Here is a 54,109-nt window from a genome sequence, read left to right on the forward strand (position 1 = left end):
TGGTGTGAGCATGCTGTAATGATATTAAAGCTAATTTACAGATTGAGAACAGAAACTGTTTTCACCCCCTCATCCGCTACCAGAGAGCACTGCTCTGTGTTTGGATGGAGCTCTGAGAGGCCGTTGTGTACGTGCATGTTTTTAATGGCAACATCGCAAGCTAACCCTGTGCTGCAGTTTGGTTTTATATTAAAAACGGTCCTTAGACACTGAAGGGGACGGAAAGCCACTTCTAATATTTGGAAAGAACTTTTACTGGTCATTAGTTTCTTTTATGAAATATTGCTGCAGGACGCCTGAGGAGATGTGGGATCTTTAAAAAAAAAAACTTTTCCATCCATTTTAAAACAATTGAGCTAGTATCACAATACACAGCTCACTCTCTGAAGGACTGCCTGACTGTAAAAAAATAAGCCATATATATACTCTGTCGACCCAAAATGTGGACAGACAATTTTCACGACTGTAGAAAGGACATTTACACACGTAAATCTTGTGTAATGCATAATAGAGTCCTTGAATGTGGTTGCATACATCAGCCTGGCCTATGGGAAACCTCTGTGGACAGGGTGAAGGTCAGGTCAATGGTGAGACATACCAGCTGAGATACAGGGGTGTGGCAGATGCCAGGGCCCACACTTTCCCTCAAAACAGGAGCAACAACATCAGGGATGTCCCTCCACTATTTCCATCCCTTCCGTGAAGCGATGGGAAGCGTCAGATCTTAAATGGTGACCAGAAAGGCCAGAACCGGACGTAATTGCTGCCTGTGCCGAGGCATGGAGGCATAACCTCTAATTTCTCGTGAATAATGTCCCTGTGTCAAACTGCCAGGCAAAAAAAAGTGGCAGTCTCTGTTCCTTAGAGAGGGTTTGTGGCTCGGCTAATACACTCAACTGTGGCTTTATGACCAATGGGCCGGACAGCCAGGTGTCTGAAACCAACTTGCGACTTCCTTTCAGCGTCTCCCCTGTGCTCTACAAGGTTTAACATCAGGTTCAGAGGGTATTCAAGCACTGTTTCTTTACAACAAGAGTTGTAAATATTGCAAATCAAGCCTCAGCAAGTTTTGGAGACATGATAGAATGCAAATGTGCAGAGTTCTTCACAAAAGTTTCTTGTTTACATTACATTTGCAAAATCTGGTTCTAACTCACACAGGCTGCACCCTCTACTGTACTCTTTGGGTAATACTCTCCTTCAATCACAAGTACAAATTAATTTACATAAGCATAGCGAGCCAATCAGGGCGGGCCAACCCAAATAGTACCAACAGTATATAAAGCAGCACGCACTGCTGCCAGACTATCCTTTTTGTCTTTGTGCCACTGACTATACCACTGACTGCCTACCTCTGCTGCTTCAAGAACATTGTCAGTGCCCGTTGTTTCCTGGGACGGATCTCCACATCCTAAACAGGTGCATTGCCCACAAGACGTTCCATATGTTAGCCATCAAGTGGTTACTGAAACTGGTTCAGCCAGAGGTGGTTTCGAAACACAGGATATTCTTGCGTCTTGCCCAGGGGATAGCCTGGTTGTACAAGGGGAGCAGTATCTGGGGGTTATGCTGGGCGCATGCAGGCTGAGTCCCCTCTGTCAGACCACAGACATACGGCCCTGCTGCAAGCAGTCTGCAATTGCAACTTTTTCCCGAGCTGGGAAAGCGAAAGTGGGTCTGTTTGCCAACCGACACAACATCAACTGCCTGCTGTGGCCCTTTTTGGCACAACACTGCCCAATCTGGGCCGTCCTCTCCAGGCTGGGCTCCTGAGAGGGACAGGCTGAGGAGGGCTGGACTGTCTGTACCGGTGGTGCAGACAATCCAGGTAGCAAGAGCAAGATCCACCACTGTTACAGGGCAAGTGGTCAGGGTTTCAACACTGGTGTGAAGAAAGGAGGCTAGAACCTCTGTCCTATGCAGATGGTTCAAATGTGTTTGATGGATAGAGAGCCATGTCTTCCTGTCAGGAAGGGTTTTGGAAGGGTTTTGGCGACAGACAGGTCTTTGGTCGAATCTCGTAAAGCGGTTCTTTGAAGGGGTCAGGAGACAGCGCCCGTTGATGCATGCCTTCTCCCTGAAGTGGGAACGGCCATTGGTGCTCGAGGTATTGGTGAAGGGTCATTTTGATGCCTCTGGAGCACTCCTCTCTGAACGCATTGTCATTCAAGACACCTTTGCTGCTTGCACTGACCTCAGCTAAGAGAGTATGTGAACGAACCACACTGTTGATGCACCCCAGTTGCTTGATGCTTCACGACCCCAGCGGGGCTACCCTCAAACCATATCCCTTTTAAGGAGTTTTGTCAGGTCGAGGGTTATTGTCTTCCGCAATATGTAGGGTAAAGGGAGGCAAAGTAACATCTGTTTTGCCCAATTCGTGCATTTGCATTTTATGTTGAACGCACAACCCCCATCAGGGGAAATTAACATCTGTTCATGTGCTTCAGGGATGGTGTGACCAGTGAAGCCCTATCCAAGAAACACCTGGCAGGATGGCTTTGTGAGTGCATCTCCCAAGCTTACAAGCAGGTGGGAACAGACCCTCCCACTGTGGTCCACGTACACTCTACACACATTGTTGGCAGCCTTGTTTGTTGGGGTGAGTGTCAAGAACATACAGCGGCATCGTGGTTAGCACCTTGTCCATTCATACTGTTCTATCTCTTTGACATATCAGGCTCTTTTAAGGGTCTGGGCTCGCTGGAACGACACACTACTGGTTAAAAGGGTGGGCTGTGGTACATCTACATGCCCCTGTGTATTCATCGGGATCCTACCACTGTACCAATGGAGACTAGTAGAGGGATCCCAGTACTCCTCTAGCATCAACTATGGACGTTTCAGGGAAAGCATGTTAATATACACTCGTTTCACGCAGTGTCTTTTCAAAAGAAATGTCACGTCCTCACAGGACGTTTAGGTTTAGGCAACAAAACCACTTCCTTGACGTCCTTGACCACTGCATTACATTAACTTCACTGACTAACCGACTCAAATGACTAGCGAGCTAGCGACTCATGCGAGTCACACGACTAACAACCCTAACAACTCACATGACCAACAACCCACGTTACTAACGACTGACATCATAAATGTCAACGTTTTCTTATAGTTTCTCACGGGACACAAACTAGTGGGCTCCTTGACAAGTCTTTGTGCGTGTGTTTGTTCGACCCATCCATCACCCCTCCAGTCTCTCTGTGTGGACTATCTCACACTTTATAATACATCAGTTGCTTTGAGCAGGTAATAAGGACGGGGTTGTGTTTACATTGGAGTTAGTTGCAAGCCCGGTGCGTCGCATACAGACGATAAAGAGTGCCTCTGTGCGTCGTTGCTGAGGAGCACTGAACAAGTATTTGACGTATTGGGAGTGATAACAGGTTGAACTTGCATGGTTTGTTAAATAGTTTATATTTATTATAATACTTTACTACCAAGAGTAAGATGGGTGTTCAGTATGGGCCTCAAGTTACTTTCTGAAATTAATTCTTGGTCTTCTCTAAAAACTGTTTATTTGCAAAGAAATAGTTCCAATAGATAACTCTAAAACCAGTGTGTTTTTGGTAGCTTTAGAGGTGTTGCTAGGCGGATATTTTGACTTTGTTTCCCCCTGCTTTCAGTCTTAATGCTAAGCTAGCCTAACTACATCCACTCCAGCTCTGCACTTAACACATAGATGAATCTTCTCATCTCACTTTTGGAAGGAGATCAGATAAGCTATTCCCCGAAATGTTGAACTATTAGGAAATTAGCGGTAAAAGAGAAAAGGAGCTCAAATTAAGAAAAAACACAGCATGAAAAAAGGAAACTTTAAGCAGCCACTCAAGACAAAAAACAATGTTTTCCTCCTTGTTTGTTGAAGTGACTAAAAGCTTTTCCTTCAAACAGTATCAAATTTGACACTGAGCATGTCGCAGAGGTTATAAAGCTTGCCGCATGGAATTAAAGAGACATTAATCATTGTGAGTTTATTTGCTCTGAGTGGTTTGGAGTCAGTGGCTTCCTTCAGCTCCTAGTTTCATTTTTTTTGAAGGAAGTTGCTTCTTCAGAGTAATAAGCTCCCTCATCTACCATCCTCCTTCCACGCTCTTCCACTGACTCCCGCTAACAGCTGGTAGTGTTTAAACTTCAAAGAGTGATGAAGATTTTCAACCACATATTTTCAATGTTTTGCTAATTTTCTATTTTAGCACGTGGCGGATATTAATGATGAAAGTCCCATGAGATTTTGTGGCAGCCTCTGTGGTTGAGTGCTGAGCATCTAAGCTAACTGGGACCAGGACAGTGGGATCAGAGAGACAGAGAGGCTGACAGACATGCGAGGGGGGAACAGTGGTTCAGGCCAACGGTCTTTTACCAAAACCTGCTGCGCAAAAGGCTGTCAAGCCTGACATGGCCTGTTTGTAATAAACAAGAACAGAAGACCAAAGAATCAGACAAGACCGGATCAGCTGCAATGAGGTGCACACGCACACCATTACCGTTGTGTCTAAAAATGTACAATACTGAAAATGAAATAGCCTAGAAAAAAGATATTCAGCAAAAAATAAATAAAAAAATAAGTACTTTTAGGAAAGAACAGGGCAATTTGGTGCATTTTCCCAAATACCCTTCATTAGATCTTTTATTGTTGGTGCTCTCTATGTACTTTGGTGCAGAGATGATTCCAACGAGCAAAACATTTGAGCTTTTACTGACGAAAATAATGAGCTTGTCTGTAGAATATATTTTTGTATTTATAATAAATACTCCTACAAAATCTGAAATTACTATAAATCAATTCTGAGTAATGTGCAAAATCCTGCTTAAATTCATAATATCTGCGGTGGAGACACGGCACACTATTGTATTCCTGATTGTTATCGATTGTTCTTGTATTGATGTGTTCATATTGTAGTGTGGTATTTATACATCACGTTGGTGCAGATTCCAACAGCAAGTTACTTTGTTTGTCTAAATGTCTCTTTTGCAAGCGCAGAAGTATCCAGACTATAGAAAAGCATGTTGAGCAACCCTAAGCAGATGTGGATCTTGTTTAGATATTGCGGTCTCCTGTGTATTACTTAAGGAATGTTACTGCAGAGGACGCCGAGTGTTTCACGCTGAACCAACGTATGGGGTATTTGGCGTGAGATCAAACGTGAAGAAGAAGCGTTTATTTTTATCATCGCAGTCAGAGAGCGAGAAGAGGGCTTCCTAAAATGTTTGTACCAACTCCCGATGAGGTGGCTGATGGAAACGGGGGATAAAAGTTTGCCGCTAGGACGGAAGCAGCAGCTCAAATAAATAAAGACTCATCAATCAAGGTAAAACATTTTATTGAAACACTTAAAAGCATATTCAAACCACTTATATTTCAAACACCTTTCTCATAGATTTTATTTGAAGCTTTTTCTTTTCTCCCCAAACACATTTAAAAACAAACTCTGAAGCTCAATAAAAGGGTCAATGAAATAACTCAGCCTTCTTATTCGCCAGGGCCAGCAGTCGGATGTTGCGCACACAGCCGGCAGCATGTTCCTGGAGCATCTCGTCATCGGAGCCTATGACGTGGATGAGGGGCTGTCGGAGTACAAAGGACGGAGGTTACAGTTTGCAGCAGGAACAGATTCCCAAAGAATCATACATTTCCAACTGTGTGCTCATACACCTTACACCCCTCATCTAGCGCCCACACAGGTAGCTTGCTGCACACGTTGCCATGTCAGCAGCAGCAGCCAATGCACACTTCCACCAGCACGGCCTGCAGAGATATACAGTGGCTGTGAGGCGACAGTCTCAAGCTGCATGTGTCCCTGTGTGTGTGTTCAGCATGTGTGTGTGTGTGTGTGTGTGTGTCCCACTATACCCTTCTGTAGCACGCTCCCTGCTACACGGTGGGTCTGTTGAGCACAATGACGGCAGCACACGGTTAAATGACGGTTTGCAACAATGTTCTTTATTTGTAAGGAGTCGGCCTAGCTTGGCCGTGTGCTCTCCGTGCTCGTCCCGAGCTGTCCTCCTCGCCTCCGTCCCTACTGTTGATTAAAATACAGCTGTAAGAGACCTAATCAGGATCAGTTTCAGCTGCGCCTAATTAAGTCTCTTCCCGGCACCGTTCCCTGAACCACTCCCACACTCCGTCCCCTCCACAGCTGAGCCACCCACGCCCGCCACCACACCTTCCAAACCATGCCTCGGCAGCAAAGGGGTTGCAGCTGCGAGCACACATGCTGCTGTAAATTGGTTCGGATGAAAGTCGTGCAGGGCGGGCTTGACATTAAAAACCTGAGCATGAACCACACCACTTGACAGCCCTTCCGACGCTCCAAAGGTCAGATTATATAGTGTGTGTATAGTGTAAATGGATCCAGTTAGATCTCATTGCAGAACAAGGTTTTTTTTGCGCTCCAGAAATCTGGAAGTTTATTTTTTTGGGGGTTACATAAAACCGAACATTTAAAAGATTTTCGTACGCTCTAAGAGTTGCGTATTGTGCAGAAATGAGCGAAGAAGGGAACACACAGGACTTATGGAATACCACTGAGTGGCATGTGTTGTGGAGGGGGTGAGGTTTTCTTTTTCCTCTATTTTATCTGCAGCGAAATCACTACATTATGTTTGTGGGCAGCTGTGGGGCTGAATCAAAATAAAAGTAAATGCAAGCATAAATACTCTGGTGCAATGGACGAATCTAAATGTGTTCAATGTGTGCTCCTTGGGTAAAATCACAATGGAGTGCCACTGAGGTTTCCTAAGCCACACTTGCAATTATTTCGGATGGTCTTGTTTACATCCATAATGAACCAACGGCAACATTACATCCCTCAAGTAAGCACTTAAGGACTCCCCGCTCCTAAACATAATGAAGCTTTGATGAATACAGTAACTGCTGAGACGTCTGAGGCACTACTAAGCCCCGTATACCAGGGCCTCGTTCCCCACTGAATGAAACAAAGATCATGCTGCTGCAGGCTTACAAGTGTTGTTTGAACACCATCGGGATTGTTTCCCCTGGTTTCAGCGCAGCAATGCCACATCCCCGTTGATCCCGAGCAACACAGAGGACAATGTCGAATGACTGTCGCTGTTAAAAAAAAAAAAGGAAATGATCCAAGAACTAAGCCCCCTTTACAACCTACAAAAGAGCCACTGATTTAGATTTAGTTAAAGGCAGCAGAATGATTCTCAAAGCTTCTGGCATATCTCCATTTTCGCAATTTCTCTCTTTCTTATTCAAAACCTCCCCATCCTGTTCAGCACTGGCTCGGCATATCAACATAGGAAGTGATGGGATTCCTCTGTCGGTTTCACACAAATGAAATGTCACTCTCAACTTGTGGAAACATTTTCAGTAAAGAAATGTGTGTGTAGACACTGACCTAGTCTCTATCCAGCTGATCCAAAACGTTCTCACTCGCAACTCGTCAGATACGGACGCTTGGTCGGGACCCCTTGGCGTCACTTTTTAACACTGGGTTCCCCTTTAGCGTCATTAGTTTAACATGCAGGGTAGTCCTGATAGACTTCAATGTTGTGAATTCAAACACAACTACTTAGTTAGCTTTAGGGGGGGGGGGGGGAAATACTTCATGGTTAGGCTTTAAAAAAGTGTGTTTAGAACTTAACTTAAGTTACGTAAGTAAGTTATGTATGTGACGTAAGTTAAGCGCCTTACCTAACCTAAAATAAGTCCATGTTGACTCCACAGAGGACAACAGCGGTCTTCTGGGTGAAAGTCCTGTGTTTGTTGACCCATCCCTCCATGCCAACCTCCTCCCGATTCCGACGTTGTTGCTCTTTAAACTGCGACACCTGACTTCCTCTTTTACTCCCGTCATAATTACTACGGCCACTAGAGGCAGCCCTGCACAGGCAGAACTGACGCTAGAGGGGTATGTAGAGCGCCACAGTTTGATGCGCAGGGCCATTGAACGAGCATCCGTATGTGACGAGTTGGGAGTGGGAACGGGCCGGCTGATCAGCGCCTATCAGGCAAACCTGAGATCTGTTTTCCTCCCAGTCACTACTGTGTTCATAATGCATGTCATAGAAGAGCCGAGGCCGACCCTGACCCCTCTCCACGTCACATTCAAACTTAAAAACGCCGCTCCGCACGTTTGTGTGGCTAGCAAACAGCCGGAGAAGCAGAGAGAAGACATTCCCAGTGCAAAGATAAACAGCAAAAGGAAAACAGATGAAAGATGATGTGAGCCAGCTTGTGTGTGTGTGTGTGTGTGTGTGTGTGTGCACGTAAAAGGGCTGTGAAACTACAGTACACGTCCAGTTTCAAAACTGAGAAAATAATATCCTTCCTCCTGATTATAATCACATTTTGTGGGGAATAAATTCTCCCAGCCGTCCAAGATGTCGGCTCCTCCTCAATGCGATGTGAAACATTTGCCCGCGGGTTTTATATGATTTTTTAAAAATAGCATCCAAAACACCTCCAAAAGCAAACTTGCATCCACCGGCTCCAGAAAACATGCAGCTCGCTAAACAAGTCTCTTTTGTGAAAAGAGAGGATGCCTGAGGCGGCGTTTTTTGCCAACCTCATAGCATGTTATTCAGACGACGCCAAATAAGGTCTCCCGAAAGCGCACGGCTAGGCTAAGATAAGCGTGTCTCTCTTCGCTGCTTTTCTCCCGAGCTTGCTCTTTCCCTCCCAGCTGGGATCTCTAGGAACATAATACGCCACTTGTTGGATATTGCCTGACCGTGGTAACATGAACACTTGCCCCACGTTTGAAAAGCTGAATCGTGAGTTTTTGAGGTTTTTTTTGCACTTCAGAGAGCTCCAGAAGAGTCCTGACCTCCAAGAAGGGAGCTGGGGAAGGGAACACGCCCCCCCCCCCCCCCCCGCGCTTGGCCTCCCCCCTTGGCTGAGGGGGGAGGGGGAGGGGCGGGCGTACCAGTCTGACAGGGCTGCACATATTGTTGCATTTGCACACGCGCGCACCTTATCGCACACGGAGGTGTCATGGTGTTAAGTGCGCTCTGTCGGGCCGCGTCTGCCTGCAGGAGTTTTCAGGTTTAAATTCCCCCTGTGCGGGTCTGACAGCCATTACGGCTCCATCAACCCCCCCCCTTCTACTCAAGCATCCCCATGTTTTAGACTCCTCTGTGGAGGGCAAACAGCACAAACAGACAGCAGTGTTTAGCTAGGGCTGAGGGGAAGCTGGTGAGGGAAGTCAAGGTAAACAACATTCCCTGCAGCCTCCAGTGAGCCAGAGACTGTTAAGCTGCTTTCTCTGTGTCTCTAAAGAGGAAAAGGAAAAAGGAGGGGAGGGCCGCTTTCAAATCAATGACTTTGAGGGGAAAGTTTCAGCCTGAACTCCTCTGAGCCCCTGCAACCAGGAGAACATGGCGGGGAGAGAGGCTTAAGGTCGAAAAGGCTCTGAAACTTTATGCTCCATGGACCTCAAAAACACGGTAGTCATAACAGAGCAGGCAGCACACGGCGCGTGTGTCATCTGCTCACCACACCCACAACCTGAAGTCGTGTTAAAGCAACGAGGAAACTGAAGAAGTAAACGCTGTGATGCTCGGCTTGGTTTTTATTCCTTCACCTCACTTTTGATGTAATGTGTGTCGTCCCCCCCCCCCCCCCCACAACGGACGTCCTGGCCGTGTAAGAGAGAGAGAGAAATAAAACAAACGGGGCAGAAGTGTGCTCATGCAAAATACATACAAGGATCTGGCAAAAGCTTGCACTCTAGCATACATTGGCTTGAAAATTACCATCCGCATTTTGTCATTTTCATCAATTTACTTCACAGAGTTTTTCTCATGAAAGAGCCTCTTTAATACAAATAGCCGGCTGAAGCTGTCTACAAGGATTTACGATCTCGGCAAACAATCCCCCAGTCCTTTTGGGAGCGATGTAAAGCTTGTTGATTTTGTACCTGACACGAAATGAAGCACATCCGTATGAAACTGCGAGATACCAAGGGTGTATGTCAAATGGAACGGCGAAGGGTGATTCGCCTCTCAGGCTACAAAGTTCTCTCTTCTCCTGGTATGCATCTCCTGTGAGAGCGAGCACCTGAACAAGGTCCGATCTGAGGGGGCCGGCAGGAAAATATGTTGGCAGAAGATTTACACGAGAACTTGTGAATGACTGCAGGTCGTGTCCAAAACAAATCCAAAGTGTTACATTTAAAGATGTTTGATACTATAGAATTGAATTGATTCCGGACCATATTTGAAGGCTTTGAAAAGGGGTGAACTGAAAAAACTGAGACGGGTCAGTAATGTGTTTTCCAGTGTGAAATACTTTCTCTTCTGTGCTTGATTTCCCCCTGTGAAGCTTAAGGGACTGGGCCATACACCATTAAGTGTGCTCGAGAGGAAAGTTACTTTGGAGTAAGAGAGACCTTCGCTCGTTCGAAATCGTATACGACACGTGGGTGAACATGTTTTGAGAGCTTCTCAGTGGCACAGAAAAGCTCTTTGAAATACAGTTGCAATAACAAAAGAGGTAGTTCCAGATTTTGACACGGGGCTGTAAATTAGACACAGGGCGCTGTATCAATCCTCGATAAACCCTCTCCAAAGCTATTCAAGAACTTTTGGGGATATTGTTTTAACACATTCTCTCTCACAGAAGCCTGTATATCACGGAGCAGAACACTGCAGCGCACACTGAATCCAGGAGATCGACAAGCTCTCACACTGTAATGTTTCCTCCGGGGTCAGGCAGGTAAGTTTGCGGGCCTCCCTCCTCAGACCGGCTGAGACCGAGGCCAGACTGAACAATGAGGCAGCCTGTGTTGTGTTTCCATGTCTGAGATTAAGAACAACTGCAACGCTGGTGCAGTTACGTGGCCTTCGGTGATTAAGCTCTTTAAAAGTCCAAAAATACATTATGGAGTAGTGTTGCAACTCTCAACTGGTACATTAATAAGGGCAAACACAGAGACAGATTAAAAACGGTGGCATGTCACACACACTCACGCCCCTACACATGCAGAATTTCAAATATAGACACACACACACACACACACACACACACACACAAAGAGGGCATGTCCAGTTTCTGTCATGGCTCGAACTACAAAAAGCATCCAGCTTAACGACTTTTGTAAATTGGACACAACTCTTTCGGAACACCCAATGTTCAGTCCAGCTACCAATTATAGCTAGTGTTGAACCACATACACTGTAACGGCAGATCAAGCTAAAGTACACCATTTAACCTCTTAAGCCCTGAGCCGTTTTTGAGGTCTCTGAGCGAAAAAGCATAGCCCTACAAAACTGACCATAGTTCTGTAACTACAAGGTCGATTTTAATAATTCTTGTTGATATAATCAGATCACAACACCTGTGAGATAGTTTAGATAGGTAATATTGTGTATATGTTGCTGGTTAATATAGGAAAATAAGAAATTACACAGCTGAAATTGAAAATATTCAGCTTCGCCTGGAAAAATGCACTTTCATTGATAAAAGGTTATTGAAATAATGCAGTATAATCCCTAAAAACGTTACCAAGTCATAGCATAACTGATCAGTAGTTATTACAAAATGGTTAAAGTGGAATAAAGTGGAACAAAGTGAATAATAAGAGGTTTTAGTCAGGCGAGGTCATCATTTTCGAACCAGCTGTTGCTGCTCTTACATTGTACTTTTATACACTATATAACTATATATTTCACTTTCTTTATCACTCATATGATTCAATACATCCAAATACAGATAATAGGAATCATATTCATATTCATAACATCATCAGAGCCAGTTTTGGCTGTCATCTGTAGGATTTTCTCACTTCATGTGTGTGTGTGTGGCTGGATCTCAGCCTATCCTCGGTCGATTTCCAAAAACAACCCCTCCTTAGACGCGTCACAGGCTTAGGAAGACTCATGCCAAATTCGGTGGTGATCGTCAAAAGATTTCGTACAATAAAGTTGCCAGAAGTGAGGCGTGTACCCCGGCGGAAATTTCCGGTCGCCGGCAGTCTGACCACTCGCCCAAGCCCCCTTGACCGCTCTTATTCTGGAAACAAGTCGGAAGTCAACAGTATGCAGTTGGCAGCAATGACTACAGCTTTGGAACGGAAATTCCGCGACGTTATTATCCATATTTTGAGAAAACTTGGGCGCATACCCACGATTTTCTTCGGCGAAGTTCAGCATGAAGGTACGTTTGATCGCCCACCACGGTTTAGTGTTCGTACGGATCGTAAAAAAGAAGTTAGTTACGTGTTCCGCCACGTGTGCTAATGCTAATAAATGCATTGCATGACTTGGTAGCCGTTAGCATGAGGGTACAAACATTGATTTACTGTACTCATAACGCCGATTTCGGGCCAGGATTTGGTGCGTTTATGCCACGATATTTTTCTGCTTATATGAGTACCCTATATCTGTGTTGGGAGTGTGGCAGAAGTGACTTATATGATGTTGTTGTCCACACGTTGCTCTTTCATCGAAAAAAAAAAATTAGCCACATACATGCTACTGGCTAATAATCATGCTATTTTCCGCATTTGAGTTTTGAGGGGTTCTGAGCGCCAGAACCCCATTTGGGGTTCGCTCGGGCTAAAGAGGTTTGAACATGGGAAAAAAACTATCTGGCTGCAGTGGCATAACCACTTCATAATTTATGTCGCAGTTGTTATTTAGGAGGGGGAAAAGGATTTAAACTGGCTGCGGCCACAAAAAGATTTCTCATGTGAAAGTCCTTCTACGTGAAACTACAGAGGGAGATAACAGTGTTTTTACCCCAAAATGCTGAAATACGGGCACATGATCATCTGTGACAAGACATCAATTACAGCGTAATCTCCACATCACGGTCAGAGACGAACATAAACAGGCCCTGGAGCTGAGCATGGAAACAGCCAGACAGGCTCAAATGTTAGACAAAACAATGCTTGTTTCTTTTTTGGAGGAGCGCTACACAACTGCAACTATGAAGAGAGCTGGCGGATGTAGCTTTACAGGGTCGGGGGTTTGTGTTGGGGGGGGGCATTGTTTATTTTAGCCTTCAACAGCTCTGACCCGACTCTTTGGCGTGAACCATATCGCCGCTGCATTCTGCCCTGATGTCCAGGAACCGACCTTAGCAACAGTTACCCCCAGCTACAGCCCTTTGACTTGTGCTGTAATGGCATCTAGGGTCTACCGGAGAAATGGCACTGAGCACACACTGAGCTGTTTGCGTTTCTGAATTCCCATGACGGCTAGAAAGCGGAGTCATGTTTCCGCCGACGAATAAAAACCCACTTTGTTTCTGCTCCATCGGTCAAAGGCTCTGAAAATAGTCACAGCTTTTCAAAGTTTATTACTCTGTGTTTTTCACACATGTCTAAAACAAGTGGGGCGGGAGGCCAAAGGGGCATTTTCCGTAATTATGCCAAATGTAGTCTCAAAAGCACCAAATAAAGCAGATAAATAACTACTTTGTAAAAAAGTATGGCGCCATGAATCCAGCTTACCTTGACCACCCCTCTCTCGTACATGGTAATAATATTGTTGGGGTCCAAGGACAGCTGGTACAGGGCCACAGTCGTGCTCTTGATGACCGCCTTGTCCTTTGACTTGAGGTAATGCACCAGGGGGGCCACGGCCCCGGCATCACCGAAGGACGCCCTGTTGCTGCCCCACATGCAGCAGTGGCCCACGGCCTCAGCCAGGTGGTGACGGAGCCTGTCGTCTGTCTGTGGAGAGGAGAACAGGAAGCTATTGGTCCCCAGCGGCCTGTCTTTACAATGCAGAGAATAACAAGCTCCGCTGCAGCTCTGCAAGAGACTCTTGGCAAAATCTTCTATGTTCTTCTCATTAGCTGGGTTTATGCAGCATTGAGGAGGAAAAGGCCAACTAAAATCCATTGTAAAGACAGTCATTTGTATATGGACAGTAACCACAGTGTTTTTTAATAGTAAAGCCTTGTTGTTTCTCTCCAGCAGTGAAGTGTTCTTACCGTGATCATCAACTTGGCCAGCAGCTGGACAACCCCGAGATCAGTGAGGATCGCCAGATTCCCCTCGTCTCTGGCTATGTTGGCGATGGCGGCGCAAATGCTTGCCAGCACCTCGTTGTTTGTTGACTTCAGCAAATGAACAATCAGTCCCAACCCACCGATGAGGGAGCGCACCATTTCCCCTGCATCCTACAATCAAAGAGTCTGTTACTAGCCGGTGCTCTGTCAAAATGAACGAGGAGGATGAAGAAGAGGGGAGGTTGCGTAATGACTGAGGAAAGAAGGAGATGCCCCGCAGGCATCTTTAAGCAAGGCAGACAAAACAAAGGACACTAAATAAGTACAAACAAAGTATTTCCATCAGGCAACAATCAAAGTCCCATCAGTGGAAAGCGACCAGCAGAACTATCTTCATCTGTGTAAAACAGATGCTTTCAGAAATAACAACACTGTCTCCTACACCAGAGCTGTGTTGTGGATCTGGGGCGGACAAAGCAATAAGTTTGACATCTCTGTCAACCTCTCTCCTCCTGTCAGCCTAACTTGTCATAATGAAGTCGGCAACATAGAATTTAGAGCTTAGGGGTGACGTTTAAAATGTTTGCCTCGGACTGAAACACAGTGTAGACTCGAGGCTTCATGGTTTGAGTTCATGGCACCAGCTGGCACCACAGGCCTCTCAGCCACTTGCGGGGCGATGCCCACCAAACCAACGAGCTCGCAGGGAGCGCTGGGGGAACCACAGCGGAAGAGCCGGCGGAGACGCCGGCTTGGCACATCAGGCCACTGTTTTAAAGTCACGACTCCAACGCATCGCCAGCCACGGGAGAACACATCAAGGTGACCCAAGTCTGTAATGTTCAGCGCTTTGAAAATAGAACAGGAAATTTGTCAAAGGGGGGGGGGGGTGCCGGGGCCAGGAGCTGACCCCCCTGACACACAGGAAGCCCTTCCTCAGGAATACTGATGTCGGCTGGCCCGGGAGTCCCTGCGACAGAGGAAGCTCTCTCAAGCCACCAGCTGCGATAGACTAGCCAGAATCTCTTTCATGGCCTGGACGGGCCCCCAGATCTGAAAACCGCAACATTATGAGGCTGCACACGGAAAGGCCTTCCTCGCTATCCTCTCCCTCTCCCCTCCTCTTTACCCGGGATGAAATGAAATAGAAAACACATTATCTGCTGTGCGTGATCTCAAGCTGAGAGGAGGCATGCCAAAGTTGGGAACTGACCCTGACCTCCTTCTCCGGAGCAATCAGACTTCTATAACGTCCATGGCTATAATGTAAAAGGAAAAATAAATCAAGCATCTAAATGCGACTCCGTGTCCGGGCAAATTAATGATACACCCCATTACGTGCGACTGGGAGGGTTGTACTTCCCTGATTGGAGAAAAGAGATAATTGAATGATTCACTACTAAGTCTGTACGGTACTTGTATGGTACTAAATGAGTTTAAGTTGTGGACCTGTGGGCACAGAGCAGCAGCACTGTATGGAGCATCCAGCAGATGCATTGATACCACGTCTCTCTCATAAATCCACGATGGAACTGCTAACACGAACCACATGGGGTTTTTATCTAAATAACGACTGCGCCGAAGCAGCTGTATCAGGTTCCTCAACTCCACGGGCCGAGAGCACTATTTAGCTCTTGTCATTGCCCCTGTCCCAGGAAAATCACCCAAAAAGCATGTTCATGAATTTCCCTCAAAATTGGCACACTGACGTCCAGACAAACATTGTCAAACTTTGTTAGCGCTCAATGGAGGGTCCGCAGTCGTCCCCCGCCCCCTTCTCGCTCCATATGGTTGCCATGCATCATTTTCGCTACACTTCTGGGCCAGAGAAATTCCAGCCAGAAAAAAAAAAAAAAAAGAGAGAGAGAGAGCTTCACCCCCAAAGACACCTGTCTGGGCCCAATATGTCTGTTTAAACTTAACCAGATTGTTCCACTGACAAGCTGTTTACCTTAATCACAGCGATAATCTAATAGAACAACATTACGTTTGTCGTTGGAAATGATACAAGCGCACAGCGGATCAAAGACCTGTTAATGTGGAACTGGAATGAGAGTTGACTGACAACACTGCTGAGTAAGATGATGCTGAAGGCTTGTGACAACGGCATAAAGGAGTTTTTTATGTTTTAAAACAGTACTACACCGATTTAGCATTGCACTCTTATAACAAGATATCGTCTAGCCTATTCCTACTTATCCTGGCACCTACATTACCCACAATGCAACCTGACCACTGACAGTAAAGTCTGAGATAATGTTGTTTCGATTTCAATATCGGCGAGTTCACGATTCTATTCACTGATCTGATATCACTTTATCATATTCAGCTCCTTTACGCTGCACAGGAACAACAACACGCGTCACTCACGACCTGATCTGAACATCCTGCCCAATCAGTAATGCACATATGCATATTAGTACTACACATCTGTGGTTAAACACTGTCGTGCAGCCTGTTGTTTCCCTGATAATGCTGCATCGTCAACAACAAATCTGCGTTGAAATCGTCAGGAGGAGAGCTAGCTAACATTAGCTCGTAGCAGTCGGTGGGCAGCCCAGTCCTGCTTGGCTACATTAATATGCATTCAAGCTCTATTCAGCATTGGGTGAAGGTAAAATGTATCTTGCTGCAGTGCTAAAACTGCGCGCAGTTGGCAACGTTACAATCACTGAGAGCAGCCTCTCTAAACATTTAGGTAAATCATTAAAGAAAACAGTGATACGTCAATACAATACATAACTACTAGGAACTAGTAGAGGAACTAGTACTAGTACTACTAGGAACTAGTAGAGGGGGAGTGAAACGTCCATGCAGGTCTCTAATTCAGAGAAAAGAATTCAGTCTGGGGGGTGGTGGGTGGATGATTTACGCGTACATGTGGATTTGGATGACGTTAGAGCTGATCCGTACGATCGGTAATTGGTAACTGACGATACACAAGTTCGGGTATCCGAATCCGTATCGGAACATCTCTAGTCTGGGTGTGTTAGATAATTTAGATGAGGAGTGGGCCAGCTCCCACTGGAGACACAAAAGACTTATATGATTTTACATTATGAAATAGTACTCACTAAGACTTACAAACAGGCAGTGGTGAGGTTTTCTTTAAAGAAAATGCTTCCTGTTGATGGACCTCCAAACGTTTAATTGTATTCTACGCATTTCCAAAACTCTGTAAGTGGTATTCATGACCATGTTGTGCGTTTCTCTGCAAAGCATTGGAGCAGTGTTTTCATTAGGGAAGTGGGTTCACAGAAACTATCTGGTACCCTGTGCTCTGTGTGTAGATTGTGTCTCTGTAACTAGTAGCATGTTGAGGGAAGTTTTTCAGCGAGGAAATCAGAAGCCACGGCACAGGATATTACTCAAGTCTTTCTCCCTGCCCTGCTTCCCGATTGGCCAATGTCAGTGTGCCAAGGCGGCTTCTCTGCTTCGTATTAGCCCGGGGTTCATGTAAGCCCCCTCTGACACAGCCCTGCCCCTGCTAACCTCCCAGCAGCAGCAGGTTGGAGGGAGAGCTTAGGAGACAAGCATGGTGATATAAGCAGGCTTCTGTTTTGCGAGTGGGATAACCCTTCATCCTGAAACGACACGAACCCCGCAGACCTCTTTGATTTAGGGGCATTCTATGTGCCTTTGGTGTGCTTCGCTCGCACAGGACACAGGACGGAGGCAGAAGACAAATGTACCTTTGCATTCTTGATGCATGGACAAAGGGCCCATGCAGCACTGGCCTGAACATCTGCACTGGGGTTTTTCAATAAGGACCACACCAGACGGACTCCATCAAGCTCGTCGATGATCCTGTAGGGAGAGAGGGACAGAAAGTAGTATGAGGTAAAATAGAGGGAGGGATGAACAAGGAAAGAATAAACAGAACTACATTATGATTTCATTCAGATAAAGCATAATTATCTGCTTGAACGATTTAAGAGGAACTCATTTGATCATGTTTGTTTCCCGTCTGGTCCAGCGGCAAGACAAAAAGCGTCGATGGATTTCAGCATTTGTTTTTCATCACAACTTGCCTTCAGTCCTTCTCAGTTCCTCTCCAGACCTGAAACTCACCCACTGTCTGCTCACTCGAATCACTCTCCGTGGAAATGCTCAGCATTGCCAGGGCCAGAGGATAGTGCTTCATACACAGATGTATAAATAGAAAGTGAGACAAACTTACACTTTATGTCGGTGGCTTGTTTTTCAACCAGAGCCAAAAAGAGGACCTCTTTCCAAATCAAACAGAGCCAGAGACAGGTCGCTCTATATTTCATTGGGCCCTGAGTGAAGTTTAATTAGGCATGAACTTTATTTCATGTCGCATACATGACTGTAGTCAAAAGTGCAGTCAGGGTCTGGGAACCCAAAGAATTACGCCACAGTGCACCCGTTGTCTGGTATAAATAACATGTAACGTGTTCCCCATGTGTGCTTCCACCAACAAGGCCGACATTGAATGCTGTCATAATTACTTAAACACTCCCTAATCACAGTATCTCCGTGACTGGCAACGAGCGAATACTCATCAGGGACGTCCCCTGCGCCATCTGTCTTCCCTTCGCACATAAATCAGTCTACAGGGATCATAACATCAGATTCCAGTCCACAGGGCCTCCTAAATCCAGTCCCGAAAACAAAAGTGAAGCGTCACATCATCCGCCAAAACAGCTCCGTCTTCCCATGAAGCAGGTATGAAACAGATTAGCAATGAAGTTGCAGCTGACAGTGATGGATTAGAGGAGGAGGCCGCAAACCCGGGAGGCATTAAACAACGTGTGTTCACTCTTGTAGCTACACAGGATCCTTTGGGGGAAGCGCTATGTCATTAACCGCACACTGCCTACTGGTTAAGAATGAAAACAAACACATGAGTATTTCATGGAAAACTTGAAAGCGATCAGCGTTTCTTTCTCTTTTTTTGGGACTTTCAGTAGTTATGGATGACCTGCATCAGAATGACGACGAGGGAATGATTGTGCTGATCAACAGAAGGCGGTATAAGAGGAAAAAAATGAAGTCATGTTAACTGGCAAGAATGTTGTAGCTGACTGTGTGGTGTACATCATCATCATATTTGTTGGCTCGCCAAATACCATCTAATTACTGGGGTTCTGGAAAAACAGGGTTGGAGCCGGAAACAGAGTTATGTTAATTGCTCAGCAAACTACTGTACACATACATGTCTCAAAATAAGCCATCGCCACAAAACATACACAACGCACAAGCGGCCGTTGAAATGAGAGCTTTCTGTTTACAGCCAAGTGTGAAGGCTGAAAAATGACACGCTCCGGCCGTCATATACATAACGTGAGAAAACACGGAGAAAGCGGCGAGCCGGCGTGAAACACTTCGCCTCTTGTGTGAAGTTCAGTGGCTTTATTTTGACATGCTTCGCTGTTTTATTGAACCCCTTGGGTGTTTCCTCTGAACAAATGTAATAGGCTCGCACGGCAGCATTAACAGCTAAGTAACAATGCAAAGTCAGACATTAAGTTGTGTTTGTGTCCAGTGCTAATTAAGAAGGATCTCGTAGTCCATAACAGCCTTGTAAAAGCAATGAGGCACAGATGGAAGCTCCACAATGTTCTGCAATATCGAGGGTGAGGTTAAATGAACACAGAACAAAGACTGCTCTGGACTGTGGTTCACTGTGTTGTGTTTTTTTATTCCCAGCCATGTAGTCTTGGACAGGGTAGGGCGTTAGGTATGCCTGTCTGTCCAGCTCAAGTCCTGACAGTGACCACAAAGCTATAGTAAAGCACTGGGAATTACACCACAACCATATTTAACACAGCAGGTACAATAAACAAAGCTTTTAAAATCTGTCATTAAGCCGAGGATGAAAGGGAAAATTACCTGGATAATTACAATTTAAAAGAACATAGATTTCTTTAAGCATCAGCCCATGACAGGTTAATGATACTGTGTTTAGATCCTGGAATTGGTGTCATTCCCTTATCAAAACATATGACACAAGAACATGTGTTTTTGGAGGTGATTCAGTAATGGCGGTGCGCAAGCCACTAACGATGTTTTAAGAGACACCTCACATGTGGCTGTTTGCCTTGTGTAAACTGTACTCTGAATGTCAAAGGCCGCGTTAGCTGGTTGGAGACTTACGCCATGTTGTCCATATCAGTAGCACAGGCACCCACCGCCTTGGTTACATTCACAAGCAGCGCCTGGTAAAATGACACAAATAAAAAGTACATGCATTCGATCAATAAACCCTATTAGACGTGTGGGTTGAAGATGAGATGAATCTTTATGCAGCAAGAGAAAAAAAATCAACATGCCTGGTTTCTTCCAATCAGCAGGTTAACTAGCGACTTGATGCCTCCACACTTGCGGATGGTGGCCTTGTTGGCAGGTATCTGGGCAAATTCTCCCACGGCTCCGACTACATTTACCAGAACTTCTTCGGGCTGATCAGTCAGGAGGCCAACCAGGGTCTCCAGGGCTTTGTACTCCTGAAACCTGTGGAGAAGAGGTGCAGGCGTGATATTGACTAATCGCTTCACGTTGTTTGGTTTTATTTCTTACATCAACTGATGGAACAAGAAAGAAGAGTCTACAGCTGTGCTGCAGGCCCAGCGGTGCTTTGAGCTAAATGCTAACATCAGCATGCTAACAGTGACAATGCTAACATGCGGCTGTCAAGCAGGTATAATAGTGATTAGGTTCACCAATTTAGTTCAGTGTGTTAGCGTGCTAGCATTTGCTAATTAGCAAACACAACACAAAGTACAGCTGAGGCTGATGTCTTTCCTGGTGTTTGGTGACAAATTGAAAAGTTGACCTCATGATGGAGCGAAAGAAAAGGTTAAAGGTTAACACAATTCATTCTGAGGGGGGAAATGAGTGCATGTACCAAATTTCATGTCAATCCAACCAACAAGTTGTGAGGACATTCTACTCAACACAACAAATGTCAACGTCATGGTGACGCTACGTATGTGAAAAGGTTCGGATATATCCACTGGGCACCATGAATGCCTGTTTCAAATTTAGTGAAACTTTGAACGTGGTGCCAGATGAACAGTCAGGGCATCATCAAAGTCATTAAGATTCATCCTCTGGCGACCACGAATGTCAGTGAAACTTCTCTGGCAATCCATCCAATAATTGTTGAGTTATTTCAGTCTAGACTCGAAGTGGTGGACAGACCAACAGACCGCCAATATAGCCATCCCTAGAGCCACACCACCAGTGTGACTAAAGATGCTATTAGCTGTAGCAGCTTCAGTGCCCTCAGCCACATGGGCATAGAGCTCTCACTGTGACCGGCACTTTTCCCACGGCTGCTCACAGTTGTCCCCTGTACGTACTTTGCATAACCAAAGCTTTGCTGCGGCTTGGAAACTCTCCCTCCCTCTTTTATTGTGATTTTTCCTTGTTTGCCAGTGCTATAGAGTGGTAAACTACAGTAAACATTTAAAAGGGATATAATGCGGTTGCAAAAAAACCTCAACAAACCTCTGATGTACAGTTAAGGTCTACGACTGTTTTTATTCACAGCTACGGTTGCTGGCAGCACGGGCCGTGAGCTATTGTAGATGGCCACGGTCATTTGGTTTTTGGTGAGTGTCCACCGACACACAGCCTATTCTAGCGAGTGAAAACACTGCTAATGAAAAGAGGAGCTGCCAACGTTAACTTCAGTGATGTTTCACCATAAAGGAAAACAATGGGTTTCCTATGCCATCACCGAAGTGTCATCCGCAGTTGACTACAGTAGAATTATCTTGTTATCGCAGTCAAAACTTTTGATAGATGAACGGTAAGTCGTGAGGATTTTTTTATGTGAAAACCAATCCCAGCCGGAGTAATTACGTGATGGCAAGAGTAACATCACACAAGGCTGCCTGAAGCGGCTTCTACTGCAAACACTGAGCTCCACACAGCTCGCTAAGGCCTGTCGGAGGACGAAGCAACCACAGTGGGGCTTCTGTGCAGCAGATTTGTTGATTGATTGTCTGCCTTTTCCTTCTCCCATTCTTCAATGCTAGTCACACTCGACTAAGTGCAGAAAGCCAAAATGCTGCCTTTTGTACTAACTAGGGCTTTGAGGAAGGCCCAAGTGAAAGTAACACATTTTAGAGACCCAGCGATGACAATGAAGAGAGAGATAGCTGCTCGTTCAACCTGAAATTGAACGGACAGATTGATCCATTTCATTTGAAAGGAAACTTAGGCTGAGCACAGAACTTTTGTGAGGTAGGGAGAAGTATCATTTGGAAGGGTAATTCTGGCTCATCATAGGTCTGGAGCAGAGGTAAGATGGTGGGGTAGTCAGGAATTGGAAGCGAAGCTCGCAATCTTCACCCCAAACATTACTGCGATGGCAAATTCAGCTTGAGACTTGGCAGTCGTGACTTTCCATTGCGAAGTTCTTCCCTCACTCTTTTACAGCATTTTTGTGTGACCATAGCACCTCGGTATACGGGCTCGAGGGACAGCGTATCAATGTGTCCATAAATCTGCTCAAAATAATGTTTCAGGGTTTCCAAGCAGGACTTTTGCAAAGGCATTTTCATGGCACACATAAGCTTGGCAGGTAAAGACCTCTCTGTTATATTCTATAAAAAAAAACACTCGCTTATGTGGTCTTTAAACAAACACACTTTAGTTATAAATGTAATTATATTTCGGGGCATCAATCACCTCTCATTTTGATGCATCATTAATCAGGAAAATGGTTAACACATGCTGCTACTTGTCTCGAGTGGAGGTCCCCGGACCTCTATACTGTCCAGACCACGCAAATCATCAGCGACATGAAAGAAAAAATGATGTTGTTTGCAACGGGCCACGAGCTCTGTTTCATTTGACTGTGTACTTAATGAAAGAAAGAAAAAATTCCACTCCTCTCCCTCTCGCTGTCGCTGTAGCAAAATATATTCCGAAATGATTTTCATTTCAGCGCAGCGCTCAGCTTATGATTGATTCTGAAATGAGCGCATGGCCCCCGAAACCCTGTTACCATTAGCCGCCTTTCCTTTTTGACAGTAATGACTCGGTCACTTCATCCCGAGCTTTTGCCTGACCTCGACATTCTAAGTGATTTAAATAAGCCTGAGAGAGTACGAAAAAAACAGATCCACTTACACATTCAAGTGTGCATTAAAAACATTCGCCGTGCATCATGCCGGTTTCCTCCGGAGGAGGTGGCCACCTTCACTCACACTCGACTGCCCACATCGTCCCAAAAAAACCGAAATGAAACATGAAACATAACACACACACACACACACACACACACACACACACACACACACACACACACACACACACACACACACACACACACACACACACACACACACACACACACACACACACACACACACACACACACACACACACACACACACACACACACACACACACACACACTGTTTTGTAGTGTTTGTAAATGAAGTGTCACTAAATGTGGTTTACATGTGACTAATGGCATCATCATAATTATTTCTGTTATTATTATTATCAGTAGTAATAGAAGTATTTTACATAGCAACAGTGTGACAAGTCATTACATATGGCAGAGAGCCTGTACTGGCAGCAAGTGTTTTAAACTGCCACATTAATCATGACAGTGTAGTTCACTTTTATCTCCACGCCAAGCTGCAGTCAATAGGGTTCCCTATCTGTGCCAATTCTGTTGTTTTTTTAAGAATATTTGATGTTAAATAAATATTACAAAGCTTGATTTGTGTACCGTCTTCAGAGTAAAAGACATGCCATTGGCTTTAATCATTTAAAGATAATAATGTAAACGCACAATATGTCTTTGGGGTAGCGAGGGATCATGGGAGTTGTTGTCTTCACCGCCATTGTCAGCGTCTCCCGGTCAGGATTCCCTCTGTGTTCATCGTTTAGGAGCTTTTTAACGGGAGCTAAATTATCCACAGGGCCCTCCTTCTCTCCAAAACAACGGCGCAGGTGATTAAAACCTGATAAAAACACTGAATAAAACAGTTTCACGTTAAAATTCAGCATTTTTTAGATGCTGTTTGACGGACAAAGGTCGCCCCGGCTCAGCTTGTTTCTCTGATAACTTAAGATCCAGATGTTTGATGACTAAAATCCTTCATCCGGTTAAAATGTATAGTTTAAAACAAGCAAGATCGAAAAAATAAATGGTCAAAATGTTCAATTAAAAATCAATTAATGACAGCTTCTGGAGGACAACCACGCATGTGCAAAGGGGATATGACGCTATTGACAGGAGGCCAAATGAAACGTACCATTACCTTTATTAAAATAACACCTTTCTCTGGGTTTGAATATTGTTGAACACATTCGGGATAATGTGAGTACACAATAAAATACATACAACTGGTCTTGTGGTTTTTTAGATATTCTAATGCTGAAAAGTGACATATTATACCTTTAAATAAATTAAATTCCCCTCATGATTTTCTCTGATGACGTGAGTTAAATAGACAGTGATCTGGTCGGATCCATCTTGCCTTAAAGGAATGTTATTGTCATGCTTCTGCTCCTGTAAAGGAATCCTCTCTTAACTCGATGTGGCAGCAGACTCTCAGTTCCAGTTGGGAGGACTTAACTTAGACTTTAAATGTAGGATATCATTCTGTCAGTTACGATATATGAAGTGAAGACAGATCCTCCTGAGTGCTACTGCTCCTTCTTGTATTTTTAGGATTCCATCACATTTTGAACTAAGCGGCGTTTGTGAGTCAGAAGAAAATCATTTTCACATAATCTCACCTCAGCGAAAGTACTCAAAAATGATTCAAAGACAATGTATTATCAGTTTCTTGGCTACAACGGGGAGAATAGGTTTTGAATTGATTCACATGTTACCAAGGTGTTAAATTACTGCATGTGGGTTATATATTATGTCCCCTGGCCTCACACTAAATAAGAAAATAAATACACCTAAATCATTCTCTCAAGGAGCACTAGTGGAAATGTATGGGGCTGCCAGGGCACGGTCCCCCGGCATTATTTATTTTAGAGGGAAAATGACTGACTTAAAAATCATCTGACACTAAAGTACAAGTCAAAAGACATTCCAGAGGTGTCACTGCCGAATGAACCAAGCCAAATGACACTTAAATAAACCTCTGCTTTACATGACAAATGATTAAAGGCTCCGTCAGCCTGCGTCTTCTGACATTAGAAAATCCCCATCTCAGGGCTGATTATTTCGACATGCCTGTGTTTGGTTCGATGCTAACAGGCCCCGACTAACGCATCACCGAAGTCTATAAAATCAGCGCGTTGACTTGAGCCTTCGCTAACGGGGGAAAAGACTGAATTCGACTCGCATAAAAGATCAAAGCAAAAAGAATCCGTTCAAAAACTTTACATTTCACGCAAGTAATCACTCTGACCAGAAACAATGGTAAAGAAAAGGCAGATATGACAGCAGCATACAATGAGAGTGGAAAAAGCGACACAGCCAGCCGTGAACGAATAAGAGCCCCCCCATAAAAGTAACATATGTGCTGATGGCATAACGACCATAATGCACGCAAGTCGGCGGAACCCTTTATTGGTGTTCTGTTTTCACATACTGCAAGACTGCTGTTAACCACATCATCTCAGGAAACATATTTTCCACAAGTTCGATTGGTACCATCCCCATTTCCAAACTTCGTTATGGTTAGAAAACGTTTCTTGGGAAGGACGTAGGCACTTTGCACCTTGGCTGCAACACAGAGGCAAAGGACCCCAATGTCCTGATGATGTGGTCGAGATCAGGATTGGAGGACCTGGTGGGGTTACAGGGAAGCCCGTATACAGCCCTGGGTGTCCATGAGGAAGTCAATTGTCAGACTACTTTGGACACTCAGTGAATGGATCTCTCCAGGACCCTGAGGGACATGTTCATCTCTGTGACCCTCAATTTCCTGCAAATGTATGTCGACTCCCCCCGCATCCATCCATTGTTACTGCTGGCCTCTCGCACCTGCAGTTCACTAAGGCAATGGATAATCGGGCAGAGACTTACCTGCAACACATGGAGGATCTGGCGGGATATGGTTCCGTCACGATCGAGAGCTTTGCACAGGACTTGGCCTAAAATGCCTCATTGCTATTAACCCCCTTTTACACTGGGGCTCATTAGACTGTTGATCCTGTGGATAATGATTGATTTATCTCGGGCACACTAATCTGTATTAACTAATTACAAACACATCCCAAAAGATATGGCAACAGTACGTTTTCTGTATCTCTGGTATGTTAAGTGTGGGCGTTAATATGTGTGTGTGTGTATGTGTTAATAAGATGTAATAAGTTGAGACCCTGAGTCCCGGCATACTTAGCCATGTTCTCCATACTGATGGAACACTTCCAGATGGCTCCGGTGGCGGCGGCCAGGAGCTGCTTGTTGTCCGCCTTGCTCAACAGCGAAACCAGCGGCTGCAGACCTGAGTACTTGCGCACCAGGTCACGAGTTAGTTTGTCCTCTGCACACTGCAAGGCAAAAGAGAGGGTCAGGATCTACATTAAGTCATCTAGAGACATAGTGTATGAAAGATGATTTTCCTTTCTCCTTTCTCCTTTTCTACGGAAGCCCTTCAATGGAAAGTGAGAGAACAACATTTCTGGTGATCCATTTTCTAAGTGTAATCTAAATTGCTTTCCCTCCTGTGTTTAAGACTTAAGAACGGGAAAAAACGGTTTTGACAGGATAATCATTCCTTTTTTTATTTTTTTTCTCCGTGAAACAGGAAATAGAGGCTGAAGTGCAACACTACCCCGTGTTCTAAAAGGCACTAAAAGCAGTCTCTGATTATTATCATTAGAAAAATGATCATCGCGACTGCTTTCTTTATCGCCTGTTTCACAGAGATGAAATGTCTTTTAAGAAACTTAGAAAGATTGTCCAGACAAAACCTTTTCACAAGGATCACCAGAAAATGGATCACACACACATTCATTTTTCGGGGGTTTCCGTAATTTTCTCTAATTTCTGTTATAGACTTTAGGTCGATGAAAAAATTGTCTACAAGCACAGAAGTGTGGAAAACAATTACCTTGAAGATTGCGCTGGCACAATGCATTTGTAACTCATCGTTGTCACTCCTTAGGTTTTGGACCAAGTCCTTGATCATGCCCTCAGTCTGAATGGCAACCCTGAAGCTTTCCTATAGTGACAATTAGCAGACCACATGAACAACATGGACTAATCTCATGTCACATATGTACCGGTGCTGTTTTTTATGATTCCAATGTTCTCCTAATTGGTTTCATATGGCAAGTATCATACTTCTCCCACCCTTAAATATTTCATAATTTTATATATTATCTTTAATAATAAACATATTACATCTCTTTTATATGCACCATTGTTGGGATTCTGCTCACCCTGCTGCAATGGCTTTATGATAGTTTTAAGGATAAGGCTGTCTTGTATCAGACTTGACAACTTGTTCCACATTCAACAACATAGAGTATGTGCCCCCTCTCACCTCAGAGGCACACTCCTGCAGGGTGCCCACCACAGGAATAAGCATGTCCTCATGTCGGGACTTGAGCAGGCGTCCCAGCAGAAAGACGCCCCCGGCCTTACGGATGGCCTCCTTGTTCTTGGTGCTCTTGCTGCAGCTCCACAGCGCCAGAACCCCAAAGCGAGCCACTTCCACGTCCTTCTCCTGGTTTGCAGTCAGGCTGGCTAAGTTGGGGACACAGTCCAGCAGCTTTACCTGAGAAGAGAGAGAGACAAAGACTAACATGTGGATGGGTGGATAAAAACATGTGCAAACAAGCAGACAGACCGCACATGTTTTAGCAAAAAAAATACTCTTCCATACAAGCAGTTACACAAACTCAGTGAACTTGACATCAATTCAAGGACTCTGAAAAGTCGATTGGAGTAATAATGGAGGGCTCCAGATGAGAATCGCAAGTTGTTGGCCGTGATTAAGGGTGTAATTAAAATTCTATTACCACTGAGTCTGCGAGGATGAAACAGCCAGGGATGCTAGGAATGGAAAACTGTCAGGATAGATGTTGATGTTAAGCCTGAAAAGCCCAGTGTGACGGTTTATGGCCATCATTCAGGGTTCTAATCCATAGTTCCTGGCCAGTGAGACAGAGCAGGCAAAGCTATTACACACAGTGCAGTTCAAAGGTGGTCTCATAGCGTGAAATTAATCTGCCTCCGTGAGTGACTTGCACATGAGAACATCCGATTTGGGGCCGAGGAAAATATACAAGGCATGGAGGCTTTAATCACAGATCTCTCTGTCAACAAACATGGATGCAGGTCAGAGGATGTAGGGGACATTCTATCTGTTTTACCACGGCACCCACTCTGCTCTGTTCAAAGACCGGGTGAAAAAGGACGGATGGGCCACTATCTGGAAAGTTGCGTACAGTGTGAAAAGGGAATGAATTTAAATTGCTGTGCACCAAAAATGTAGTTCAGCAATCTGGATATGTGTTTTACACTTTGAATAAATAAGCAATGGTAATATGTGGATCAAATCGAAATAAGGCAGCATCCTGTTTTCCCAAAGGTTCCAACGTGTTTGTGGTTTAGCACAAAAAGTTTTCAGAAGTGTTGTAACGGAAAATCTGCAATCGTAGGACACAACGTTTTTATAACATCAATACAGAAAGATCAGGTTCTGGTCTGCAGTTTTCTCTCCTGCAGCTCTTCATTTTAGGATTACAGAGACTTTTGAGTACATTTTTATAGAATAACCTTAGTTTATGATGGCCTTTGCTTATGCTCACCAGTTTTTTGATACCGTCATAGCGCCTGACGGTTCTCCTTGCTCTGCGGAACCTGGCCACGTTAGCAATGGTCTCAGCAGCTAAGGCCCTGAGGTCCTTGACTGGCGAGTCCAGGATCTTCACAATTCTCTGCAGGCCTCCCATGTCGACAATGGTTCGACGGATTTGCACGTTGTGACTTATCTTCCTCAGGATTTTCAAAGATCCAATCTAAAAAAAAAACACACACACACACACACACAATAAACTTTAACACTCAGTAAGATATTTGAAAAAATGATTTATGGAGAAGAAACTGTTGTGTCTATGCCAACATGAGGCCTCCATCTGTGCGAAGGGTACATACAGCGATATCTAGTAGCCAAACATTCACCCACATTACTACTAAAAATAGACAGGGCGAAAAGCCACAATAAAAGCAGGTTTAAAAAGCGCCCACAAGTCATTTGGCGCGCTGGAGAATAATTGCTACCCTGTGTCTTTAAAGGCATCCTCTCGACACAGCACTAGCGTTTCTGTAACTAAAACACACACGCCTCTGTTCATGCCCGCAGGCCATCCAGGTCCAGCTTTGGCACAGCTACTTACTTTGCATTTGACTTCATCTGTATCCAGCAAGTTAATGAGGACTTCAAGGCCACCTACGTCCCGGATGGCCAGTTGGCACGTCTCCTGCATCAAATTAAAGTCCATCATGGCGCACAGAGTGAGCACAGTGGCCGTCTGGTCGCCTACCTTTTGCCAAACATGAATGAAACATGAATGAATGAAAAAGGGAGACAAATGGGAAGAGAGGAGGACAACATTAAACAGTAAGCATTTGGAAAAGGGAGGAGGATACAAGCCTCCCCCACTCCCCCACCCTCCCTCTCCCTCTGTTGTTTCCCCCCCGTAATACCACTCCTGCTGGGGCCTTTTTGTCTATACCACATCCTGGTAAGTGTTTGGCTTTGTGTCAGTAAACACTGATGGAAAGAAACAACTTGCTAACAGACAACAGCGCCAAGACATTGCCCCGAAGATGAAAACGAACACTATTAGCGCTAGAACCCTGTAACTAAGGATGAATTAGCATTTAAAAAAGCAGATTATCTTTTGACAGTAGTTATATACACACATATCATGTTAGACCTGCACCCCAGCAATTAGAAACAGTAGCTACAACACTACTAAGTCAACAAGTTTTTTGAGGGCGGGGGGGGAATCTGATCGTTGATTTAAAGTCAAGTCCCTGAAGCAGAAAACAGATTTTTTTTGTTTTACTGCCACACTATGTTCACTAAAAAAAGATAAACCCAAAGATTTTAAATTGCATGTGTGGGCAAATCCTGAATCGGACTTTATCTTAGTGTTTTCTCCTAAATTTAGTGTCCAAATACATGTTGTCCTTTTTCAGATTCCCCTCACAAGTCATAAATCCACATAATGTCCCAGCTGTGGATGGATGTTGACAGCATTACGGCACTTAAAATACCAGTCTTCGGGTTGGTGCTTTGAGATGGTTCAAATACCTTCCAGGCAGGCAGCAATGGTGTTTTTATATCACCATATTTAGTCTGTATCATGCATAACAAACTTTGCTGACATCCAATGGTTTTGATCATGAGATGGGATGGGGAAAAATAATAAATCGGTAGTCAGATAAAACAGAAGCTCGTGACACGCAAAAGCAACAGTTAGCTGCTGTAACTCTAGGCCTGCTACATGGCTTTGATATGCGACACTGAAACGTCCAGTCCAAAATCTCCTGGCAAGTAAACAATCAAATATTATCCCTTCCCTGCAGTGGTTTGAATGTGCCACAGTTAGAGTACTCATCCAGTGGATTCAAGGCCGCCTCTACCGTTCCCAGCTTCAGAAGCCTTTATTAGCTGCACACTTTTGCAAACAATTTGAGCCGTCAGGACCGCCCTAAGTGGATTATTTCAAGCGAACATAAGAATGTAACACGTCCTGCTATCAGCTACCCATATGAGTAGAAAATAGCCCGTCACTATGTAGAAGGCTGGGGCAGTAATCTGTTTCATGCAGCTGTTGGAGGGGCCAGATCATCAGTGTAGACCTATGTCTGAAGTGGTGTTTGATCATATCTCACTGGCAAAGCAGCGCTCCGACAACAGCAGGATAACGGCCACATGTGTTCTCCATATCACGGCGCTATAGCCTAAATGTGAACCATTTGCCTATTAACAGCAGTGGATCTACGGCTTCCTTTGTCTCCTCCATTCTCACTCTTCAAAGGACTCGGCAGGCGAGGTTCATACCTTGTAAAAACAACCGAGAAAAAAAAAAAAAAGAAGCTATGTTTCGGAGTGATAGCTGGGAGAACAGAAAACAGATCATGTGCTTTCATTTTTGTTGGCTTTGGTCTTGAAGTATTGTCGACATTCTTTAAAACATTGACAACATCTGACAATCTTTTATGGTGAAAGATCTTTCACTCTCTGAGCATGATGGGGCAGACAGATGCTCAAAGTGGAACCAATTCAACCACTATGTTGATGAATGTTTTGGTAGGTTTTTCTGGCTATTCTGACCCACAATCCTTTACGCAGATGAGCAAGGGGGTCAAAGTTCAAGTTACTATGTTATGAAAAAGTAGTGTGTCGCAATTGAATGCATACTGCATGCAACTTTTGAACTAAAAGTAAAAAGAAAAAGTATGCGATTTGGAACGCAGCTTTAGCTTAACCTGTTGGCATGCTAACATTTGCTAATCAGCACTGAGCATATCAGCTGAGGGTTACACAACTGTCCACATTTGTAACAAATTTTAGAGCAAATTATCCAAGAGTTGTCGAGACATTTCACTCTGAGCCAAAAACACCAACCTCATATGGTGATTCTAAAGTAAAAGACAGTGGATCACCAAAGTCTTAAGGGCTCATCCTCAGGAAATCATGAATGACAAGCTATTTCCATAAAAAAGTGAAAAAGTTGACTTGCTAGTGGCACTAGACGAAAAGTCAGAATATCACCAAAGTCATTAGAATTTATCCTCTGAGGACCTTGAATATTCGTATCAAATTTTGAAGACTGCATCGATAGTTGTCAAGATATTTCACTTTGAACCACAGCCTCATAGTGGTGCAAGAGGAAAAGTTAGGGGGTCACCTAAATCTACTCTGGGGACTATGAATGTCTGCACAAAATGTCATGGAAATCTATCCAATAGTTATTGAGATAAGAAAGTCTGAACGTGTGGATAAATGCAAAATACTAAAGTAGAAGAAGTGACAGAAAATGAATAGCTAATGACAGGGTGTATTGCAAAATATATCCCTAAATAGCAATACTTATGCTACTACAGTCACCTCTACAATAACACATCCCATTAAGACAATTCATAGGAACACCGCTATGGAATTTGCAGCATGCTATTTATGACGATAATACTCATTACTCACAAGTTTAATGGCAGCTCATCTAGTAATGATCAAAGATAGTTGTCTGATGGAATGACACAATAAAAAAATGGATTTAGAAGAATTGAAGCAGCGTGAGGGATCAAATTCCATTCAAGAGGTGAACTCAACATCAGCCACTTAAAGATGCTTTACGCATTTTGTCTCTTCCTTTACTGCAGGTGTCTCGGCCTGACCTACTAAATAGCCGATGCATTTCCCACTACTGAATGGAGGTCTTATTCTTGTCTGGTTCCTCTGGAGCTGCAGACACAAGCTGCCCTGCATGAGCCACTCCAGGCCTATAAATCACAGCACTAAGCACGTGGGAGCAGGGATGGGGTTAAAAGGGCTGTCAATGGTACCCGGGTGACCTCAGGCCCTTTTTTCTGAGTACAGGGTTTTTTTTTTTTTTTTGGTCTATATTTTATACGTGAGTGTGTGTTTTGGCTCGGACTACATGCCAGCGGGGCTAAACGTGCATATTGAGTATAAGTGCTCAGATATATAAGAGCGCATGTCTGCAATGCTGGACTGGTGACAGGTGGACTCGGGCCACTGCCAGAGCTTAGTGTAAGAGGGAAGTAGTGGCGTCTTGGCAGAGGTCGAGCCAGAGAGGATGCATGAGGTTTCATACGTCTCTGCAGTCTGCAGCAGACTTAGAGGGAAGGCTACTAATGACGAGAACAAACCCAATCTCCTGCTCTATAATGGTAAAAGGTACTGTAGGGATATAATGAATGATTACTGGTTGCTCCTAGCTTCATATTTGACATAGGATCTCCTATAACATAAAACTTGATCACTTAATAGGCCTTTCTGTCATAAAATGCGTGCAGTGCGCGCTGAGCAAACGTCTAGTCGGGTCCTTGGATTGAAAAGTGGCTTAACTCATGAGAACGCAATGATGCAATTATTCTCCAGATTAGACATGTTGTAAATGCATCACAGGCACTAAAAATCTAATGTTTTAATTGAGTGCTGTAGTTGTTAAAACAAGTATCAAAAAAAACTACATAATTAGCTTAGAAATTCACTTCTGTTGAGGAAGTGAGCCAGTACTGGCTCTTGCACACTGGAGACAGGATTAGTTTTAGTGTCGCAATTAGCAGAACGGTTCTCATGAGGGGGGGGGGGGGGGGGGGGCAGGGCAGTAGTACTGTGACTGCCCAGCAGAGGGGGAGCAACCTTAATGAGGGTTGAACTCAATACCATGTGTGTCAAGGGCCCAGCTCAGCTTGTTTAGCTGCAGCACTTTTACATTTGAGGTAAATGTACAGCAATAGAAACACAAACTTAAAGCAATGGAGAAAGGCTCCGCTCACAGGGACACGCTTTAAAAAGCAGTCTGCTGAATTATTTCATTGTGACTGTTCAAGAAAAAGAGGATTAAAAAGTCATCCGCTCAGTAAAAAGAAAATAAATCAAACTATGAACACTCGGTATTGGAATGTTTCATCAGGTAAGTAGTAACATATTGTGTATCAGACACAATATTTACATCTGCGAGAATATGAAAATTGTTTTCTGTTGAGAAAGCCACAGGCCGACCTAACTGATAGCAGCTGGAGAACTTTTCCTTTTATTTGAAATGACACAAAATACTCAAATAACATTTTGTGGCTTGGTTGCTCAGCTTACCGCTTGAAGTGATTCAGTCCTGAGCAGTAAAACAGCTCTTTATTCTCTTTTAGCAAAGCTGTCCTGTAACTTGTTTCCAGTCTGGTTTATTGAAGGCCTGCATGCCGTACGTATATATCTATATTTACAGAACACGGCCTTTAAAATGTATATAGCTTCAAATATAAAAGTATGACCAAATGTTTGCTTGTACTGTGGCACTGACGCATTACAGACTGGGATTAGGAGGATGAATTATGTTATGTCGGTGTGTTACAGACACACACATGTAAACGCATGCTTTCCTAGACACAGACTCAAATCTGCATGCTGGAATTTTTGCGTGCGACCATGTAAACCGTTTTACAAGCACAGATCTCCAGTCATACGAGTACAAAAACAAACACATCGGAACCCTAGGCAAACATTCCTCCATAAATATCATTAAAACACAAAACAGAACATCCGTGTGTCGCTTTATGAAAGTGTTCGACTTCCTAGAGTAAAGACGGCTGTCTATAGAGCGAGGGGAAAGGGGAAGGGGGGGGGGGGGGGGGGGGGGGGGAGATCTCCTCCTAAAATAAAACAGATATTTAACTTGGCTCATGGTAAGTTTCAGAGTCTGATGGTAATGATATTATAAAATGACTACTGGACAAACCCCATAAATAACTCTGCTGTGTGGTTTCCAGACAGATAGAACGCTGGGACATGTTGGTTACTGCAGGGCTGCATATCATTGAAGCAGGAACACACACACACACACACACACACACACACACACAAGCCTAAAGCTCACACCACAATCCTGCTGAAAAGCACAAAATATACAAACCAGTGAGGTTTTTTTTTTTTAAATCTGAATTTGCCTCTTTCATATCATTTACATCTTCTATTTTCCCTCTCTGGAAAGCAGTAGCTGCATGCTTTCAGAGTGGGAATTTCCTCCCATTATATTCTATTTTGCTAAGCTATAAATATCTATCTGGAGATCTTAAACTTTACAGCGGTGTAAGATTTACTCTGAACGATCCTATTTGAGCCACAGAACACAAATCTGCTGGTGATATCAAGAAATCTCGTACTGTGTGAAGATATGCAGTGCGGACTACTATTACATGCTGAAATAACATCAAGCAATTCAATTTGAAGCAGCATTTAAGGTATTTTTCGCCGTTAAATAGAAGGGGACAGCTTTGCAACGTGCGAAAAAGCAGATTCCTGTCAAAATAAAGTAAACGCAGTCTGTTTTAATAAAATCGGTCTGAACGACACTGTCCAGATAAATAGATAATAGTCTCACTGAGTGAGTAAGGACGGACGATCTCGAAGTCAAGTGATCGGAGGTGTTCCCAGCCAGTCTGGGTCAGTGGCGTTTTCCTAAATTTGCTTGATCCTCTTTTCTTTTCCTTCCATGTTTTGACACATTAATATTCACCATATGCCCTGTCAGACCTATCACAGGCGTGCTTCATTTCCATGCTTCTGCGGTGTGGGCAAACAGTGCGTACAGCTGCTCCGGTGCCGTCAGACAGCTCTTTCCCCTGCGCCTTGGCTCACATTTGCAACCAAACAGGCCTGTGTCAAAAAAAACAGGAATCCACGAGCAGAGCCAACCACTTCAATAAGCATCTCCCTACGAAGCGCCGCTTAATAGAATATATGTACTTTATCTGATCTGACATCCTCTTTTTTTTTTTACTGAGTGGCACCTAGATATGACTGAGGTTTGATTGGAAAATGATACCAGCTGTTCAAAGTTTTCCTGCATTGCAGCTCTGAAGAGGTTTTTGAAATTTGAATACTGACTCGGGACAGCATCAAAACTGTTGAACAGACGACTGGAAAAGAGCATGGACGTTACTGCTTCCTGTCAGCTGTGGCCTGCCGTAGCCCGCATCTGTACGGCTCTCTGTACGAATCACTATTTTGGGGTTGCAATTCATCAAGAGGAAGGAAACAGTGGTGTGCCAGGTAACGTTCCCCTACCTTGAGGTACTTGACCAGTTCCTCGATCTGCCAGTATTCAGGAGTCAGGTCTGTGTTACTCTCTGCACGGCGCTCTGGCTGCTCCTCCTCCTCCTCCTCCTCCTCCTCACTCTCAGCTGAACTCTCGCTGAAAGCGTCCACTGGCACGGATGCTGCTGGGGTCTTACTGCAAAACAATACATAAAAAGAGCAGATAATAGTACACTTTCGACCGCAGATAACGATCCACAAAAGTGTGGGATAGTGTAATGAGTAAGACAATACATAACCGGACAAAAGGAGGGAGTATGATATTGTTAAATCCCTTTTCCGGTGTTTTTAATGGGAAAAACAGCATGGTCATCCCACACAACGAGACCCATTAACGATTTTGAGATTCAAGTGTCAAGTTTGAACTTCCTCACAATCTAAGCAGCAGGAAAATAAAGATCGTAATAATGTCATGGGAGGACTGGAGCCGTCATCACATACAGAGGGCCATTGATGCAAACAGAAGTGCAGATGGCTTTTCCGAGCTGCTCGGGCCACTTGGATAACAGTATGCTGAAGGTCGGGAGCTGTGGAGCAATGAAATTTGGTATATACATATTCAGATGGGGCCGCTGAGAGACAGTTCCCATGTACGCACAAATAGCATTTCCAGGGGAGCGTAGTATCAGAAGGAGCCAGCCCGGTACGAGGGAGAAACATGAGAAACACCGGACACCGAACGAGGCCTACGCTCTGTCCCGGGTGGTGTGCAATTCACATTCACTGTGACTGAGTGAATGAGCCCCGGGGGTCTTTACTGCGTGTAGGCTAACCGGTGAGCACCAAAGAATGCTATCGGTGAACAGCGGCTATGAGTGGATTTATGATGCTAGGAGCCTGTATGCATTGGCAGACGCAAGTGTGGAGACAGCTGAGGAGGTGTCGCTGCCAAGAGCCAGAGGAAGAAAAGACCTTTACACGGGTTCTTCATCAGTACAATGGTTAGTGTGAATGCAGGTTACACTTTCAACAACAAAACTTGTAAAATGACACTTCCTATCAGTTCCTAAATCTTGTATCCCCCCCCCCCTGTAGAAAGTATTCCTTACAGATTGTGATAGACTGCTTTGGGACACTTACATTTTGTGGGAGGACTGGCGTCCAGGTAAGGAGGACACAGAGAAGTCTGCTTTCATCTTGCCCTTGGCTCTCGCTCCCAGCTTTCTCTTCTGTATTTCACCAGACTTCTCCTCTCCGGAGCTCTTACTCGCTTTCTTTTCCTCTGCTTCACTATAATGATGTGAAATAACGAGTCATTACGCCTGCTTCTATGTTCAAAATGGTTATTTTTCTAACATAATCATTATTTAACAAGCACATGTGACGGAGGCTTTGGCATCGCCGTCGTTTGAGGCTCATCTCCTCAACAAGAGGAAAGTATTCCTTACAGATTGTGATAGACTGCTTTGGGACACTTACATTTTGTGGGAGGACTGGCGTCCAGGTAAGGAGGACACAGAGAAGTCTGCTTTCATCTTGCCCTTGGCTCTCGCTCCCAGCTTTCTCTTCTGTATTTCACCAGACTTCTCCTCTCCGGAGCTCTTACTCGCTTTCTTTTCCTCTGCTTCACTATAATGATGTGAAATAACGAGTCATTACGCCTGCTTCTATGTTGAAAATGGTTATTTTTCTAACATAATCATTATTTAACAAGCACATGTGACGGAGGCTTTGGCATCGCCGTCGTTTGAGGCTCATCTCCTCAACAAGAGGAAAGTATTCCTTACAGATTGTGATAGACTGCTTTGGGACACTTACATTTTGTGGGAGGACTGGCGTCCAGGTAAGGAGGACACAGAGAAGTCTGCTTTCATCTTGCCCTTGGCTGTCGCTCCCAGCTTTCTCTTCTGTATTTCACCAGACTTCTCCTCTCCGGAGCTCTTACTCGCTTTCTTTTCCTCTGCTTCACTATATTGATGTGAAATAACGAGTCATTACGCCTGCTTCTATGTTGAAAATGGTTATTTTTCTAACATAATCATTATTTAACAATTCGTGACAAGGGTTCAGCGGCATTTTTTTTTTTTTTTTAAAGCAATTGAGATACTTTTATCGTGAGCCAGTTTCTCCTCAAATGGGTATAGTTATCACAAGGTGCAGCTGCAACAGCTCAGCCCTCGCTAGATCTATTTATCAATCAAAGACCATATGTGACAGATCTTTTTGGGGATTGTTTCTAAGACTTTTTCCCAACATTTCTGTCTGTAATAGGGCAGAAAGGGTTTCCACCCTGTGAACGTATCCATTAACGTAATCATTGTGTAATCAGGAACACTTTCACTTGCCCTTAAAATATGAAAAACCATATAACGGTCTCAGTGTAATGTGCGACTGCTGGCAGACACGGCGAGCACATGTGACGGAGGCTTTGGCATCGCCGTCGTTTGAGGCTCATCTCCTCAACAAGAGGGCCCCCCCCCGGTACGCGGTAGCCTGAAGATATTTCAGGGCACATCTTAACGGGAGGAATCATCACATACCCGCACAGAGACACGAGACTCAGATTCTTCCACCACGGACATAGTTCATATTTCTTCCCGCCGCCCGCCTTGTTCGGCGCATGCTGTTGCCTCGCCTTCTCGTGCACATTCTTTTCCTGTTGCTCGTAAGACCTCTGGGGTTGGCCCTGTTCCTCCGCATCAACCGGTTCCACATGCTGGATCTTTTGCGTTGATGGAAGTTCTTGAACTGCAAAATCCTGTTGGTAAGTGGAAAAAGACAACGACCGGAGAATGAGAGGGGGGGGACCTCTTTCAATTTGCACCGAAAGTCTAGCTGTGAGATGTACAATACATGATTGTTTGTAAAAATAAACGTTTGTGCCCCGGTTGTGCATTTCTCTGAATGATGCTTATTAAAAGTAAATACTCATTCTGAATGTATTTTCCACCTAAAACCTGGCAGCTTGGCACAGACAAAGCAGTGCCTTTGTGTCACGGTTATTCACTTCTGATTTGATTTTATTCTGACGTCTTGAAGGTCTTTGTACCAAACTTTACAACCTACATACGAATGCCAACAAGACACATATGAATGGTTTGCAGGCGGGAGAATTTTTAATCACAGACACCTGCTCAGCAGAAATAGCTTGTGATTTGTTATTAGGGGGCTCAACCGTTTTTAAAGGGCAGGGAAAAAGAATTAGGAGTTAAGTATTTATATGGCTCGTATCGCCAAGCATGCCCGAAGACTTGTTTTTCATAAAACACAAAGTGACCTGCCATTGGAAACATACAAGTCAACTCACCGCAGAGCCACAGTCTGACTTTATTAGCCAAAGCGACCTTCTTTAATTCTACTGTATGGGACTCCATGCGCTCACACAGAGGGGAACATTCCTTGACATGCCACGGTAAAAAGTCCTAATACAGGCGCCTCTCTGCTTCTGAAAACACTCCAGGCCTGGACAGAAATGCTTGGACGCCTACATTTGTAAACTCAAAAAAACATTTTAATAGCAGGTGATATTCAATCCCTGGCACTTTTCTTATTTCTTCATTTGACTCCTAAAACATAAACTCCAACTATTTACATGTGCTTGTGGCTCGACTAGATCTAATTACTTGATTCGCACTGATGGAAAATCAGCCGGGCAGCAAATGTGAAGCCACCGGCCACAAAACATCTGTCAGTGGCGAGATTCAAGCGGCCTCTGCTGACTGACAGTGAGGCGGTCTATATTAATTTCAGGATGTGAATAACAAAAACAAATCTCTTTTTTTCGCTCTTCAGTGAGCGTCTTGTGCATGCAAATACGCCGCATGTCCAATTCCCAATCACGCCGCCATGTCAAAACAAATCCACAACACCGAACAGAGAGGGCGAGTCTGCTTCCTCCCCGTGTTGCAGGCCTCGGCTCCTTTTGGCTCGTTTGATTGAGGCTGTCTAATCTAATAGAACTGTTCAAAAAAAAAAAAAAGACCTGCTTCCTCACTTTGGAGTCGAGCAGATACGTTTGGAGATTAGGTGTTGTTATCTTTGGCTATCGCCTTCCACGCTTTGCAATCAGGGAACTGAGCCGGAGTCATGCGAGGTTGTGTTTCTGACGGACACCGCCCGCTGTCGCTCTCCCTGGAATTAAAACTGGAATGGATCATGTCCACGAGAGCGACCGCAATTACTTAATATCTCGGACGCGGGATGCACGTTTGCGCCGTCTGATTGCTGTCGTCAGCAATCAATCAAACGAGTTTCAAAGCGCTGCGTTTTCCCCCCCGTTGACCCCCATCATGTGAGGGTGATTAGCTCGAGTGGAGGCAGGGAGAGTGAAACAACGTTTACGGGACACAGCGAGCCACATATCAAAGGAGTTTGAAGAATCCAGAAGAAAAAGATCTCGACAATGATTTGTGCCCCCACAAACTGGTTCGCAGCGATTTTTACTGCGGCTGTCCGTCATTTTTTTTTGATGGTTCAGACTCGAGGCATCACTCTTCACACAGTAGGGCTCGTAAAACATAAAAGCCTCAGTGTGTTTTTTTACACGCTTCAGCCTGGCACTACTCATTGGTTTATTAAAGGCTTCACTAGCCCCATCCCAGCTTACTGTACCACGGACCAATGACAACTTCACAGATACAATGGAGGCGCTATTCCACTGTGTATGCTGCACAGTATAATCTTCGTGAAGCTTCACAATCACTCCTTGTTCACTCAGTCACTATTCCCATAAGCTAGACACTCAATAGGTTAAGGGTCATTTTCTCATCCATAAAATAAAGAGCGTAGCAATGTGGAATTGTCAGCTGAAAGTAGTAGTACATGGTAAATGGACTTGTATAAAGCTTTTCAAGTCTTGCGACCACTTAAAGCACTTTAATACTACATCTGAGCCAATGCTCAATATAACACTAAAGCAACAGCTTTGTGCTGCGTTTCAGACTAAATTAAAGCTGCATAATGCACAGCTTTCCTCATTTTGTTTTTGTGTGATCAACCTGCCACATACATGCCATGCACACTACTTTATTTTCTGTCCATATGGTGCTTACATGGTGGATGGAAGTGCACCATGCAGTGAATAGGAAGTGATTTCGGACACTAAGAGTCTACAGCCACGTTAGCAGTGCTTTAAGCTAAATTCTGATGTTTAGCATTTGGTCATAAATCTACGAAGTCTTGAGAGGCAAGTCAGACAAACGAGTCTGATCGAAATTGTTTTCTCTCCTGTGTTTATGACTTCAGAACAGGTGCAAAAATGCTTTCGCCAAGATATGTTTCAAAATAAGTTCCTCAACAAAAGAAATCATCTGTGAAGCAGGTGAATAAAATGTGTATAGTGTTTGTTGTTGCAATACTCATTTCTGGCCACAAGAGGCTGAAGTGCATCACAACCTCGTGTTCTAAATAGTTTTAAAAATAAATCATGTTTGCGTTCAGTTTTAATTTACATAACCTGGTAACACACAATATTGTCTTGTAATGTTTCTTAATACCTTGTGTTTAGCGTGCATGGAGAAATAAAAAAAACTCACCTGGAAGAAAACATTTTCAAACAATCTGTCAAAAGGTTGTTTTTTAAACTGCTTTCACAGATGTGAAAACTTGCAGGTGGCGTTAGAGGAAAAGCCAGGAAATCACCAAAGTCAATAGGATTTAATCCTCTGGGGACCATGAATGTGTGTTAAAAACAAATGGCAATCCATCCAATAGTTACATAGAGACATTGAAGTCTGGACCAAAGTGGTGGACCACCTGACTGACATTTCCATCCATAATGTTTGCAAATGAATGTCTGTTAAAGACAACTTACATCAATGTACAGCAGTGATTGAATAAATGAATCCTTGGGACAATTCAATAAGCAGTTTTGTTTTGTAAAAAGCATTTCTGTTGTCTTCTGTACTGAAGGCATTTCTACTTACAGAGTAGTTCTGTGAAATCTTCTGGTTTTGAAAAAGCATTGAGAAAAATGCATCTCCGTGTCAATCCAGTTGACATCAGTAAATTCTATGAATCAGACAGTTCTACTGTATATTTCATTGAGAATGACATGATAGCAAATGGAAAACAAAAATCTATAGGCCTACTACGATTCTTTAAAGACACGAGATCGATACAAAGCGGGCAGCGAGCGGAAGGTGGTCCGTAGGTGTTTCGATGATGCTACATTTTCCAACAAACATCAGCGTGAGCAAAGAAAAAAAAAAAAGAGATCAGATTTTTAAATGATTAACAGATTTTTGGAGCACAGCTGGAATCTATTATTGAGGCGATTTGTTATGTCGTCAAATTACTAAAGCAGGAAATAGCACTACTGAATAAATCACGCGTTTTGCAGTGTCTGGAAATGAGCGCGGGTGTCCGTCTGTCTGTGCATGCGTGTGTGTGCCGGGGGGTGGGGGGGGACGGCGTGCTGTTTTGATGTTGGAACAAGGAGGAGGTCGGCTTCAGAAATTTTTCAGCACAGTGACAACCAGACACTAGCTCACTAGCGTGGAGCAGCACAGACACTGATTACACAATCCTCACTCTGTTTACACATGTGAGTCACACGCCGTCAGCGATCAAATCACAGGTTTCGGAGAGAAGGACCTCGTTCGTGGGACAAAGAGGCATTTCAACACCCACGCGTTCCCGGCTATGGGAGCTAAAACTCAAGGCTACGAAAAAAAAAAGAGGCCTTAATGCGTTGATGTTAATTGCATCTGCCCTCGTGTTCCACTGTACCTGCTCGTTTGTGTTCCCGGCAAAATGTGGAGATGTGCTCTTCAGAAGAGTTCCCAGGTCCTCGTACGTATCACTCGCTCGCTCGTAGCCGCTCTCCTCCCCCCCCTGTTTTATGCCCTGTGAAAACACAGTGAAAAACAGCTTCATTAATTCTAAAAACCACAATTATAATATGACCCACATGTCGGCTGGAATAGCTGAGGGTTAGAAAGCTCGGAGTATCTCCAGGCAGCCTTTAGCGAGGAAGTGTAAAAACCATGTAAACCGCCGAATTAGGTTTAAGACACTGCTGCTCTTTGAGGTTTCATTTGCATCAATGTCACCCGTTTCGGGTTTGAGGTTGTAGTTTTTTTCACCTCGGCCGAACCATTTCCAGGTGGAGAAACAAGAGGCAGGAGGCCTATGGCTTGTCAGCAATGTCAGGGAAGAGAGTGAAAGGTGCTGCAGCACGCAAAATCCTCTCTTAGAGATGATTGCAAACACATTCAGAGAGATTCCTGGAGTTTGGCAAGTATTTGGAAGCTCCGTATGCAATAGCACACTTTTTTTTGGGGGGGGGGGGGGCGACACCTAAATGCCAGATAGGAGATTTTCTTTTTACCCTGCAAATTGAAGGTATATTTATGAACATAATAGTTTGAGTTTGTCCCCTGATCATGAGTAGAAACACAAGCCTTACACAGAGATTATATTAAGAGACTTTTAACAGCATCAGAAAACATAAGTAACTTAGACTTTGTTGTTGTCTAGTGATGGCTTATTTTGTATCGGCAAACTTTTCTTCAACTTTTGTAACGTTATTGGTGATCTGCTCTTAATGACTGCACAGGCCCAGTGGTTGAAGATGTTGGACGCTCTACATGATATTACTGGGTGTGGTTGTCTTGCAGACCCACTGCACTTTGTTTAAACACCGCATCCAGCTGGAACAATGTAAAGGCGGACTTACAAATGTCATAAGTGATTACTCTTCGTGAACTCAAGTCAGTTTTTAAGGATGTGGACAATAAAACTCTTGCTCCTAAATGTATTTTATTTCTTGTTTTTTTTATTTTGCTAGTTTTGGAAACATGTAATATAAACTAATATAGTTTAATCTACTGCAGGTTATAACACTGACTATGGATAAGTACCTCGTATAACCCCACTTTAAAACAGCCAAACTATGACTGACTGACTGTACAGTGATGGATCAGAAATTACTTTCCAGCATGTAACCTCCATGAACATCTCCTCACACAGAAATAGGACGCAATATCGGGTTGACTGTTGCAGCTGATCCACAGTCCACAGTGCTTCATCTTCCTCATCTTACCCCGTTGAGAAAGACTCCAGCTGTGCTGCAGGTGATGTAGAGGGTCTCAGTGTCGCAGGGCTCGATCACAAGGTAACAAATCTCATTAAGGGCCTGTCTCCACGGAGGGGCGCGGCAGCCGTTTGAAAACACATAATCTAAAAGAAAAGCAAGGGGAAAAAAAGATGGCAGTTTGGAATAATCTCGCAGAAACCTTGACGTAAATGTAATGTAGCCTGACAGCAACAACACGTCTGTCTCCAAAGGAAGAAGGAAACAGAGAAAAACAGTGGAGCAAAACAGAGAAATTATCACAAGTGCCTGGACCGCTAAAGAGGATGACGTGGCACACCGATGAGCACAGGTCTGAGAGGTAGTTTCACTTAGTAGTGAAACTATCATATTTTACGGCTGGTTGGGAGAGTATTTTCATCGACTTCATAGAATTCAACATGAGGACTTGCTTCCACCACTTGGTGTGCACATGCTTTGTGAGGCCTCGATGAATACGAGCACTGACTAACGACTTGGTAAACTGGAATCTGACAAGACATAATGACTTCTGCGGCGTCAGAACACAGACCTTTTTTTTTTTTTACGCTTTGGAATATCCAGCATTAGCGTTAATAGCAACGGCTTTCGTTGCAGCGCAGTGAAATGTGGGGAGATAATTCAAACCTGATGTGTATCGAACCGACTTCAACACCCTCTTTTCCCCCCCGCTGCAGAGCCGCTTCAACAGCTCCACTTCACTCTTCACCGCGCCGGGGTCCAGCCCGACTCGTCTGTGATGAAAGTGCAGAAAAACAAAACAAAACAAACGTCCAATTCGTCTCATTCATTCACGGTTTCCCTTTTTGTCTAAACCCGCTGCTTCTTCCAATCAAAAACAACCACATGTTGCAGGGAAACTGGTTAGGTCTTGAGTGGAAGTGGGGACAGCCGTGGAGGATGGATAGATGATGGAGAAGGAAGAAGCACCTACCCGTCTATCTCTTTGAGGCACTTGCTGAGGAGCTGGTTGTCCATATTTTGGAGCAGGAGGAACAGCTTGACCTTGCCTTGATCCCCCTCTTTGTCTTCCAGACTTAGCACATCTGTGTGGGCATCATGTTTCTCCAGGACGCTGGCAAAGCTGGGGCCAAGAATCTTAACCACGGGGTCTCTATTTTCTGAGTAATGAAAGAGGTTAGCCATAGCGAATCTTCAGATTCAGAGGCCGATCACCCAAGAATGAGAGCTACAATTCAGTAGGCCTCATATGAACTGTGTTTTTCCTCTTTTTTTAATGTTTTTTACTACATTAATCATGTATTCCCGTCATTAACTTATCTTTTTTTTGGCAGCAGACCTAAACTAAATGCATATATGTAAAGAGTCACCAATGGCAGCATAATTGCGTGGTTGTAGACAAATAAATGAAGTCTGTGGGTTATGGAGGTATGTTGGTGGCTGGACTACTTAGGATGCAAATTGGATTCAAATCACCTCCTGTGTTCATCTTGCTTACCTTCGAGACATGCTTGAACCTCCTCCAGCTTCTTATCATCTGCCAGATGAACTAGTCTAGAGAGCTGGCTGAAGCTGCGCACATAAACAGTAGCAGGGGAGAGCTGCAACAATGGACGCCCTTCGCTGTCTTTCTCGTGGGACTGTACATCCGAGTCACTGAGGAGAAAAACAAAAAAAACTTTTATCCATATTATTACTTTTTCATACTAGATTAAGTTTTTGTACTTCTCCGCTTCCAAGCTACGGGATGCAACGCACACACTGAAAGTCGACCAGAACTTCTGATGGAATAAAAAGGAATGTACTCAGTCTAACTGAAGCTAACTGATTAATTATAGCCTACTGCTTTGACTAAAGCCAAGGTAAAATACATTTGGACACCATGGTGACAGCATATCCTGCACAGGCACGTCATACTGAAAGCACCGGCCAACCAGCTGCCGGCCTCATGATTAGACCAACCTGATGTCATAGTTGGTTTTGAAATCAGATGCCACTAAAGCGGTACTCCACCGGAGAGGCTCCTCGAACACGTGCTCGGCCTCCTGTGGGTGTCGGGAGCTGAACTCCTCCACAAAGCGCAGGACCTCTTTCAACAAGGACTCGTTCATTGGCGTGAGCTCAAGTTTGCCAGAGCTGGTCCACTGGGCCGCCCTCGTCAGTGATGACCCCATGGCACCGGCTGGGATATTCTGAAAGTAAATATTACAAACAACATCTTAAACAGTGTGTGGCTGATGCTTCTTAACTTTACACTTTTGATAAATTTTGTGCTCGGGGTCCCATGTGGAGATACTAAGAAAAAAGGCATTCGTTTGATATATTTTCAAAGCTGAAACGATTAGTAAATGAATTGCTTCACAGACCGACATGAAATGAATCTGCAACTGCTTTGATAATGCTTCTCAAGCGTGAGGATTTGCCATTTTTCTTTTCTCTTAGTGAATTGAATAATTTTGGGGGTTTGGACTGAAGTAGTTGGAATCTTCAGTAGCTCAAATGATGAATTGAGAAAATAATTGTCAGATTAATTCATAATAAAAAAAGAATGATTTATTGCAGAACTATTACATTTTCTGTCAAAAATGAAACAAGCTGTGCTTAACATGTGTGTAATGTATGCTTATATACCATTAAGAAATGGCCTTTAATAGCATGTCGTACTAATATTTATGTGACAACTTAAACACTGCTAAGGTTTAAGATCTTCAAAATGGGTCAAAGAGCCATGAAAAGGTTTAGAAACTCGAAAATATAATATCCTAAATCCTTAGGGCTTGTCAGTCAAGCACATTCTAACAAAACTATAACCCTATCACCCTATTTCACCCGGGCTTTTACCTTTAAGTAACTGTTGTGAGACAGGTGTTTTCTCACAGCACACCTGTGTTTTGAGAGAGCTGGTAACGTTATATAGAAGGGCTACACTCTGCATTTAAAGCGTAAATATGAAATAAATAAATAAAAACTAAAGTTAGCTATGATGACGTTATGTTCATGGTGAACATTTTAATGTTGGGAGTTGACAGTAACGTATTTACTTTAAATTAACTTAACGTTTTTCTAGTTATACTGTTTGAATATTTGCGCACATAGCGTTAAGTCCCTCTTTACGTTAATGTCAACGTTTAGCGTTATAGCTAACTGTTAGTTTACGTTATAGCTGTTAGTTTTACGCTTTAGCCCCGTTAGCACAGCTGATAAACAGCCTCCAGCTAACGTTACTACAACCAGTTACCACTTCCCCTCGTCAATAACACACGCGGTACATGTTTCTGATAATTTGTTACGTTTACACATCTACATTAGAGCAAACTTACCGAGTATTTCGAGCTTCTTTTCTATTTCAAAACTTTTACCGACAGTTTGCCCTCATAGGTATCCATGGAAACCACACATCCACACAGCTTCATCCGCCTCCGTTGGCTGTTGCTACGATACAACCAAAGCGAGTTGGGTCAAAAATGACCAAAGCCAAACTTTGAAATATCTAAATGTAAACGAAACTGTATAACTAACATGAGTTATTTAATAACCCACTAGGTGTAACTTAACACGTGCAATGTGGTGCAATGCAACACAGAAACTCTACCTTTACTGTGTTGTACTGTGTTTCTTTTCTTTTTTTTTTTGGACTGTTTGGAAAGCAGCATATTGATTCGTGGATTGATTTGTTACATGCACATACAATGTGTACAGTGACATGCAGGGTGGGTGGAAAATATATGTTAGGAATACAAATACAAATATATACAAATTATAAATATATGTGCACTAACAGCAATTGCAATCTACCTGTGTGAAGTCTAACTTTGGATGTGCAGGTGTTGGGACTTGCAAGGCCAGAAATTCTAAAATGTCAAGTTAAACGTTGTCATAATAATAAAAATCCCTGTTTGCTTTCCTTTTAGAGTGTCTACATGACCGCGTATTTGAGAGCCTATTTCCTCTATCACTACTGGTTTGGCAGTGTCCTGCAGACAAACATTGGCTGGTGAACACTGTCTATTTGTGTGGATACTCTCTGTTTAGACACAGAATATGAGTTCACTCAGTTCAAAGTTAATAAGCCTTATTCTTGACATGGAAAGTCAAAGGTAAATAAAAGCCACCAATACAGACATCTGAATGTTCAAATAGCAATACCTATAATCTCTCTTTCACATGTAAAATGAGCACATTTCCCCAAATATCCATTTAAAGTGGATGAGGACAGCAACTTTACATGGTGGCTGAAGCCCCCCTAAATAATTTATTTGAGAAAAGTTCATATTTGTGTTGTCAAATTTCACTATGACCCTGAAATTCTGTCTCTTGTGTTATCATATACTGAATGCAAGCAAAACTACAGAGCAAAATCACCCTCTTTCTGATTGAACCAAACATGCCACTCCCCTTGGGGCTAAGCCCCCCCTTTCTTTGAATCCTAGAAACGCCCCTGGTGATACCAAGCATTCTCCCAGATACATGACGTCTTTTCAGTCAGTGATTAAATCCCTTCCCTCTTAAAGAACAAATGTGTGTCCTTATTGTTCTAGCTAGCAGCTGCCCACCTACGATGTCCTGAGGCTGACCCGAGAGAAAAGGTGTCTCATGGCCCGATGAAAACCACTGATTTCCTTTGGTACTTGCTTCGTCTGGCACACTGTCCGTCAGGAGCGCCAGTGGCGCGGAGACCTATCCCTTTCAGCCTGGCGCGCCTAGCGGCACAGCAGGTGGAACTACTTTGTCTCCTAAACCGTTGGGTTAAGTTGGACTGAGCCTGCGTGTAAATCAATCACCAAGGATCCCCCAGGAAGTGAGGAGAAGTAGTAGCTCATCTCTAGCATCAGGAGAGATCCCTCTGGATGTTGTTGTTGTTAGAGGAGCGGATTTATGAGTTTGCCCCCCCCCCCCCCCCATTTCAGGTATTTTATTTGGAACAAGGGGGAAAGCTGTCTCCTCTAAATTAAGAAGCATTGAGAATCTGCCTGGAGCTGGGGGGGGGGGCTGAAGGCAGGTGGAACTCAGACACAGACAGAGCTGACGTAAAGTATATGTGCATCTGCGTGTGTCCCAGTTTGCCCGACTGACGCAGTGAAAAACAAAGCGAAGGAGAGGAAAAGGGAAGGAAAGCAGGATAAACAAGGGTCTTAATACATCTAACCCGGGGCCTCATTAGGGAGCCTAATTGCTGTTCGTTAACAGGGAGTAAATGAAACGCTCTCCCCAGCCTGGGCCTTTCACAAAGTAAAACAAATAAGCTCCCAGCTCAAGAAGCACCTGCTCGCTCTTTAGATGTCCTCTGACTCAAACTTAATACGGCATAATAAACACAACTGCTCGCCGTGCTTTTTCTCCAATGCTTGAGTTCAGTCGCTGATTGAACTGCACGGAAACCCCGCTGATGACACACTGAGAAACGGTACCGACCCGGCCTCTGTACACATGGACATCGTGATTGCATCCGTTCGCAAGTGTGTCCAAATCTCCACAACACTCCATTAACACTCAGAGTAAACGCACACAAAAGCTGTGCGTGAGTAGCAAGTAGTGATGATGAGGGGGGGGGGGGGGGGGACGTGCCGACTAAATTAAAGTTTAAGTTATTCTGTTGTGTCTAAGGGCCATTTTAAGAGTTTTTAAACATATTTAGATGATTATCTGGATAATATTGTGAGTCGCTGTTATTTTGGCCATGATAATCACCATATGAAATTTTCATATCGTCCCATGCCAAATCTATACGTTATATAAATTAATTAAAATTTATGAATAGGATCAGATGACTTGGAGTGCTGCAGTCACTTGTATTGTTAATGTGAAGAAGTCACACTCACATAATGCGGCTGCTCTTAAGTAACAAATGTTTTCTGAATATTTTGATAGAAACTCAATCAAAGTCATCTGAGAATTGATAGGCCTGACAGAACATGATGTTTTTGTTTGAGTGTTTTCTTTGGGACATATTCAATTAATTTACGAACCAAAATTAATTTGGAACTGGAAAGTATTTCCAGTTTTCTTTGTTATAACTTAACTCCTAATGGCAATGCAGTGATGATTAAAGAATTATATTGATAGTCAACCCTTCAGAAAGTGGATGTGACTTTCAAGACAATGCAAGAGCTGGAACGGAGACAAGCAATTAGTTTCGTAATGACGCGAACCAAACCATGCGGTTTTTCAACACTTCTCCCCTAAAAAGTATTTCACCATTATCTAAAGTCTTGAAATTGTACATTGTTACAGGAAAATTACACCACCATATCTTTGTATGTTTTCAGTGTGCTGCACCTGTATGACAAAAAAGAAAACAAAAATTCTATTTTCAAATATTTCTGATAGATTGGTTGCATTCCTCCCTTGATCCGGAAGTTGCCATAAGCAGCAATTCCCCCCTCCGGGTCATCACCTGTTTTGAAGTAAGACATGCAGTGTGAACTTGGGTTTATTTCAAGACAATCAGCAGAAGTAGATAATCTAGATATGTAACTCCTGTTACTTAGTGCCTCTTGCATCACTCATATATGTGGTCTGACATGTATACTGTAACTTGAACAGCTATATCCTTCTCGTGTGCATTTCTGCACTACAGCATTTCTACATGATCACTATTCCTAAACCTCAACAGTTGGAGATCACTAAAGCACTAAAATAGATATATAAAGTTAATCACCAATTACAGTGTTAAGATGTAACGTTAGTAACCTAACTTGTGTTTACTTGTGCTCTTATTGAACCGATAGGACCGCAAATAGGACGATTATCAAAAGGGAGCGAAATCGCCGACGTGTGTTCAAGACGATGAACAATTAAGGTAACGCTAACTAACGTTACCTGTGTGTTATCTCAGGAGCAACACTAAAACCAGATCAAACTTATTTTAGTGTTGAACGTTAGTCCATTAGCTTAATTTCTGCACCGAGTGGAAGTTCCTCAATTGCAGCACTTTGCTTGAAAATTTGAAGACCTAGCCTGCTTTTCTCAGCTTCCTGTTAGAGATTTACAAAAATGTTGCAGTACATTCATGTGTGCTGTCGATGAAATTCATACAGTGTGATCAATGACTTATGAATACCCTTTTACAGAAATGTAAGTTTTTTTTCATTTCACAGGAAAAAAAAAATCATCTAAGATGGAAGAGGTGATGTCACCAATCAGGAGCAACATTTGAATCACAATTTGATGACAATTGACGCGGTTGTCGAAGTGTTTTAGTGTTAAACTCATAATTAAAGCTAAATGATGATTGTTGCTTATTCTGTCATAAATATGTATCCTATTATATGGAGAAATTCTTAAGTTTTGATGCCAAGCTTTCAGGGGCTTTAAATTTGGTCATTGAGGTGCAACCCAGATATGTACTAAATATGACATTTTACTGTAAATACACTAATATCAAGTAAGACATAAATGTAATGACCATCAACTGCAAATAGACAAAAACATAATACAGCAAAAATGTTGTAACGGGGAACAACAGCCAATAGCCGGGCTGCATCTTAGTACACCAGTTCAATTTAAATACAAAGTGACTTCTACTACAAAGCCAACAACGCACCTACCAGGAGACTCTGAGCCACAGGGCTCTGAAGAGCTCACAGTCAGGGGAGCAGAGTTAAAAACCAGACAAGCCACACCAAAATGTCACAGGAGACTGTCCAACGAAGTAAGACAATGGTACAAAAACACCACGTAGAGTCAAAGTCAGAATCCAGAACCAAGGTCCAAAATAATAGAAAACTACCCAGAAATGATCCCTCAACCAGTAAAGACATGAACAGACAAAAGAGAGCACACACACTGAAAACACAAGCGAGGAAGGTTTATTAGACACAGGTGAAACTGATCAGGGCCCGTAAGGTAATCACAGTGGTGGGAAACACACGAGGACAGGAAGTGAAGTATCTATAAGTGAATACCAAAATAAAACAGGAAAAACTGAAAACAATAAAAAAATAACAAGACTTTGTAACAATATTTAGATTAATCAGTGTACTGTTATTAAATCCACTATAAAGAAAGTTATTTCTGCATGTAATAATCAAGGAGGGAGAGAGTATTTCTCTACGTATGCAACAAGCTCTTAACAATTTAAATAATCAGTTACATCTCATAATATGCATTGTCGTGACTCTAAATGTGTCATTTCTTCATTTAGAATACTTTCATTTAATCATTGGCTGGTAAATTAATGGACGTTGTGGTATTTTCAGAATCCAACAGTGGTTGTAGTACAAATGTGCACACAAGTGTGTGAATTATAGCTTTATTTTCCATTCGCAGGAACACCAGCAGTGATGTTTTGACCCACCTTCCATTAACTCCTCCTTCCTTTCACAGTCCATCTTGGTTCATAGACCTGTGACTTCTGCATTGACCTGGTCAGACAGCACGGCTGCACTGAGGAAAAAACACTCACTCCAATGTAAGTTGATATCTGCTACAATCAATCATTTTAGGATCAAATGGTAAATGGTAGAAAACAGTCTTTCTATATCTTTAATATTTCTATTTCTTCTAGTTATGATATATTTAATTCTAGTTATTCATCAACAAATTGTCTGATTACTTGTAGCATCAATGCAGAAGCATCCAGAGGACTGACTAGCGTTTTACTTGTTGAACTTCTGTTTTCATATTTAAAGGCACAGAGAACAAAACTGTGTGTCAGGACTCACGGGTGGATAAAATACCAATGAGTTGTAAAGAGTAGCTGCTCATCTGAGCCTTTTCCGTATTATTCATGCCATTGAGTGCCTTATATTGTTCTGACTGCTTGGCGAGTCCTTTTCCTCTGCTTCTCATGGATTCCAGTATTTTCCCCTCTATGTTCCTTTATGAAGGAAAACAACAACAGATACAGTTTCTGCAATAATCTGTGTGAAACTGGCTCCTTGATGGGACATTTTCATGTTTTTCTTTTTAAATATAAAACAGAATAATCCTGACCTTTTGTCTGCTGGTGTTTATCAAATGTACTTTTTAAAGATTTGAATAGATATTTGAGAGAAGAGGAAGCAGAATGTTTAGCTATTGGGGTAAATCATTTATTCAATGATGAAATTGTAACAACACAAATAAATGTTTGTGAGGTTCATCAGTCCTGTGATGCAGAGCAACAGAGATAAAGCTCAGTGTGATCCACAGTGACTGTACTCAAGTCACTGGCTGTTACATGTTCTTATTATTGTTATTATAATTATTGGGATATTTGCAATATATAAAGATTTCAGAATAAATAGACTCACAGGATATGAGTAGTTAAGGGAAGAACTCTGATAAAAAATAAAACTGCACTCGCTCTGTGTTCTTAATTCAAAGGAAGTCGACTTGATGTTGAAGTACGACAGCTAAAAAAGGGAAGTTGGATTGTTGGACTGTTGAAATTCATGAATTGCATTATTTTCTCTTTAAAACCACCAACCAAAGGATCTATTTGTCACTCTCTTGTTGATGTGGGCTTCTTTGTTAAGACAACACTCATGGTTTTATTCTCATCTAACACTCTGAGTCGTACACATTTGCAGCCTTGTGAGCGGTGGTCTCTTAACACACAGTAACTTGTGGTTGTACAGAGCATGTTGAACGCTTTGTAAAATCCACTGTTGTGTTTGTGAATCCAGGTGATGAGTGTCATGGCAGTCCGGTCTGTGAGAATGGTGACAGCCAACATGTTACTGAGTGTCTTCTTTCTCTCAGGTGAGCTTTTGGTTCAGTCACTTGTATTCCTCTTGAATCATTTACTATTTGACACATATCATTGTTGGGAACATAGAGGAGCGTGTTTGGTTTATCAGCATCTAAGAAATTAAGTTCTTGACATCAATAGAAATATTAATGTCAGTAACAATTATTAATGATTATTAATAACAACGGGGCACCACCCTGCGAACAGGGACCAATAACCAAACAATAAAACTAAGTCTCATAATTAGCGTTCACTCATAATGTCAATAGTCTGAGTACTATTACACGTTCAGAGTGAAAGTGAAGGTTTAAGTTCGAGCACAGGCCACTACATCCAGTTATTATTACACACATATACACAAGTAATCACAGACGACTGCTCTTTAAAATATAACAGAGTTTATTAAATAAAATAATAAATGATCAAATCAAGTAATATCAAAATCAACAAACACTATCATACAATTATATGTCTAATACCTAAAGTCAAATGAATAAAGTGGGGTAAGGATATGTATATAGATATATGTACAGGTGTGAGTGTGTGTGTGTGTGGAAACAAAGGGGGGGGGGGGCCTACTCAAACAGTGATGGTACGTAACCTAAAAAGGGGCGTGTGAGCCTACAAGCAAAGATGGCGGAGTCTAGTGACCCGCGACAAGATAGCTGAGAGGTGGCTACGTGTAACCACGTGGGGCGGCGCACAATGTGGGTTGAGACAATAGATTACGCGACCACGTGTCTGAGAGGTTCACCCAAAATCAGTGAATC

At 43.4% G+C, this 54,109-nt stretch overlaps 1 protein-coding gene across 3 annotated transcripts; it reads right to left on the bottom strand.

The window, feature by feature from the left end:
- Positions 1-5,388: 5,388 nt before the first annotated feature.
- LOC142943961 (outer dynein arm-docking complex subunit 2-like) lies at positions 5,389-45,840 on the bottom strand. Of its 3 annotated transcripts, XM_076085528.1 has the most exons (21): positions 45,629-45,840; positions 45,165-45,322; positions 44,640-44,826; positions 44,333-44,439; positions 43,676-43,812; positions 42,361-42,477; positions 38,172-38,389; positions 37,450-37,599; positions 37,111-37,260; positions 35,662-35,827; positions 29,237-29,383; positions 28,649-28,858; positions 27,379-27,612; positions 26,944-27,054; positions 26,226-26,380; positions 20,227-20,407; positions 20,051-20,112; positions 17,623-17,737; positions 13,913-14,101; positions 13,428-13,649; positions 5,389-5,568 (listed from the first exon to the last, which is right to left on the bottom strand). In XM_076085528.1, the coding sequence occupies exons 1-21, from the start codon at positions 45,838-45,840 to the stop codon at positions 5,452-5,454; spliced, it is 3,345 nt and encodes a 1,114-aa protein (XP_075941643.1). In that variant the 3' UTR covers positions 5,389-5,451. The 3 variants fall into 3 exon arrangements, with proteins under 3 accessions (XP_075941643.1, XP_075941644.1, XP_075941645.1); XM_076085529.1 differs by lacking the exons at positions 37,111-37,260; positions 37,450-37,599 and adding an exon at positions 38,003-38,036 and having other exon boundaries at positions 38,143-38,389; XM_076085530.1 differs by lacking the exons at positions 37,111-37,260; positions 37,450-37,599.
- Between the last annotated feature and the right edge of the window lie 8,269 nt (positions 45,841-54,109).

Source organism: Anarhichas minor, unplaced genomic scaffold (genome assembly GCF_050575085.1).
Source record: "Anarhichas minor isolate MPS153535 unplaced genomic scaffold, ASM5057508v1 ptg000161l, whole genome shotgun sequence".
Classification (NCBI taxonomy): Eukaryota; Metazoa; Chordata; class Actinopteri; order Perciformes; family Anarhichadidae; genus Anarhichas; species Anarhichas minor.

What these genes read in the sequence shown, in the direction of transcription:
- LOC142943961 (XM_076085528.1), bottom strand. Translation starts at nt 45,840, where the DNA reads ATGGGGTCATCACTGACGAGGGCGGCCCAGTGGACCAGCTCTGGCAAA. An exon ending in AACTGGTCAAGTACCTCAAG is followed by an intron (nt 29,384 to 35,661) that starts GTAGGGGAACGT and finishes GTTTGGCAAAAG; the next exon opens with GTAGGCGACCAGACGGCCAC. An exon ending in AGTATGGAGAACATGGCTAA is followed by an intron (nt 20,408 to 26,225) that starts GTATGCCGGGAC and finishes TCTTCTCCACAG; the next exon opens with GTTTCAGGAGTACAAAGCCC.